The following is a 72089-nucleotide window of genomic DNA, read 5'->3' on the forward strand; positions in this document are numbered from 1 at the left end:
TGCACTTACACACTCTGATGAATAGGGGGAGAGATGTCAACTTCACGCAGAAACGTGCTCGAGTCGGGAATCAAACCCATGTTTCTTGCTGCAAGGCGCAAGGGTTACTTACTAAAATGTGCCACCCTGCCGCCCATGGTGACGCGTAAACTACATCAATACCAGTTTCCACGGACTCCATTTCATATGTACCCTGCGCCAAGGGGACACTGGGGGTAGATTCCCCTTTGCAGCCGCGGCCTTGCAAGCGGGCTTTACCCTGCCAGTTGGTTTGTGATGTTATTAGGCGGCTTCCTCAATGGAATAATTTGCGAGTAACTACCTCAAATTTGGATAATTATCCCGCACAACATTTGGCCGACTCTCTTTCTCGAATCATGTACGTGTTCGCTCTAACAGTGTCTACTGCGAAGCCGACTGCGGTATTAACCAGAGCGGACACCGGCCTTGAACCGAGACCCTCTGCAACAATTCTATAAACACGCGTCGGTTTAAAATTGATCAGAACGGAGAATGAATTCGTTTAAAGAGTGCATGTTTGATCGTGTTAGTTGTGTAAGACGTATGTTGTGAATTACGCTGCAAAACAGGTTGATATTATAGATGTTTCGTTGATCGCTTGCCGCGTTAAATATGTATACTTGAATCCGAACAATAAGACATATTTTAATTGCTTGCTTTTGCGTAGAGATTTTATTTAATAGAATAAGCGCCCACGTACAAATGAGCAACATCTCATAATATTAATCAATTCCTCTCTCCAATATTATAAAAAAAATTCAACCAGTAAATTTTCAAGGGGTAGTTCATTATACGATGTGACTCCAGAACCTCACGTTGGCTCTTTCGAAAAAATAATTATATATTTTTAAAATCTATATTTCGTCTTTTGACCTGTACGTGTAAGGGCGGTATAGACCACGTGCTGAACGTGGTATGTGTGGGCTGCCTAGGGCCACTCGCTAAAGAACCGCCGCCCTGTTTGCCGAGCTACGGACACCTTTCCTTGTTCAGCGTTACAGCTGCAGATGTTCAGTTCACTTTTGAAGCACCTCCAGCTTCGCGGATCCTCAAAAACTCACAACAGCGGAGTAAGTTTTACCTACGAGATGATGATTGTTATGATCAGGATACTGTAATGGCATTGACCTTGCTGCTGCTGCTAATATTGATGTTGTTCACTGGCAATGTGTTCCTGCATCTCCGACCAGGAACACATTGCCAGTGAACTCAAACACGTACGCCATGCTCTTAAGGCGAATGGTTACTCCGACTACACAATCCGCAAAGCCATCACTCCAACCATCAAGAAGGATCCTGTTGAGGAGCCTTTCAAAACCATCACCTTACCCTACATGGCTGGGGTCACAAAAGAGATCTCCAAAATCCTGATTAAACACAAGATCCAGGTCCGATTCAACACAGTACATAAAATCCGTGATCTGGTCCCGTCTGTAAAAGATGTGGTTCCAGACATACAGTACCCTGGCGTCTACAAACTAAGTTGCCTCTGTGGTAGCAGTTACATTGGAGAAACCAAACGACATGTCTCGGACCGCATCCGTGAACATAAAGCAGACCTGAAACACGGTAGGCCAAACACCTCAGCCGTGGCAGATCATTGTTACAATTCAGTGGGCTCACATCACATTGACTTCTCCAAGACAGAGGTTCTCTGCAAGCCATCTGGCTACCATGAGAGATTCGTTCATGAGGCGATCCACATATACAAACACAGAGACAATTTCAACCGAGAAGATGGATTCTGGCTCAGCAATCATTGGAAGGACGTAATAAACCATTTCGGATCTTAACTGATTGTGTTCACGTTCACGGTGACTTTCGGACCGCAGTCCACTCACTGGCATGACTATATATCTTGTATTCTCCGCAGGGAATGGATTCTTTGCTCCGCTGCAAGTCTCCTACTACCACTCTCCCATTGACATATTTCGTTGCTTCCTCTTAGTATCTTTCACTCGACGGTCAATGGTATAGTGTATAGCAGATTGTATAATAATAAATAGTATAAAATTGTAATGTTTAATACAATGTATAAGGCAATATATATTATCGTAATTGTATAGTGAATATACAGCAGTGTGATATACAATAGGGTGGATAGAATAATACATAGTGTAATGTTACACTATGTATTATTCTAAGGTATAAGGTGGTGTATAGTAATACAGTATATAATTTAATGTTGGGTTTGTCTATGGCAGCATATAGTACGGGGTAGACCCGTGTGATGAAAGGAAAGAAGTTTAGCTGGAAGCATATTATATTTTTTGCGACATAGAATTGTAATGTATTACTTACTGTTAATAGCTCAGCTTATTGGAGAGTATATTTAGTATACTGATGATACTATGTAGTTTATACTTTAGTTTTTTACGTGGTTGTTTAGTTACTGCAACTACATACTATTAACATTCCTTCCCTTTATTAATAATACTCCTATCCCCTCCCTTTGATGCTGCTAATCCTGCATAATGCACGGGCATAATATGACTTTGAAACCCCCCGCCCACCTCCTATGCATTTCACAAGTAGTACTAATCACATACCTGCATTTCCCATAAATATGCTAAATTCCTCTTGATATGCAAATTATTTTGTCAAGGCGCCCTTCTCCCCTTCCAACCCAGCTTAAATAGACGCTCCAAGCGTGGTGGTGTTTCATTCAGACGCTGTCTCCCCGACAGACCTGGTCTTCACCTGAGGACGGCTGCTTGCGTTGTGGCCGAAACGTCGTGAGAATAATTTTATTATGTTTTATTTTTATTATTTTATTATTTCCCTTCTACGTGACTTTACCGAAAGAACCAAGAAGATAAGAAAGAATGCTTTGACGACGACATCATTAAGAGATTTGTGCCAGAAAGATGTGGCCACTACTTGAGCCATATTGGCACTACAAGACAGAGAGGAAAGTGGAAACAACGAATGTTGACATGTGCAGTGGACACCTACTACTACGAGCTATCTGCCCATGGATTGTGATGATGATGAGTTTTAATTCACTTTTGCACCACATTCCCCTTACTAACGGGCATCTTTTTTCCCCACGCAAGATTCCAGAGTTAACGCCACTGGTAAAACACGCCTACAGTTAAAGTTATCAGGCTTTGTGACTTCAAAGTGGTACAGGGCCGAGCTCAACAACAAGGAGATTTTTGATTTAAAGCTTTCGTGACTGCAGAGATTCATATTCTTGGTTCTTTCGGTATAGTCACGTAGAAGGGTAATTATTAAACAATAAAATTATCATGACGTTTCGATTGCAGCACAACACCTGATATGAATGCTTGTGTTGCAATCGAAACCTCGTGAGAATTGTTTATTTTATTTTATCATTTCCCTTCTACATGACTTTACCGAAAGAACCAAGAATATGACAAGGAGAGTGTGAAGTAGATGCTCTTGCAAGCCAACACTGTCAACAAAAAAAGTAAGTTTGACAATGCGAGAGGATGATGAAGATATATGGCATTGTTGCTAATCCTGATGTTGTCACTGCTTTTGCTGCTAATGATGACGATGGCACTGCTGCTGATGATGATGCTGCTGATGCTACTGCTGTTTTTTAAATCCTTTATATTAAGTTCGCTTGCTTGCTTGCTTACGACCGTGTCAATCTTTTGATCGTTTTTTAACCCACTTCCCGTGATCCAATCGAGTTGACATTTTCCACACAGACTCGTTGTGCGTGACAATTAATGTTCGTGAAAAAAAATTCCCAAAATGTTACACTTTTTAGGCAAAATTTTTTTATTTTACATATATTCAAATAGAACTAATTCATGGCTTTGGCTGAACGTCACAGTGTAAGAGCCCAGAGCGTAACCCCTCCACAGGCCGTGGCGGAGTAGCGCAGTTGGTAGCGCCCTCGCTTCCCATGCCAAAGGTCGCGGGATCGATCCCCGCGTCCTCCACAGGCGAATATATTTTTAAATCCTTTATATTAAGTTCGCTTGCTTGCTTAGGACCGTGCAAATCTTTCGCTCGTTTTTTAACCCACTTCCCGTGATCCAATCGAGCTGACATTTTCCACACAGACACGTTGTGTGTGACAATTAATTTTCGTGAAAAAAAAATTCCAAAATTTTACAATGTTTAGGGAAAACAAATTAAATATTTAATTACCAATTGCTTAATGGTGGCAGACAATCATCTGACCCATAGGTGGCAGCCATCTCAAGCCAGAGGACGAGAGGACTCTAGCCGCCACGCATATAAAGGATTTATAGTGAAAAACTTTGTTTTTACGGGTTATACTTGTTTTATCATGTAACTGCTGCTGATGTAACACTAGATGTAGAAATGCATTGTATGCTAAAATTAAGTTTATGCTAAATTTAGGAATAAAAAGAAAAAGGGAAACAGGGAGTTTCGGTTCAATTTTGCGCTAACATGCAGTCATTAACCCACACAAGGCTCCAGGCTAAAGTGATCTCCAGTGAAGTTCTCTGGCTTTGTGCATGCACAACAACCTTAACTCTCGACAACAAAGTAAGTTTTACCGTACGAGATGATGACCGTCATGATCAGGATACTGTAATGACATTGCTGCTGCTGCTGTTGACATTGATGTTGTTTCTGATAACGATGATGTGGCTACTGCTATTGCTGCTGTCGCACTAATTGTAGAAATTCAATAAATGCAGTAATCGCGTAACGTTTTGATAACTGTAGGGCAAGTATGAGTTTTAATTCACTTTTGCACAAAATTCCTCCGACTAACGTGCAGTCTTTTCCCCACGCAAGACTCCAGGGTTAAAGTCACTGGTAAAAACATGTCTATAGTTAAAGTTATATTCTCAACAACAAAGTAAGTTTTACAATGCGGGAGGATGATCGTGATGATCAGAGTACAGTCTCTTCGATTAACGCGGGAGTTGCGCTTCTGAAAAACACCGCTTTATGGAAAAATCTCATTATTATAAATAACATGTAAATATACATGGTAAAGCACAGTCCGTTATAACATGTGAGATGCATAACGCAGGCCGAACAAAGACTGAGGCGCGTGGGTAGCGTCTAGAAGCATCCAGCAGCATCCCAATGCCTTGTGATGATGATGCTATGCCGAGGCACAACCGCTTATTCCTACTCGCGCGACGTACTTCTCCAGAGATGTCATCCAATTGTTGGCCTGCAAGAGCATGTCCTTCACACTCTCCTTGCCATTGAGCTCGGACCTGTACCACTTCCCCAGGCTCTTCATAGGCTTCTCTTTGACGGTGGGAATGGTCACTTCTCCGATCTTAAATCGGTACCTTTCCTGGACACGTCCCTTTTTCAGGACTAGGCTTCTGGACTTTGCAGACTTGAACTCCATTTGGTCCATTTTGTGAGCTATTATCAGATCCTCCGGAATCCAATGCAGGACTCCTGTAACGTTCTGATAACTGTCGTCAGGAAAAATGGCAAGCATGAGTTTTAATTCCCTTTTGGACCACATTCCCCTACTAACGTGCATTTATTTTCCCCACGCAAGATTCCAGAGTTAACGCCACTGGTAAAACACGCCTACAGTTAAAGTTATCTGGCTTCGAGACTTCACATCAACCTCAACCGTAGTACAGAAAAGCCCGTGAAGAGCCTGGGGAAGTGGTACAGGGCCGAGCTCAACGACAAGGAGAGTGTGAAGTAGATGCTCTTGCAAGCCAACACTGTCAACAAAAAAGTACGTTTGACAATGCGAGAGGATGATGAAGATTCATGGCATTGTTGCTAATCCTGATGTTGTCGCTGCTTTTGCTGCTAATGATGATGATGTCACTGCTGCTGATGATGATGCTGCTGCTGATGCTACTGCGGTTTTTGATAATGTAACTGCTGCTGCTGTAACACTAGATGTAGAAATGCACTATATGCTAAAATTAAGTCTATGCTAAACTTAGGAGACACATAAAAACGGAAATGGGGAGTTTCAGTTACATTTTGCGCTAACGTGCAGTCAATTCCGCACGCAAGGCTCCAGGGTAAAGTGACTGGGAAGAAATTTCCAGTGAAGTTATCTGGCTTTGTGCATTCACAACAACCTCAAATATCGACAACAAAGTAAGTTTACCGTACGAGATGATGACCGTTTTGATCAGGATACTGTAATGACATTGCTGTTGCTGCTGTTTTTTATATTGATGTAGTTTCTGATGACGATGATGTGGCTGCTGCGACTGCTGATATAGCACTAAATGTATAAATTCAATAAATGCAGTAATCGCGTAACGTTTTGATAACTGTATGACAAGTATGAGTTTTAATTCACTTTTGCACAACATTCCTCCGACTAACGTGCAGTCTTTTCCCCACGCAAGGCTCCAGGGTTAAAGCCACTGGTAAAAACAAGTCCACAGTCAAAGTTCTACTCTGAACAACAAATTAAGTTTTACAATGCGAGAGGATGATCGTGATGATCCGAGTAATGACATTGCTGCGTGTGTGCGTGCACACATGTTATTTGTCCATACTTCACCACACTGGTTGGAGAACGTGGGGAGCACAAACGCGAACCCCCTGCATAGCTTATTTTATGTTAAGCTCTTGTTTAAAGTTCACGTTATTTAATTGGGCGAGAAACTCAAGAGACCAAGATAGATAAGAGTCTCAATTACAAGGGTGACCTGGGAGTCTACCAGTAGCGGGAGATGATTGCTGCTACGTTGTAATCGTGCCACTTGAGTAATATTCGCTGTCATTTTAGAATTTGGAAAAATGTTGACCGTAACGTCGGCACACGATAGCCGTCTCTTGCGAATGATGTGACGGGATCTTTAACGTCTCACTGTCAATCGGACGGCGCGCAGCATCATTACTACGGTTATTGCACCCGCGGTAATGACCAGGGCGGCTGCTGGAGATCGAACCGCAAACCCTCTGCAACGTGTAGCGAGTCCACCGCGTGAGCGCCACCACAGAAGAGATGTTAGCAGTATAAGAACTGTGACCTTTAGACATCACGTAGGGGGGTAAAAACCGACGGTCCTCCGCACACACCTCTGAGCCGCACTCGAACTTTAGTCTGTTTGCGAACTACCTGTGCACATAACAAATTGTTTGTTTAATAAGAGCATCGGAATCCCGTATATTAAAACCATTACACAACGTGAAGGATATTGCGACCAACGTTACGATTAATAATTAATAAAATATAATAACATTTTCCATGGCGATGATGTTGGTGCTTTTGCCACTGCTGCCATTTCATGTCCAACTATACCTGTCAACCCATTCGGTTTACTCGTGTTCTTGCACAGGGAAATTTAGTTTTCAGGTCCATACAGCGTTCAGCCATTTCAATACGGGCAAAAAAAAGTGTTTTGTTTATTTGTTTGCGTTTCTCCCTTGTGATAGGATTTTGTAGGATGCACGTTTAGATATATAAGGGCACGGGGTGACCAATAAGGTCTGAATTGGTCTGTAATAATGTAGGCAATGATAAGGAGTTGCAGGTATTTCCGAGTGATATCTGAGCTGGCCCTGACAGCCCCCCCAATCCCCCTTACCAACCCGCACTGATCAGTGGTGTCACATGGTCAAACAACTCCCAAGACTGACAACGTGTAGCGATACCTTCATCCAGTAGTGGACTGGCAAAGAACTGAATACTATTTTGATTATTTTATGACCATTGCTACGATTAAATTATAACAGGCTTTGTATAGGATACCGTTTCTGGCAATGGTCTTTCTTGTCCGAAACTTGTGTGTATATTTATATACTGTATAGTGATCCAGCATTGATAGCCAACATGGTGATATATAATTTATTAGTTTACACGTATGTATCACTGCCAAGGCGATCATTTGTTTATTTTGTATTGTTCACGCAGTGTCTGCAGCAATCAAGAAGAGTGCTTCGCTTCGGCACCGCTTGGAGAGATGCCGTGGATGCCACAAACAAGTGGCTTGAGGAGAAGCGTGTTACAGTGCTTGAGCTGCAGAATGTCGTGAAGGCATTGAACGAGATGGAGAAAGACGTGACCCTCGTTAAAACCTCAGGCACATTTGTCAACATTATCGGCGGCGGTTTGGCATTGGCAAGTGCCTTCACCATGGGTGCCACCCCGCTCATTTTGGGCATTGCTGGAGCCGTGATGGGTGTGGCGGGAATACTAGTCTCGAGTGGAAGTGATTTGAGCAAGCATTTAAAAGAGAAAGCCAACCTTGAGAAAGTGCACGAAGTTGTTCAAAAGGATAGAGAACAACTGATCCGTATGGCACAGTCATTAAACGATTTGAATTTCATGTACGATGACAGTGGTGTAGATGATTCAAGAGTTAAAGCCTTTAGGAAAGCCTTGCACCAGCTTTTCTTTAACTGTGGAGGGGACCCTCAATCAGATAGAGACACCACCAAACTCATGAACTACATCGTCAACGTGACCTGTCCCTCATCTGAAGACTCAAATGTAGTCTCTAAAGACTGCCACGATCCTGCAGCCGGTAAGATACTATCAGTCGTGAGTAAAGTGGCTAAAAATGCACAAAGCATCAAAAAGAGTTCGACTGAATTGGTCAAAATATCAAGGGGTGGAGCAAATATGGCCAAAGCTGGCGTCAAAGTTGCGAAAGGGGCAAACGTAGGGGCTCGGGCAGCTGTGGCAGGTGTACGTGCAGCAAAGACTGCAAGGGTTTCAACAAAGGTAGCGACTACCAGCACTCGCGTGGCCGGAGCTGTGACCAAATCTGCGAGCAAAGTTGGAGTTGTATCTTTACTGATGATCGCCTATGATGTCAAAGTCCTGGTCGATTTATGCGATAAGCTGCACAGTGGGAGCGTGTCTGAGTTGGCACAGGAATTAGAGCAAAAGATCACGCACTTCACACGGTGTTGGAGAGATGTCACCACTTTTCGAGATGCACTCGTTGAGGCATCAAAACAGGCGTCATGGGCATGGTGAATAGAGCCATCCTGATCATCGTCATCACCAGCAGCCACGATACATCCACTGCTGGATAAACAGCTCCCCAAGCTTTCCGCATCCCACAAGGTCCTGGAACAATTAATCTAGCTCCTGCACATGATCTACAGTGGATGTTCTCTCGGACGTGTGCCCTGCTTTGGCTGAAGGATCTATTTCTCGATCACTGCCCATAAAGTCATTATCATACATTATAAAATCCAGAAAAATTATTGCTGAAGTTAATAATAAACCCAAAGGTCGATCTGTATTCATAATCTCTCCTCATAGGGCATTTTACATCTCTATTGCTAGTTCCCAACACATTCACCAATAACAATGTGGCCTTAAAAGTAAACAATAGGTGAAGATTCAGGCAATTGCCCTTTTCATAGCACATAAAACGGGCCCTTTCTAATTAGTTTCGAATTGGAACGTGACGGTAATGTGTGGGTGATGATGATTGTGGCTGTTTACAATTTATTCATATATGATGATGATGATTAGTGTGGACCAATGCTTGGCTTCCATCTGCACTTGTTATGAGTCTCCATGGCAATGGAAGCTCAGCTTCATGAGCAGGAAACCCACGTGACGCCATTACTTCTCTTTTGCCGAGTATGAGTCATAGGATCACGGGTCAAAAAGAAAATAATTCTAAAAAACTTAAATTTACGTTTTGCAAGGAAAATCAATCACACGTACTGAAAGGAAACGATAACATTTACAAGAATTAAAAAATCATGATAATTCAGTGTAACCATTTTTTTTTGCTCCTGGGTAGTAAGTGTTATTTCCTAATTGCTTATGCCTCAAAAGTACAGAAAACGTCTAATATTCCCCACAAACTTTGCTTTTGTGACCAGGACAGTGATATTTAGAAATGTACCTATTTTCAATGCGAAAACGTGTGAATTTGTGTCTTTTATTCACACAAAGTCCTGGTTACAAAAGCAACGTTTGTGGGGAATAGCCATTTTCTATACTTTTTAGGCATAAGCAATTAAAAAATAACACTTAGTACCCAGGAACAAAAATTGTATTACATAGGGAATTAATGATTTAAAATATATTTCAAAAATCATTATTAAACAAGGACGTGATTTAGCAACCGGAGCATTATTCACATTTACCAAGGCTATGTAGTGTAGTGGGTAGCTTGGTTGTCTCTAAAGCAGCCCAGTAATCATGTAATGTCGGGCAAACGTTGGCATGTGGTTTAAACAACGTTTACTAGGAGGCAAAACCCGGGTTGATGGTTACACCGGTGTCTTCGAAGAACGTTAAAGCCAGGAGGTGTTGCCATGTTTGGGTCTCGAATGAGGTTAATATTCCGGACGTCCACGTTGTTCGCAAGCATTCACCTGAGAAAAGAAAAACTGGACGTGCAGCGAAGATGGGACAGGGAACAAGGCGCCTAACGGATGTGCGACAGTACAGAGCCCCATGCGGAAAGCTGGCGATGATTTATCAGAAACCTGGGGAAGGTAGATGGGAGAGACCTGAAGGGGCAAGGAGAAAACTGGCAAAAAGAAATAAAAAGGCAGAGGAAAAATAAAAGAGAGGCACGCTTCTTATAAAATATTATTATCACAAGTAGAGAACCCGTTGCTCTACAACGTGATATAAGAAATCGCTGTTATTTACATACTCACAATCCTGTACTCAGAGCACTCATAGTAATCTGCTTTGAATGTAATAATAAAATGCCAAGGTAATGTGTATTGTGTGTGTGGGTTTTAATATACATATTAAAACTTGATTTGGAGCTTTCGTGACTGCAGGAATTACTCTTTGGTTCTTTCGATAAAGTCATGTAGAAAAAATAAATTAATTAAATAATAGCATACGACGTTTCGATTGCAACACAAGCAATCATCATCGGTACAAATCAATGAGAAAACAAACCTAGTAAACTTAGAAATATAATGCAAAACAGCACGGAGTCGGCTAACATAACAGGAAGGATGTTGACTGTTATGTTAGCCGACTCTCCGTGTTGTTTTGCATTATATTTCTTAATTTACTAGGTTTGTTTTCTCTTTCATTTGTACCTGATGACGATTGCTTGTGTTGCAATCGAAACGTCGTATGCTATTATTTAATTTAGTTTTTCTTTCTACGTGACTTTACCGAACACATTGGAATGTGTTCGTGACTTTACACACACACATTGGAATTTTTAGAGCAGGTTGGCAGCAAATGGGTAACTTTGGCACAAAACAAAGAATGCCATCAAGGTGGTATCTTGTGGAGCCAGGGCCTGTGGTTGGTCATTTCCTTCGGTGAAGTAGATGCGTTGACCATTTTGGAGTTGAACTGGCAAATGGAAGACTGTGGGGAAACGCTCATGGATGGGGGAGACAAGAATTATCCAAATGGCCTCATTGCTGCTGATCTATCTTCCTTGAACAAAAAGTGTAACCTCCTCCATACTTTGCCCCTCTTTTTGTAAGGCAAAGACAGGCATATCAGAGCCGTTGTGGATGTATTTGCAAACATTTGATGGCTTGCACAGAATTGCAGAATTCCACATGAATGTGGGGCTCGAAGATCTTGCACAGAAGAGGGCAGTAGGGAACGATCCACTGGTTGTCAACCTTCATGTCAAAGTTAGTGGCAGGTCTGAGCGTTGATTAAAATCCACCATGCTCAGTATTTCTGCGACAATACGGAGGCTAGGCATCATGGCCTGACTGAGTGTCTTTCAAGAAGTTGCGTGGATACTTCTTGGTACACCTGCGGTCTTGCATACATGGCGAAATAGGATTGAACTGCCCACATGGGCCATGGACCATTTGCTTGCAGACCACATAAAATAAGGCAGGGTCTTGATGGGGTCAGGTATCTCAGCACTGACAAATGTGTCAATGTCACTTGCATGAATTATTTCTGTCATCAATAGCAAAATGTGAGCATGAGGAAAAGCACGTTTTTGCCACTCAATGGTGTGCAAGCTACATGTTGTCTTTCCAAAGACACCGCCTTCCTTAGTCGGAATAAACCTCATGAGTTCATCAACTTTGAGTTTGAAGACCCTTGCAATGATGGCATGTGTGTCTGTTGCCTTTTGGTTTGGAGAACGCTCAACCTGGATCTCCTTTCATTGAGGAATGCAATATTGGCTGATGTACGTCATGGCATCCTGATTCTTCTCATGCATGTATCTTGGTGGAGCTGTGAAGGATGAAGGCAAAATAACTAATCAGCCCACATCCTGAGCGTTTGCATGTACGTCAGCATTGATAGTGTCCCTGGGATGAGCATACTGTTCTATACGCAGGCATTTTTGATTAAGTTGAATGTAAAGAAGGCGCTCACTCTGAATTTTGACATACTCATGGACAACATAATTCTAGATTTGAAGCTTTCGTGACTGCAAGGAATCATCTTCTTAGGTTTTTTCGGTAAAGTCACGTAGAAAGTAAAATAAAATAAAAACAAAAATCACGACGTTTCGGAGGCAACACAAGTCTCCGTCATCAGGTGGGACCGTCACAGCCAGATTAGCTGTATCAAGTGAGGCAATGATTCAAGATGTAATCCCTTAAAAGCGAGTTGAGGGGGGAGGGAGAGGGAGGGGGGAGCTCATCAGACTATGGTAGCCAATGAAAGGAACGTATCGGGAGGGAGGGGGGGCGAGACCAAAAGGGTGGGCGATGGACGTGGAAGCACTTGTGCGCAAGCGGCCAATTACTGCACACGCCAACACAATGGAGCGATTGTGCGCAAGCGGCTAGCCACTGCACCCGCCAACACAATGGGCAGAGAGGAGGAGGGGAGGTCTGTATTAGTTTGAAGACCTCCCCTCCTCCTCTCTGCCCATTGTGTTGGCGGGTGCAGTGGCTAGCCGCTTGCGCACAATCGCTCCATTGTGTTGGCGTGTGCAGTAATTGGCCGCTTGCGCACAAGCGCTTCCACGTCCATCGCCCACCCTTTTGGTCTCGCCCCCCCTCCCTCCCGATACGTTCCTTTCATTGGCTACCATAGTCTGATGAGCTCCCCCCTCTCTCTCCCTCCCCCCTCAACTCGCTTTTAAGGGATTACATCTTGAATCATTGCCTCACTTGATACAGCTAATCTGGCTGTGACGGTCCCACCTGATGACGGAGACTTGTGTTGCCTCCGAAACGTCGTGATTTTTGTTTTTATTTTATTTTACTTTCTACGTGACTTTACCGAAAAAACCTAAGAAGATGGACAACATACTTAGTTGAAGTTGGCGCAACGTAATATGTGGTTTCCTCCTTCTGTGTCCATGATCATGAAGGAATATAAGACTTTAGAGGAGACAATTTTGTGAGGATGTCTTTGTCGTGTAGTTTTGGTAATTTGAGGAATCAGGATGTGGTTTCCATCTTGGACTTGTCACAGTATAATGAGGTATTGTCGGGCATCATATGCTCTGCTTGTGTCAGGAAATCGTTTGATGGTGTTGTCTTGGTATCGAAGCACAATGTCTCATACCGACTGTGCTGGTACCTGCTATGATTACAGCAGTGAAAACCGACTGTGGTGGTACCTGCTATGATTACAGCAGTGCATACTGTGGCGGTACCTGCTTTCACTACAGCAGTGGATACTGACTGTCATGGTACCTGCTATGATAACAGCAGTGCACAGTGACTGTGCTGGTACCTGCTATGATTACAGCAGTGCATACTGCTGTGGTGGTACCTGCTATGATTACAGCAGTGCATACTGACTGTGGTGGTACCTGCTATGATTACATCAGTGCATATTGACTGTGGTGGTGCCTGCTATGATTACAGCAGTGCAAACTGCTGTGGTGGTACCTGCTATGATTACAGCAGTGCATACTGACTGTGGTGGTACCTGCTATGATTACAGCAGTGCATACTGACTGTGGTGGTACCTGTTATGATTACAGCAGTGCATATTGTGGTGGTACCTGCTATGATTACAGCATTGCATACTGATTGTGGTGGTACCTGCTATTACAGCAGTGCATACTGCTGTGGTGGTACCTCCTATGATTACAGCAGTGCATATTGTGGTGGTGCCAGCTATGATTACAGCAGTGCATACTGACTATGGTGGTACCTGCTATGATTACAGCAGTGCATATTGTGGTGGAATCTGCTATGATTACAGCAGTGAAAACTGACTGTGGTGGTGCCAGCTATGATTACAGCAGTGCATACTGACTATGGTGGTACCTGCTATGATTACAGCAGTGCATATTGTGGTGGTACCTGCTATGATTACAGCAGTGAAAACTGACTGTGGTGGTACCTGATATTATTACAGCAGTGCATACTGACTGTGGTGGTACCTGCTATTACAGCAGTGCATACTGCTGTGGTGGTACCTGTTATGATTACAGCAGTGCATACTGACTGTGGTGATACCTGCTATGATTACAGCAGTGCATATTGTGGTGGTACCTGCTATGATTACAGCAGTGAAAACTGACTGTGGTGGTACCTGATATTATTACAGCAGTGCATACTGACTGTGGTGGTACCTGCTATTACAGCAGTGCATACTGACTGTGGTGATACCTGCTATGATTACAGCAGTGCATATTGTGGTGGTACCTGCTATGATTACAGCAGTGTATACTGCTGTGGTGGTACCTGCTATGATTACAGCAGTGCATACTGACTGTGGTGGTACCTGCTATGATTACAGCAGTGCATACTGACTGTGGTGGTATCTGCTATGATTACAGCAGTGCATACTGTGGTGTGGTACCTGCTATGATTACAGCAGTGCATACTGTAATGGGACCTGCTATCACTACAGCAGTGCATACCAACTGTGGTGGTACCTGCTATCACTACAGTAGTACATGCTGACTCTATCTATCTTATATATAAAAGGAAAATTTGTGAATATGTGTGTCTGTTCGAAATGTTTAGCATACTTGCCGACATGCAACCAACTTATATAAAACGGGAATAGGCTGATTCTAAAGGAATCTACAACCTTCGATTCCTTTACGTGGTTTAAAGAATCGAATCTTGGCATGCTTGGGTTTTATTTATTTTGAATTAATGAGTATTCTTTTTATTTGTATGTTATGTTTTTAAGTTTTCAGAGGTATTAAAATATATTTTTCCTCCGGGCAACGCCAGGTATTTCCCGCGAGTAGCAGTATATATCGACTCTATAGCACAAAGTACTCACCTGACTGATTGCCGTGGTGAGGCCCAGTCGCGTGCAGAGCCTCGGCCTCACCTAGATTTCCCAGCTAGCCGAGGCTGGGGGCTGGACCGCTACCCCCCCCCCACCCCCACGCCCCCCCCCCCCCCGCGCTACGATAATCCAGTCGAAGCGCTATAATCTTAGTATCTACCGACCCTATAATAGTAAGTGCACACATTGGGGTGGGGGGGATAGAAGAGGACGTGACACTTTGATTAATTTACCTCAGCGTTGCGTGTTATTTTTGTTTGCATTTTGAACGTGAATGAGAAATCCCCCCCACCCTCCAGCGACAGCGTGTGTGCATTGCCAGGGGCAACTCCTGTCAGCGTTTGGCGCATGCGCAATAGCGTGCTTTGTCGCGTGCCGGGCGGCAAAAGTAAATAAATAAAGAGAAATCGTACAAAAACGCGATTTTTAACTACTTTAATGTTGACGGATGGGAAAACGGAATAGCCTTTTCCCACCGTGGGGCTTAGGGCGTGTTGCCCGGCAATTTTTTTCGACGTGAATCCCACCGTCCAAGAGCCAAATCCCTCACAAGCGCACATACACAGACGGACAGACAGAGGGACAGACAGACAAAGAAAGCCTTTTATAGGCAAGACTAGCGGTAAGTACCCGGCCTGGCCTGGGCGAAAAAGGCAGACACACACGTGGACTTACACACACACATCGGCTCACACACACAAATGGACGTGCACAGCAATCCACGATGATGGCACAGCTATCAGCATGGCAGTACTACGTATCAGTAAATCGCGTGACGTGAACAATCGAAGCAATGGAAATGCAAAGAAGAAAGAAGCTGAAATAAGTGTAAATTAAAGAGCAGCAGTATGCACAGGTAAGATGACAAGCAGGCTACAGTCTAGATTATAGACTGCCAGTACGCCAACTCAATGACATTAGCATTGCTACAGTCGACATTAAAAGCTGGCAATACGGGCAGCAGCTTAAAAAGCAGGATACAGTCGACATAAAAGGCTGGCAGTACACTGAGTGAGGTAAAGAAGCAGGCACCAGATTATAGACTGGCATACACTCATAATAGGCAAATGCAAAATGAGCAGTGTAGAGAATAGAGTGGCAGTGCACTGACATTAATTAATGAGCAGGCAGCAGGCCACAGCACAGATTGGCAGTAGACCGTCGCAGCGTAAAAAATAAAAGACAGCTAAAAAAGGGAATATTTAGCAACGTAATATTGACATGTAATATTTCTGCACACAAACATTATTATAGTAATATTTGGCAACTTATTAGTTTCATAATAGTAAACAATGAAGCTGAGTTCTTATCTGCACACGAACATAATTATTGTAAATTTTGCCAACGTATTTGTTTGATAATAGTAAACAATGAACCTGAGTTCTTAGCGAAAAATAAAATAAAATTGTAGTTTACATTGTTGTGGTGAGGCCTAGTCCCATGCAGAGCCCGCGGCCTAACGTAGATTGTCCAGCCGGAGAAGGTGAGACATTGGCAGGCTGAGGGCTGGGCCGCTACCCCCCCCCACCATCCCCCCGCCTGAGCTACAAGAATACTACAAAAAAACTATGTAAGCGCTAGAATATTAGTATGTAGTGAGCTGATAGTAGTAAGTGCACACATTGGAGTGGGGGGGGGGGGAAGAGGACGTGACACTTTGATGAATTAACCGTCAGGGTTGCGTGTATGGTTTGTTGCATTTTGAACACGAAGGAGAAGGTTTATTTAAAACAGAAATGAATATGCAAAGGAAAACTATTTTTTAAGGGAAAATTAAGTGTGGGTCACAAGACATCTGGACCACCCTGCACAGTCCTGCATAAAAAAAAAAGAAATTTTAAACTTTTTTTAAAACACGCTTTTTATTTTTTTTATGATAGAATATAATATTGTCATCAGTATGACATAAGTATACCAAGGTTGCAGTCGATACCACATTGGGAAGTGTGTAAATTTTGAGTTACAAGATTTGAGGATACGACAGACAGTGAGTTAAATAAAAGCGTGTAAAAATAAAAAATAAAAAGCTGCTGATAATGTTCAATTACGTAACGCGATGGGACCCGATGGGTCGTGTCAGGCAAAATCTATAAACTTATATTTCTTTCTGTGGAGGTTAGGTTCCGATTTGTTATTTTTGCGTATGTTGGCAGCAATATGTTCAGACGATAAAATGCCAAGCAGTGAGGGAGGTAAGGGGCCGTCCATAAATGACGTCACGCCATTTTAGACGATCTTTGACCCCCCCCCCCCATCGTCACACGGCGTCACGAAAAGTCAGACCCCCCTTCAAATATGACGTCACAAAGCTCTGCCCCCCCCCCCAAATAAAAAATGCTTCAAATCGCTTTAAACTATTGTCATTGTAGTGCGTATTTAATATGCTGCTGCACTCTGATGTTGTAGGAGAAAACATTTATTAAAAAGTCTATTTAATTAAGTAGAACGTATCTAACCTATATAATTCATTTTTTGTCTGTCTGTCTGTCCGTCCGTCTGCGTACGCTCCCTTCTGGGGGATGTAGCTCTCGGACCGTGGGGTTCGTCGAGATTCAATTTTGCAGGTGGGCACGCCCCCGGCCCCTTGGTAAACTTAGGCATTTCCGATTTTTCGTCTCTAAACTTTAAATCGGACCGATTATCGATTGAGTGCGATTTCTCTTTATTTAGTTATTTAAGCCTTTATTTAATTATTTAATATTGCCGACCGGCGCGGACCACGGCGGTTGCCCCTGGCAACGGGTAGCAACGCCTTCGCTGCGGGGTGGACGCCATTTTTAATTCCCGTTAAAAATATGCCCACGCATTAACACGCGACTCTGAGGTAAATTCATCAAAGTTTCACGTCCTCTTCACTCCCCCCCCCCACCCCAATGTGTGCAATTACTATTATAGGGTCGGTAGATAATAAAATTATAGCGATTAGACAGTATTATTGTAGCGCGGGGGGGGGGGGGGGGTAACGGCCCCAGTACCCAGCCTCAGCCGGGTGGGCAATCTAGGCGAGGCCGGAGGCTCTGCACGGTACTAGGCCTCGACACCCCACACGTGTCAGGTGACGACTTTGTGGTATAAACTCTATATACCCAGCGTTGCCCGGGGGAAAAATACATTTAAAATCTTCTGAAAACTTTAAAACATAACATACCAATGAAAATACAACTGTGTAATTAAAATTCTAAACCCGACCGCGCCAAGAATCGATTCTCTGAATCGCGAAAAGGAATCGAAGGTTGTAGATTAATTTTGAATCGCCCTGTTCCCTTTTAATATAAGTTTGTTATAGAGTCGATGTAAAGTGCTACGAATGGGAAATATCCGGCGTTGACCGGGGCAAAAATATAATAAAAAACTCCTGAAAACTTTAAAACATAACATACCAATGAAAATAAAACTCTGTAATTAAATATGGAAACCTCCTACGCGCCAGGAATCGATTCTTTGAATCGCGCAAAGGAATCATTGAAGGTTGTAGATTCCTTTAGAATCGCCCTATTCCTGCCACGTTTGCTTAACATTTCCCACACACATTCACACATTTAGCTTTTACATTTAACATACAAAACGTCAGCATGTACTGCTGTCATCATAGGTAAAAATATATACACCTTGACCACTCTACCTCACCACTCTCCCTCACTCACCATCACCACTCACCCTCAACACTCACTATCACTCACTATCACTCACCACTCACTATCACTGACCACTCACCACTCACACTCACCCTCACCACTTACCCTCACAACTCACCCTCACCACTATTCCTCACTACTTACGCTCACCACTCTCCCTCACCAATCACCAATCACCCTCAAGCATACTTGGCGACACGTAAATAGGTTTTTAAAACGGCAATAGGGTGAGTGGTGGTGGTGAGGGTGAGTGTTGAGGGTGAGTGGTGAGTGGTTAGGGTGAGTAGTGAGGATGAGTGGTGAGCGTGATAGTGAGCGTGACTGGTGAGGGTGAGTGGTGAGGAAGAGTGGTGAGGGAGAGTGGTGAGGGAGAGTGGTGAGGGAGAGTGGTGATTGGTGAGGGTGAGTGGTGAGGGTGTGATTGGTGAGGATGAGTGGTGAGGGTGAGTAGTGAGGGTGAGTGGTTGTTGTGAGGGTGAGTGGTGAGGGTGAGTGGTAAGAGTGAGTGGTGAGGATGAGTGACGGTTGTGAGAGGTGATTAGTGAGTGGTGAGGGTGAGTGGTGATTGTTGAGGGTGTGATTGGTGAGAATGAGTGGTGAGTGGTGAGGGTGAGTGGTGAGGGTGAGTGGCGGTTGTGAGTGGCAGTTGTGAGTGGTGATTAGTGAGTGGTGAGGGTGAGCGTGAGTGGTGAGGGTGAGTGGTGAGGGTGAGCAGTGAGGGTGAGCAGTGAGGGTGAGTGGTGATTGGTGATTGGTGAGGGTGTGATTGGTGAGGATGAGTGGTGAGTGGTCAGGGTGAGTGGTGAGGGTGAGTGGTGAGCGGTGAGGGTGAGTGTTCAGGGTGAGTGGTGAGTAGTGAGGGTGAGTGGTGAGTGTGACTGGTTAGTGGTGAGGGTGAGTGGTGAGGGAGAGTGGTGAGGGAGAGTGGTGAGGGTGAATGGTGAGGGTGAGTGGTGAGGGTGAATAGTGAGGGTGAGTGGTGAGGGTGAGTAGTGAGTGGTGAGGGTGAGTGGTGAGGGTGAGTGGTGAGGGTGAGTGGTGATTGGTGAGGGTGAGTGGTGAGGGTGAGTGGTGATTGGTGAGGATAAGTGGTGAGGTTGAGTAGTGAGGGTGAGTGGGGAGGGTGAGTGGCGGTTGTGAGTGGTGATTAGTGAGGGGTGAGTGGTGAGGGTGAGTGGTGAGGGGAGGTTGAGTGGTGAGGGTGAGTGGTGAGCGGTGAGGGTGAGCAGTGAGGGTGAGTGGTAATTGGTTAGGGTGTGATTGGTGAGGATGAGTGGTGAGTGGTCAGGGTGAGTGGTGAGGGTGAGTGTTGAGGGTGAGTGGTGAGTAGTGATGGTGAGTGGTGAGCATGACTGGTGAGTGGTGAGGGAGAGTGGTGAGGGAGAGTGGTGAGGGTGAATGGTGAGGGTGAGTGGTGAGTGGTGAGGGTGAGTGGGGAGGGTGAGGGGTGAGGGTGAGTGGTGAGGGTGAGTGGTTATTGGTGAGGATGAGTGGTGAGGGTGAGTGGTGATTGGTGAGGATAAGTGGTGAGGGTGAGTAGTGAGGGTGAGTGGTTGTTGTGAGGGTGAGTGGTGAGGGTGAGTGGTAAGAGTGAGTGGTGAAGGTGAGTGGCGGTTGTGAGTGGTGATTAGTGAGGGGTGAGTGGTGAGGGTGAGCGTGAGTGGTGAGGGTGAGTGGTGAGGGAGAGTGGTGAGGGTGAATGGTGAGGGTGAGTGGTGAGTGGTGAGGGTGAGTGGGGAGGGTGAGTGGTGAGGGTGAGTGGTGAGGGTGAGTGGTGATTGGTGAGGGTGAGTGGTGAGGGTGAGTGGTGATTGGTGAGGATAAGTGGTGAGGGTGAGTAGTGAGGGTGAGTGGTTGTTGTGAGGGTGAGTGGTGAGGGTGAGTGGTAAGAGTGAGTGGTGAAGGTGAGTGGCGGTTGTGAGTGGTGATTAGTGAGGGGTGAGTGGTGAGGGTGAGCGTGAGTGGTGAGGGTGAGTGATGAGGGTGAGCAGTGAGGGTGAGTGGTGATTGGTGAGGGTGTGATTGGTGAGGATGAGTGGTGAGTGGTCAGGGTGAGTGGTGAGGGTGAGTGGTGAGCGGTGAGGGTGAGTGTTGAGGGTGAGTGGTGAGTAGTGATGGTGAGTGGTGAGCATGACTGGTGAGTGGTGAGGGAGAGTGGTGAGGGAGAGTGGTGAGGGTGAATGGTGAGGGTGAGTGGTGAGTGGTGAGGGTGAGTGGCAAGTGGTGAGGGTGAGTGGTGATTGGTGAGGGTGTGATTGGTGAGGATGAGTGGTGAGCAGTGAGGGTGAGTGGGGAGAGTGAGTGGTGAGGGTGAGTGGTGAGGGTGAGTGGTGAGGGTGAGTGGTGATTGGTGAGGGTGTGATTGGAGAGGATGAGTGGTCAGGGTGAGTGGTGAGGGTGAGTGGTGAGCGGTGAGGGTGAGTGTTGAGGGTGAGTGGTGAGTAGGGATGGTGAGTGGTGAGCATGACTGGTGAGTGGTGAGGGAGAGTGGTGAGGGAGAGTGGTGAGGGTGAATGGTGAGGGTGAGTGGTGAGTGGTGAGGGTGAGTGGCAAGTGGTGAGGGTGAGTGGTGATTGGTGAGGGTGTGATTGGTGAGGATGAGTGGTGAGTAGTGAGGGTGAGTGGGGAGGGTGAGTGGTGGTTGTGAGTGGTGATTAGTGAGGGGTGAGTGGTGAGGGTGAGGTTGAGTGGTGAGGGGAGGTTGAGTGGTGAGGGTGAGTGGTGAGCGGTGAGGGTGAGCAGTGAGGGTGAGTGGTAATTGGTGAGGGTGTGATTGGTGAGGATGAGTGGTGAGTGGTGAGCGTGAGTGGTGAGGGTGAGTGGTGATTGTTGAGGGTGTGATTGGTGAGGATGAGTGGTGAGTAGTGAGTGTGAGTGGTGAGGGTGAGTGTTGAGTGATGAGGGTGAGTGGCGGTTATGAGTGGTGATTAGTGAGGGGTGATTAGTGAGGGGTGAGTGGTGAGGGTGAGCGGTGAGTGGTGAGGGTGAGCAGTGCGGGTGAGTGGTGATTGGTGAGGGTGTGATTGGTGAGGATGAGTGGTGAGTGGTCAGGGTGAGTGGTGAGCGGTGAGGGTGAGTGGTTGTTGTGAGGGTGAGTGGTGAGGGTGAGTGGTGAGGGTGAGTGGCGGTTGTGAGTGGTGATGGGTGAGTGGTGAGTGGTGAGGGGTGAGTGGTGAGCGTGAGTGGTGAGGGTGAGTGCTGAGGGTGAGTGCTGAGGGTGAGTGGTGAGAGAGTGGTTAGTTTTGAGGGTGAGTGGTGAGGTTGAGTGGTGAGGGTTAGTGGAGAGTGGTGAGTGGTGATTGGTCAGTGGTGATTGGTGAGGATGAATGGTGAGTAGTGAGGGTGAGGTGGTGTGGTGAGGGCGAGTGGTGGTTGTGACGGTGAGTGGTGAGGGTGAGTGGTGAGGCTGAATGGTGAGGGTGAATGGTGAGAGTGAGTGGTGAGTGGTGAGGGAGAGTGGTGAGGGATAGTGGTGAGGGTTAGTGGTGAGGGTTAGTGGTGAGGGTGAGTGGTGAGGGAGATTGGTGAGGGAGATTGGTGAGGGAGATTGGTGAGTGGTGAGTTGTGAGGGTGAATGGTGAATAGTGAGTGGGAGTGGTCAGTGGTGAGGATGAGTGGTCAGGGTGAGTTGTGAGTGGTGAATGGTGAGGGTGAATGATGAGTACAGTCAATATGCACTGCTGTAATCATAGCAGGTACCACCACCACATAATGTACTGCTGTCATCATAGCAGGTACCACCACAGTATGTACTGCTGTCGTCATAGCAGGTGCCACCACACTCGGTATGTACTGCTGTTATCATACCAGGTACCACCACCACAATATGTACTCCTCTCATCATAGCAGATACCACCACAGCAGTATGCACTGCTGTAATCATAGCAGGTTCCACCACAATATGCACTGCTGTCATCATAACAGGTACCAACACAGCAGTATGCACTGCTGTAGTGATAGCAGGTGCGACCTCAGTCGGTATACACTGCTGTAGTGATAGTAGATACTGCTATCGAGTTGGTAGATACCGCTATAGTAAATACTAAAACAGTCAGTATATACCGCTACAGTCAGTCAATACTGCTACAGTCAGTATATACTACTATACAGTCAGTACATCCAGAGGTGGGACAAAGTCATTGTTATGCAAGTCACAAGTAAGTCTCAAGTCTTTGCTCTCGAGTCCCGAGTCAAGTCGAGTCAAAGATGAGGCAAGTCCCAAGTCGAGTCAGAAGTCAAAGCCTGCAAGTCTCAAGTCGAGTCCAAAGTCCTACCATTTTAGTTTCGAGTCATTTCAAGTCCTCTTACCACAGAAATAACATTTATACAAATCATGTATGTCTGTAAGATTTGTATTTATTTAAACCTCTTTTTATACAATGACATTAATCAAACACAGTAAAAAACTGAAAATTTAATTTTCACAAAAAATGCTCTTATTTCAACAGCATGTTGCACTAGAACAATGCACAGCAGCTTCAGTCCTGTATTGCATTGACCTCATATTGCAAAACAGTTTAACTTTCAAATAGACATGGGTTCTTTTAGCCTAAACTTTTTTAAACATGTCATCAATAAAATCCTCACTCCTCAAAATTATCACTTCTGAAAAACTGGACCAACCTGATAATATAATTGGAATGCCTCCATAGAGACTGGTGTGTATGAGAGAGAGAGAGAGCTGTGTGGACAGGTGATGAGCAGAGAGTGAGTGTGTGTGCGCATGCGTGCTGTGGACAGGTGGAGGGAGGCCCCTACACTGCATTGCATTTGCAAAAGATCAAATTGGCCAAAAGTCTGTCAGTCATTTGTGCACGATGGGGACGCAGAATGATGCCACCATGGCTGAAAACTCGCTCCACTGGAGCACTAGAAGCAGGCACTGCCAAGACTCGGATGGCTACTTGAAAGAGTGAAGGAAGAGTCTTACTGTTCAGTGCCCAGAACAAAAGGGCATTCTGTCCTTCTGCCATGTCAATGTAGTGACTTAGCTGTACTGCTGGTGGGGTCCCAACATCCCTTTTCTGCCTCTTATGGTATGCAGCAAACAGCCCTTCTCCTTCCATGTCCTCTAGTTCTTCTTCAGCAGGCACCGGCACAGGCACAGGTTGCTCCGTCTCTGCAGCATCTTTCAGGATCAATTCTAAAAAAACGTGTCACAACAGCAGAAACAAAAGAGCTCTTATTACCATTACTGATGTTGATGATACTGTGCAAGACTGAAAATTGTTATTATTGTTAAAGTCAGATTAATATCACATTAGATCCTAGATCAGATTAAGATCAAATTATTTTACGTTGCATTTAAGTTGCATTGCAAGTCAATAAGATTTACCTTTAACTCGTTGTGCCACCTCTGCCTTGATGTCACGGTTGACCAGCACATGGGGCTCAATCCACAGCAGACAAAAGGCTGGATCAAAGGCAGCTGCTTTCAGGTAGACTGTGTCTGAAAAGGGGGCAGTGATCCCTTCTTGAGACTGGGCCATTTTCACATGAATGAAGATCCCAAGAAATATTTTTTCCAGGGATGCCTGCAGACCTCTGACCAGGCCGCTCAGGAAACGAACTTGAGGCTTCAGCTTCTCAAGATGGTGATTGAGGGACAAGACGGATGGAACAACTGCACTGATTGTAATGACTTTCTCCCCCTGTGTCAAATCAGTTGCATCTCCGAACGGTTTCAAGATGTCCACCAACTCCTTCAGCAGATTCCACTCTCGTAGCGTGAATGACAGTTCTTTATGCCCGGCCTTCTCAAGAACTGCGCAGAGCTTTTGCTGATCACAATGAAGGACTGCTTTCACCTGCCGCAGTGTAGAATTCCACCTCGTGCTCACTGCAGCAGGGATGCCTCTGTGCTCCCCAAATTCACCATCGAATATGTCTTTAAACGTTGTGCTTGTGTGGAGCAGGGAGCTAAGTTTTGATAATTTGGAGAGAGAAGGACATGCCGCTTTTATTTCTTTCAAACCGTCTCCCACCACCAGCTGCAATGTGTGTGCAAAACACTGCAGGCGCTGTTTCTTTGCCATAGCAGCATCGACGGTTTGCTGGTCTTCTAGGGTTAAGTCATGCCATAGCTCAGGATCATCAAGATTATCTCCAGCATAATCATCTTCCTCCTGTTCGCTGGGGAAGCAGACCGTAAATGCCTTGCGCATGTTAGCAGCATTGTCACTAATTATATAGTCCAATTTAGCTTTGATGTTGTATTCATCACATATTGCCTCAAATTGGTCACAGATGCGCTCCGCTGTGTGAGAGCCTTTGAAGCGGTTGCAGGCCAAGAGATTTGTCTTTAGCTGTACCCTCTCTGCATCTCTCTCCATCTAGTGCACAGTGACACCAAGGAATCCCCTCATCTTTCGATCAGACCAAATGTCCACAGTGACTGAAACATGGTCAGTGTTGCTCAATTGAGTTTTTAACTTTGAACGTCTCTCCTCAGCAAGGCTCTCTGTTTTTGTGGTCAGCGTTCGGCGACAGACTGGGGTATACTTGCTGTCCAGCACAGCCAGAAAGTGACGAAAGCTCTTATTTTCCACAATAGATAGAGGAAAATTGCAATCAATAATCAAGTCAGACAGTATCGCATTGGAGATGGCCTTCTGCTGTGGGTGGCTCATGTTGTAACGCCCTACACGAGTGTCCAGGAATTGTGAGATTGAAGGCTGTTGTGGTTCATCTACGATGCTTTTGTTCATCTGGTATTCTTCATACCTGTAACAGAAAAGAATATGAAACAGATGTCAGAAAATCCCTTATAGCCACACATGTTGTATTTGAAACTACTCTTTACTCATATCAATGTTGTTGTGTTAATATTCATTGTCTATTGTACACTACGGTATACGATAATACATTTCAGTTTCAGTGTATGCAATATTAAGAATATTTTCACTGCTTCAAAAGTCATAAGAAAGCCCTTTCCCTCAAGAAACTGAAGTCATATGCTTTATAGCAGTGGTTTTCAAATTTGGGGACGGGGACCCCTGGGTGCCGCGAGGGGGTGCTAGGGGGCCATGGCAAGTTGGCATGAAAAGTATAGCAAAACAAAATAATTGAATAAATTAAATAAGTAAAATAAACCAAATTAAACCAAAAATAAGCTAAACAATATCCCCATTAGTTAAAAACTGCACTATAATAATCTATTGCATCTCTGAACATTACTACTATAATCGTTATTATTTTATTATATACTGTATATATCCCAGTGGTGCGCTGCCTCACAGACCTAGACTACGGTAGCACGCTATGTCCATGCGCTGCCTGCTGTTTGGGCATGATATGAAAAGGGAAGGCTAATGGTGGATCTTCTGTGACTGTGTCATCATTTTCCTCTTTACAGTGTATATGTCTTACTATGTTTCCTGTTGTACTTGGATGGGTTTAGGGATGCACCAACTCCATCGAGTTGTGAAAGGAGGTGCACAGAAAAAAGAGTGTGGCACGGCCCATGTCAGGGGGGCCTTGGCTGGAATCTACTGGTATATGGGGGGTCTTGTCATGGTAAAGTTTGGGAACCCCTGCTTTATAGTTCACTCTCTCCTGCACACCAGATTCCATGGTGCCTTGCTGCATCACACAGCAATTGCAGGTCTACTGCTGCCTCATTCATTGTTTAATTGTGATAGTTTATGTCTTCAGCGACAGTTCAGCTTAGTTGTGATTAACCAAAATTACATAAACGACCTCAATGAGGCAGCACACCAGCCACTCTGAAACTGAACGATTGAAAGAGTAAAACTGGAAGGCCTGTTTTTGTCTCATGTGTGTTGGAGAGACTGAGATATACATTTGTGTTTATCCGTCTAGCAGCAAGGTAGAAATGATACTTTAAAACGGACGTTGACATGATGTTGAAGAGGTTTTCCATCTGAGTGTGCTACACTCATGTACCTCATATAATCGGGGTTCAAAAATCCCTATTTTTGTAAGCATTAACCAGCAAGGGAGACGTGCGTTTACTGTCTCGTTGATACAGTAAATATGCAGCAGCTAGTAAGTTACGGTACATCCGATGAGGTGCTTAGCATTCGTTCAAAACTTACCTTTCTTTGTGCAACTTCAGGTGTCGAACAAAGTTAGACGTTGTGGCAGCACCGTCTGTAATCTTCGACCCGCATGTTTTGCAAATTGCAACTCGTTTTTTGTCGACTACATCGTAATTTTTATAGCCAAACGAAACTATCTTCGGTATCATTTTGCCAACTGGCGCGTTGTTGCTTGTTGCGCTTCATTGGTTGTCTTGCAATGTGCCTGCTTAGATGCTGTCCAATCAAAACAACGTGAGACTACAGTGATTGGATGTCGTGCAGGCAGCGCGCGTGCTCTCTGCATGCATACAGGTGGTGCACATTTTTTTCACAGATGCAGATAAACTGAGAGCGGCGCGGCCGTGTGAACATTTTTCCCCCCAGTTTTCATGGGAAGTAGCAAGTCTTCTCGAGTCAAAAGGCGCAAGTCCAAGTGAAGTCACGAGTCATTGATGTTAAAGTCCAAGTCGAGTTGCAAGTCTTTGTACATTTTGTCGAGTCGAGTCTGAAGTCATCAAATTCATGACTCGAGTCTGACTCGAGTCCAAGTCACATGACTCGAGTCCACACCTCTGGTATATACTACCACGGTGAGAGCTACTAGAGTCAGTAGATACTATTATAGAGTGAGTAGATACTGCTATAGATTTTGTAGTTACTACTATAGTCAGTGGATACAACTATAGAGTCAGCAGATACTATACAGTTAGTCGTTACGAGTATATAGTCGGTAGATACTACTGTAGGCCCAGTAAATACTACTATGGTCAGTAGTTATTACAGTCACTAAATACTACTACACAGTCAGTAGCTACTACTGGCTCAGTAGATACTACGGTACAGTCAGTAGATACTACTACAGAGTCAATAGATACCACTTCCTCTGTTGTATGTAATATATACCTACGAGGGGTAAAGATATTTTTTGAGGGGGGGGGGGGAGACCACAATTTTCGGAAACCTTTTGACATCAACTATTACCCCACACTTTCTAAAACTTTTTGGACTTGTGAAAGCCTCTTATATATTTGTTGGTGGAGAAATGTACAAACAGCCCACCGGGCTTTGACAATACCTTAGTATCTGTGTATATATATGTAAGGTTTTTAAGAAATATATTTTTCACCCGGGCAAAGCCGGGTACTTCCGCTAGTTGTCTATATTGATTTAAAGTTGCGCATTTTGATGTGACGTCACATTTCTCACCCCCCCCTCCCCGTCACACATCGTCACAAATGTATGACCCCCCTCCCCCCCTAGGTGCGTGACGTCATTTATGGACGGCCCCTAAGCTGTGGCCACGACGGGAGGGCTTCAGGAGAGAATAATTTGTGTGATTGTATATCTGCTAGTTAATACGTTGTTATTATGATTACATACCTGTCAACCCATAGGGTTTACCCATATTATTGTACAGGGCGTACAGCCGTTTAAATACATGCGAAAATAAATATTATTTTTGTCTATTCTAGATTTATTTTTGTCTATTCTAGATTTATTTTTGTCTATTCTAGATTTATTTTTGTCTATTCTAGATTTATTTTTGTCTATTTGTTTTTATTTCTCCCTTGTGATGGAAGTTGTAGGATGAACGTTGAGATTTATAAGGACACCGGGTGATCAATAATGTCTGAGTTGGTCTGTAATAAGGTAGGGCACTGATAGGGGCTTGACATGTATGTTATTATGGATTGATAAAGCAGACAAACAAATGTCAACATTTTTTTTCTAACTCATTAAATAAATAATTATTTTTGGTTATCAAATCGATTCCCCGAATCTACATGTGTTATTATATCTGCGCTTCGATTCCCGTAGGGCTCTGTAGCAGAATCGACGACGCTGCGATTCCTTCACGGAATCGATTCTTCCACCCACCACCACACACGAGGTCGTTTTGTGTGGCCCCGCAAAAAACCGCGATGCTCAAGTCCAGGACTTTCGTGAAGAAGAACCGCTCCGGCGGGGTCATGAAGGTGGTGAGGGAGCACTACCTGAGGGACGACATCGGCTGTGGCTGGGCCCTTTGCGTCGAGTGCGCGGCCTTAGCCGCTAAGGCCGCGCCGCGGGCCCAGGAGCCGGCGGAAGGAGCAGGCCCCGCCGGGTTGTTGCAGGCCCGGCCCGGGGCGCGCAGCGGCCTCTGTGACGGTGGGGCCCACGTCGTGATTCCGGACAGCAACGTGGTGCTGCACCAGGTGAGGGCGAGGTGGCAGCGGGCGTTAAACGCTCACCCATTCACTCACGCGTTCACTCACCCATTCACTCACCCGTTCACTCACCCATTCACTCACCCATTCACTCAAACCACCAACTCACTCAAACCACCAACTCACTCAAACCACCATCTCACTCAAACCACCATCTCACTCAAACCACCAACTCACTCAAACCACCATCTCACTCAAACCACCAACTCACTCAAACCACCAACTCACTCAAACCACCAACTCACTCAAACCACCAACTCACTCAAACCACCATCTCACTCAAACCACCATCTCACTCAAACCACCACTCACTCAAACCACCAACTCACTCAAACCACCAACTCACTCAAACCACCAACTCACTCAAACCACCAACTCACTCAAACCACCAACTCACTCAAACCACCATCTCACTCAAACCACCATCTCACTCAAACCACAACTCACTCAAACCACCAACTCACTCAAACCACCAACTCACTCAAACCACCATCTCACTCAAACCACCATCTCACTCAAACCACCATCTCACTCAAACCACCATCTCACTCAAACCACCAACTCACTCAAACCACCAACTCACTCAAACCACCATCTCACTCAAACCACCATCTCACTCAAACCACCAACTCACTCAAACCACCATCTCACTCAAACCACCAACTCACTCAAACCACCAACTCACTCAAACCACCAACTCACTCAAACCACCAACTCACTCAAACCACCATCTCACTCAAACCACCATCTCACTCAAACCACCACTCACTCAAACCACCAACTCACTCAAACCACCAACTCACTCAAACCACCAACTCACTCAAACCACCAACTCACTCAAACCACCAACTCACTCAAACCACCAACTCACTCAAACCACCATCTCACTCAAACCACCATCTCACTCAAACCACCAACTCACTCAAACCACCAACTCACTCAAACCACCAACTCACTCAAACCACCAACTCGCTCAAACCACCATCTCACTCAAACCACAACTCACTCAAACCACCAACTCACTCAAACCACCAACTCACTCAAACCACCAACTCACTCAAACCACCAACTCACTCAAACCACCATCTCACTCAAACCACCATCTCACTCAAACCACAACTCACTCAAACCACCAACTCACTCAAACCACCAACTCACTCAAACCACCATCTCACTCAAACCACCATCTCACTCAAACCACCATCTCACTCAAACCACCATCTCACTCAAACCACCAACTCACTCAAACCACCAACTCACTCAAACCACCATCTCACTCAAACCACCATCTCACTCAAACCACCAACTCACTCAAACCACCATCTCACTCAAACCACCAACTCACTCAAACCACCAACTCACTCAAACCACCAACTCACTCAAACCACCATCTCACTCAAACCACCATCTCACTCAAACCACCATCTCACTCAAACCACCACTCACTCAAACCACCAACTCACTCAAACCACCAACTCACTCAAACCACCAACTCACTCAAACCACCAACTCACTCAAACCACCAACTCACTCAAACCACCAACTCACTCAAACCACCATCTCACTCAAACCACCATCTCACTCAAACCACCAACTCACTCAAACCACCAACTCACTCAAACCACCATCTCACTCAAACCACCAACTCACTCAAACCACCATCTCACTCACACCACCATCTCACTCAAACCACCAACTCACTCAAACCACCAACTCGCTCAAACCACAAACTCGCTCAAACCACCATCTCACTCAAACCACCAACTCACTCAAACCACCATCTCACTCAAACCACCATCTCACTCAAACCACCATCTCACTCAAACCACAACTCACTCAAACCACCAACTCACTCAAACCACCAACTCACTCAAACCACCAACTCACTCAAACCACCAACTCACTCAAACCACCAACTCACTCAAACCACCATCTCACTCAAACCACAACTCACTCAAACCACCAACTCACTCAAACCACCAACTCACTCAAACCACCAACTCACTCAAACCACCAACTCACTCAATCCACCATCTCACTCAAACCACCATCTCACTCAAACCACCAACTCACTCAAACCACCATCTCACTCAAACCACCAACTCACTTAAACCACCATCTCACTCAAACCACCAACTCACTTAAACCACCATCACTCAAACCACCAACTCACTCACACCACCATCTCACTCAAACCACCATCTCACTCAAACCACCAACTCACTTAAACCACCATCACTCAAACCACCAACTCACTCACACCACCATCTCTCTCAAACCACCAACTCACTCACACCACCATCTCACTCAAACCACCATCTCACTCAAACCACCATCTCACTCAAACCACCATCTCACTCAAACCACCATCTCACTCAAACCACCATCTCACTCAAACCACCATCTCACGCACTCACCCGATGAGCGACTCACTCGGCTGAGTGCACTTGCACGCTCACCAGGGGTTTGCTCATCAGATCTAAAAGGTTGAAGGTTAAGGTGCAGACAGCCCTGAAAATGTCTTGGCTCACGCCACTGCAAGTGGAAGGGACTCAAACTAGAGGGAAGCTCCCTTCTGGAGGATATGTTGTTGAGCCAGATGAATTGCCGATGGACTACCCATTGACACTGCTGAGTGAACAACGGCAGGGCCTGTGACGGGGGGATTTAAGAAACGGTTCAATCACCTGCCGCGCTTGGAGGACGAACCGGCGGCATTAGGGTTGCAAGCCCAGTGTTATAACCGTCACATTCTGGCAGCATCATAATCTGAATATTTTTCCTGGATCAATCCGATGAGCTATAAAGCTCTTTTTCACAGATGTCCAGCACCACTTAATTCATCATTTGGATGAGGGGTTCCTGAACCAGGTGAGAGACAGATTTGTCCTCTACCAGGTGAGGTCGGGCAATTTTACTTCTCACTTCACCTACCTCACCTCAACAGGTAAGGTAGGAAAATCATTGCTCCTGAACTAGCTGAGAGCCCAACCAGGTGTGACCTGTGGTGCATAAGGGGACCACACCAATGATAAAAAAGTACTAAACTATTTGTATTTATTTACCAAGGCTACATCTATTAAAGTAGCCACTATGCCTGACCAGTGTTACTCACTCATTTCCACTGTTACCTATTATTATGTTTATTGTGCGGACCCACCACAATGTGTTATACCCCTGCTACAACTTTATCACCTTAGTTCTCACCTGATCTCCGATGCTAAGCAGAGTTAAGCCTGGGCTTGCCTGAGCTACAGACGTGTGACTGTCAGGTGACCAGGGGATGGCAGTGCTGAGTGTTATCTTCAACTGCAAGCCGAATGTGACGAGTTGTCGACTGACAGGCAAAGCTGTTCCAGCTCAGCGCTCAGACCTCTTGAGACACACCCACATTACGACCATATGATATAATAATGTTTAGTTTTAGGTGGAGCGACGTTCATGCAAATTGCATGAACAATGTCACTGCAGCCAAGCGGTGAGCCGGCACCAACAATTGCCCAAGCTCTATATACCAATATATTTCGGCCAATTTATGCGTGTTTATTCATGTAGGGGGGGCAACACTTTATCCCATACAGAAGGGACAGATAATATTAGTCCACATTTTGCTCTACTGCCTTCTGGCATAACTAGGGTATGGCACTTCCTGCATGCTCACGAGAAGGAAGTTTCGCAACATTTGTGTGATCCACGAACCCTCACCTCAACGGTACTGGATTACAGGTGTGCACCACCGCCGCCCGGCTAATGAATGCGCCCCTCGTGTGTACGTTTGCGTGTGTGCCTGCTTCTCAGATTGACCTGCTGGAGGACCCGTGCCTGCTTAACGTGGTGATTCTGCAGACCGTGTTGCAGGAGATCCGCCATCGCTCCGCTCCCGTCTACAAGAGACTCCGCGACATCATCTCAACTCCGCAGAAACACTTCTACGCCTTCACCAATGAGCACCATCGGTAGGCGCAGCTCTCCCACCGGTCCTAGGCATCTCGCCAATCCAGTGTGCACGGCACACAAATTGACGCCTCCTTACTTCTGAACTGTGGCATATGGTGGCGGTTGGTGGCGCAAAATCTCGGTGGGACTGTTTCCCGGTGACACGAGGGCCAGCGGATTTGGTGGCATAGTGACGTTGTGCATAAGGCTGCCCCTGTCCAGATGGCCAAGGATTGGTAGCTGATTTTTTGGCCAGGGTTGAAATTAATTGCACTCCTTTCATTGAATTGTGGCACTCCCGTGGGTGGGGTTTGAATTGTATGTTTGTTGAACTTCCTTCACACAGTACATAGCCAACTGTGCTACGTACAGTTGAGATAGTAAACTGTGCATCTGATTTGGCTGGTTGGACTGAACACCCCCGTGGCTTGAATTACTGAGCGGAAAGGCGTTTTATAAATGTAATTTATAATTATTAAATACATTTCTTGTCATTAAAACTGGATTCCTGAAGGCGTTTCCAACACTCGGAGGGAAACCTCGGACATAATGCTTAACAACTCACGGATCTACATGCTTTACACTTCTCGCACAGCTGTGCTCATTTTACTGCCCCAGAAGAGGTACGATTTTCCTAGTCGACCTCTTAAGCGCCATTTCAACTCCACAATTTTGTTACTGTGACTCGCGTGCAATTGATTACACAGCAACGCCCAGTGTGATTGTCTAACAGCGCTGTAACTTGATTGTCGTGTCTCAGAGACACGTACGTGGAGCAGGAGAAGGGGGAGTCTTCCAATGACCGTAACGACCGAGCCATCCGCGTGGCCGCCCGCTGGTACAACCAGCACCTGGCCAAGGCATCGGAGGAGTCCGGGCGCGATGAAAATGGCGATCCGCCCACAGTGCTGCTCGTGACGAATGACCGCGAGAACCGGGAGAAGGCGCGTGCTGAGGGGTTGCAAGCGTACACCGGTATGTGAGCAGTTCCGGCGCCGCCGCTTTATACGATGGGAACATGCACTGGTTTTCTCAAGAGATGAGAGGGCTCATTTCGGGCCAAGTCAACCTAGAAGAGGGCCAAACTACAGTATCACCATTCATATCTTACTGGCCACCAATGCTAACTCTTGTCACTCTGCTTTGCACATGTAACAGCCCTCTTTGTCAATCCGCTGCTGGGCGTGGGCCTCGTTCTGTGCGAGGTTGTGCGAGGTTGTTTGACTGTACGAATGTGCGTTCACACTACGCGTTTTGGCCTTAACACGGTTTTACCTTTTTATGGAAAGTTTTTAGATTTTAACGTTCAACCGCGCTCGCTACCTTGCAAGTGTAGCGCGTGGTCACGGACTACTTTTCTGAGCGGCGTCGGTGTTAGCAGTGTTGTTGGATGATGCTTGAAGCTGTCGTACTGATGTATGCTGTGATACCCGGCATGCCTTCCTCTTCCTCGGTATTTGTTCCAGCAGGATCTTTGCGGGGAGCGTTATCTCACTCCCTTATCTTTTTCGCTCACCATATCTCTCACTTGAGATTTAAATAAGGGAGTGTCATACTTAGCATGTTGATAGAGATACTATATAAACACAACACATTTTTAAATAAACATGTAAAACAGTGTACTATACTATCAAAAACAATTAAATTACGGGCTGGAACGGCACCCCCACCTTTACCGTTATTTGTTATGGGAAAATTACTCCCACTGAACACGAATTAGTTTCACTTGACAATTGTCAGGAACGCAATCCCCGTGTTAAGCGAGGACTTGCTGTATTTCACCACTCTGGTCAGTGCGGGTTGGTGACAACGATAGCACGGAACAAAACAATGGATATTGCTTCACCGCCCTATGCTGCCCACCATAGCCTATAACAATCTGCTGCAGTTGACTTTACCAAAGGCTGCTTTATAATACTCCAATGGCATGACAACAATACGATGATAATATCCGAGTGGATGGGAGCCTCGGAAAGAACGATTTGCCCCCCACCTTCGCGATTGAATGAATACCACGGCTCGGGACCGTGATCCCATTTAAGGATCCCTCTCTTTAACAGTGGTAAATGTAGTGCCTCTTGTTAAACAGTGCTTCAGTTAAACAGGAAAATGAATAAATCCAGCAGGCGTGACTTGAAAAATAACAAATTTACATTTTGGGTGGCACTTTAAATCGTCCGGTAAATTGTGTCGCTGATTATAATTTCTGCGTTTATCTGCGTGTGTCTGTGTACCCCCAGTGGAGGAATACGTGCGGAGCTTGCTGGACAACCCTGAGTTGATTGACCGTCTGGCACTGGCCTCGGAGCAGGTGAGACTCCGTATGCGTGCATCAGCTCTGCCCCCCCTCATTTTTATGGTGCGGGCCTGTACCCTTGTCCAACCCCTCACTTCTGCGCTGCATCAAGCTGCCTCACTGAAGAAAGGGACACTTGTCTTGCGCCGAGTACGATGTTTCGCTGGTTGTAATCGCCAGCGAAACGGCATACTCGAATTGTAAGTGTTGTGGGTTTACTCTCCAATACACTGGCATGCTGCAGTAGTAACTAATTGACACGTTTTGTTTTACGTAACAAACCTTACTAATTGGCTGTACCGGGTTAACGACACACATTTACGCGATCTTACCCAAAAAACCTTTATTATGGATAATATTGGTCGCGAAAGAATACGTATTATACAGCTCCCTTTTAGAACGTCTCATCCTCACCAGCCATGGTCAATCAATCAAATAAATCCTAGATTTATAACGTGGCATATTTAGCAAAAAGCAGAGACGGAAGCGTGGAACTTTAGATGTAGCTCTATGATATCCGCTTTTGTGGAACGTTCTCTAACATGGATGGCCGTACTGCTCTGAGATAAATCAGACTGGATCCTTCGTCTCGTTACGTAATGGCGGTTGCAAAATTGCTGTTGACGCGTGCATGTGCCGTGCGTGTGCTGTGTACGCGCGCAGGATGTGGTGGAGTCCCGGGTAATCTTCCCCGAACATCTCCCGCTGTCCCAGCTGCAGCAAGGTGTGCGCTCCGGCCGGTTTGTCCAGGGAACCTTCCTTGCGAGTCGGGAGAATTACCTGGAGGGGACTTTGAGGGTGCGAGGGGATGGTGACAGTGATAAAGAGGTACGAGTTTCACAAGCGTGCGTCTGGTGGGAACAATGCTGTTCGATTGTATCTGTGTGAGTTTTAAAAACAAATTTATAATGAAGCAGTGGCATAGCGTTCTTGGCATGAGCAGTAGCTCTTAACCTTTACTGCAAGGCTGCAGTAAAGGTTAAGAGCTACTGGGCTAAAATATTTGTACAGTGGTACCTCGGTATACGTCGTTAATTTGTTCCAGAAGGTAGGACTTATACTGAAAATGACGTATACCAAAATACATTTTCCCATAAATAAAAGGAAAGGAAATAATCCGTTCCAGAATATAAGAAATGATATTTTATATGGCATATTTTACATTAATGGGGTTGTATAAAATAATTTAGACACTACTTATTACTAAAATGCATACATAAATTTAAATAAATGCATAAATTAATTAAATACATTGAAATCAAAATAACATTTAACATCACTTTACCTTGCTCAGAGGAGTTGAATGAATTCGCAAAAAATTCACGTTAAAATGACACAAAACTCGTGAATAATTCACAGAGTTATAGCAAGGATTGTGCACTGAACGAGATCTACAGGCAGACTGAGGAGCGGCGCTTTGTTTCAGTCGTGAACGGGATATACGCGGGTACGCGGTGACTCATCCCGACCCATACAAGTTCTAGCAAGCGTGTCGTATCCCAAGCAAGACGTCGTATCCCAAGACATTTTTTCTCTCGTCAAAACACGACATATACCAAATTCGACGTATTCCAAAGCGGTCGTATACCGAGGTATGACTTTATGTTGAACGTTTTTTGCACCCCACGTAGCCTACCGTGCTAATTGGGTCCTGGTGCAGTTGCACTGACTGCACACTCGATAGCTATGCCACCACAACCACAGTATATATGTGAATTGTGACTACTTTGTTAACAAAATGAATGGTCTATTTCCACCTCCAAATGTAACGTTAATTAACAATTAGGTACAGTCCAGAAATTCCCTGCTTGAACATATGTTCCTAAAAAACATTGGTTTCAGAAGATTCATGGGCTCATAGTCCTACATTTATAATTGTTTATTCGTGGTATTAAAGCTCTTGTATATGTTGCTCTCTAACAGCACTTGGCCCGCAAGTCTGTTAAGGCTATACGGGGGATCTTTTTTTGTCTGCGTGCAGGTGTTGATCCAGGGGCTGCAGCATTTAAACCGCGCGATGCATGACGACATCGTTTGCGTGGAGATGTTCCCCGAGGAGCGCTGGGTGGCCCCCTCCTCGCTGGTCCTGCACGATGAGGGCATCTCAGGGGACGTTGCAGAAGAGAAAGAGGAGGATGTGGTGGTGAGTGGAGCGTCAACACTGCCGAACCAGAATCAAACCCTGACACCTGCAGTGTGCGTGTCTCTCTCCCCGTGGTCGCATGGATTTTTCTCCAGGTCCTCCGGTTTTTCCCTCCACAGTTACAATCGGACATGCATTTAGAGTATTTGGCTGCTATCAATTTCAAATGTGATAAGACACTTAATTGAACGATCATTTTGTGGCCAGGTCACTTAAAAAGCGCTATATAGCTCAGGGTCCTTACCTGGTAAAGTTAAAATAGTTTATAGTTTTTAAATAGTTTTGGTATAGTTTAAACAAAGAATAACAACAAAGACTCAACCACTTCAAGAGAGACCTTAAACATAATGAACACCGTGTGACCGGACCGCAATCCACATTAGAGATGCTGTTAGCTTGATTTTGCGTTTCTTAAATGACATTACATTACTTCAAAATCAAGTCAGGAGTGCTAATCATTTCGTACTATTTTTGTACATATGTGCGTAGGGGTTATTTGACCATACTTCGGTGCGGTATGGTGAGGGGGGCATAGAAGGACAGGACAACAGTTCATTTTTATGTACTGCGCTCTGCTGCCAGCCATTTTGGCGCAGAGCCTATACCACCTGTTATGCATATCCAGGCTCAAACACAGCTTCGCTTCCACGGTCTGAGCTCCCTTTTGATGTTTATTTTATTTGACTTAATGAGAACCCAAGAGATCAGGACACATTATTTGCGAGAGTGACCTGGGTCACAGAGTGGCCTCTATTGAAAACTCATTTCTTCAGAACTGCTTTTTGTATTTATATTGGTGTCCTTCCCTCGCACCTCGGATTAGCATGGTTGGCTGTGTACGGTGCGAAATAAGTTCTACATGCATACATACCACAGTGACAAAAAGCGAAACATAAATAAAGTGCAGCAATGAAGTTAATTGAAATTGGCACAAAAAACAACCGTGGTTTGTGAAAAGTCGACAATATTGCACAAACATAAACAAGTGTTAGATAATAAATCGCTTGTAGTGCAAGTTGGCTTGGGCAGACTATTTATAGACTGATCATTGCATAGTTATACTTATAAAAACGTTACGTAAACATTAAACACATATAGGGTGACTGATGTGCTAAGTAGGTAAGAGAAAATGTCAATCACAATTGCAAGTGAAATCATAAAGAATCGACAGATTAAGCATCAAATTGTGAATTAGATGGGAGGGTAACCTTTTGTAGATAATATTGGTCGCGAAAGCCTCCGCGTTTTTTTTTTACGTGTGGTATCTGATGGGCGTGTTTCGGTTGATTCTATCAATCGCCAGAACTCTTTTAACTTATCAGTATTTACTGTGATCTTTTGTCATTTTAACAAAGTGTCAGTCTCATTATTGACACTCATGAGACACAGCATGAAACCACATCCGCAGGTTAAACGCTATTGTTTTGGATTGCTCCTTCCCCTTCAAGCCAAATTGTATTGTGTTACTCAGTGAGCTGGTAAAAAAATATTTCTTTCATTATTTCAGTGTGTGAGAGAGACGCTACTGTGGTGAGTGCTCATTTGAGTTTGAGTTGTCATCTCCCGGTGCTATCCCAGCTGCTGCTGTCGTTGCTCTTGCTTAGATTACGCAACACGATGTTTGTCCTTTGTTTTGGTCTCCAGCTGCAAGCCGAAAGTGGGAAGATGCGTCGGCCCACTGGCAAAGTGGTCGGCATCATCAAGCGGAACTCGAGGCCGCTGTGCGGCATGCTCATGCCCAGCCCAATCAAGGAGGTGGGCTTATCTGCACGTGTGTGTGTGTGTGTACGTGTGGGGAGCGGTGACGTAGCGGTTAGCGTGCTGCGCTGCGAATCCTGGGACCCGAGTTCGATTATATTTATCGCTCAACCAATAAAAAGTGGCAAATGTCTGAACCTGTCTTGGGGCCTACCCTAGGTCGACTCGGCCATAAATGAGTATCTGATGTGGCATGTTAACCTCAGCACTGTGGAGACAAAGGCGGTCGGGCATGGTGCTGGCCGTACCCACTCCGTCGTTTGCCGTACCAGCTTTAATAGGTGCGTGCTGACGGCAGTCGCCCAAACAGTTTGTTGAATGCCTTACTGGGGGCTCTTTGTGCGTGTTGCAGGCCACCCGCCACCTGTTCACGCCCGCGGACCGCCGCATGCCACGAGTGCGGGTGGAGACAAGACAAGCGGCGTCCCTGCAGGCCCACCGCATCGTGGTGGCCATCGATGGCTGGCTGCGACACTCCCGCTACCCGAACGTACGACTGCACGTGACGCCCCGCACTCCGTGACACCTCACCCGTCCGTCCCGTGGTCGGCATCTTGGGGCCCATCCCTCTGTCACTTGACGCGCGGCCACGTGGCTCTGTATGCAATACAGCCATCGAACCCAAAACACGAACGGTGACACTGTGAATTGGAAGTCAGGGTGGATGAGCTGGCACCACTGTGATTCTTAGTTTGAAAGCATGGCAAACTCACCTGTGATTCAACATCGGTTATTAAGGTCTTGTAAGTTGATAGTCTCAGCCCAGTCACCAATAACTGCACCAAAAATTTGGTCGTGCACTTCGATTGTTTAATTTCCATCTCTGAGAAAACTACTGTTTTTGACTGCCATATGATGAACATTACTTTGATTGGCAGAGTGGTTGGAAAAGCACTGCCCTCCTACAATTTGGACCGCATTTCACTTCAATGGATCTTAGAAGTAGCTCTGTTGTGTCTGCTCCTGTTGGTCGTCCTTGACCACGAAGGGTGGTATAGATTGCGTGTCTTGTGTGATACCATTAACACAATGAGAAAAAAAACTGGGGAAAAGTAAAGTATATTCAATCTTGATTTGAAGCTTTTGTAACTGCAGGAATCCATACTCTTTGGTTCTTTCGGTAAAGTCACGTAGGTAGAAAATAAAATAAATCACGACGTTTCGATCGCAACACAAGCGGTCGTCATCAGGTGGAAAAAGTATAATCCAGCAGTGGAACTGCTGAACTAACGAGAGAGCTGCTACAACAAGGCTATATATGTGGCAATGGGCAAGCAAGCGGGGTCTGAGCTGTTCCACTGCTGTATTATATTTTTTCCGCCTGAGGATGACCGCTTGTGTTGTGATCGAAACGTCGCGATTTATTTTATTTTATACCTATGTGACTTTACCGAAAGAACCAAAGAGTATGTAAATATATTGTTAAGATGTATTCTTTGGGTTGTATCTTTGTTTAAACAGATGCCGGTTAATATTCTACATCATGAACGTTAGGTACAAGGTTGGCATTGTGGTTGTGCTCTTCATACCTATTTGCCACTGCACAACCGAGCAGCACCATGGCTGGCACGGCTTAGTAGGCTGGAGGTTGTTTATCCACTGCAGAAGCGGATCCATGCCACGGACGTCAATGCTTTGAACAAGTCTAGGCACGTGCAGATGACGCTGTGGTGCCACGTATTCGTGGTGTACCGACTGCCGTCACACAATTAACGCGTCGTTAGCCCCGCCCCTGGCCCTGCTCGGCCCCCGGATAGATTTGAATGCCTTGTGGGGCCCATCATACCCTGGTTTGGTTCCGGTTCGAACCAGCAAAAAGTCAGTGGGTGACCACAGACACCTCGAGAGCTCTGCGCTGTCTGGGCTCCAATGTACCAGTGGAAAAGGGATACCGGTGACCATTGGCCACGTATGTACATATGCATGTTGAACTTCTTTCGCACCTTCCATAGACAACCGTACTAATCGTAGGTGTGCTTGTGCAGGGCCATTTTGTGCGCTCTCTGGGCGAATGTGGGGATAAGGAGACGGAGACCGAGGTGCTGCTGCTGGAGCACGACGTGCCACACCAGCCCTTCAGCCAGGCCGTACTTGCCTGCCTGCCCTCTCCCACATTCAGCATCGCAGCAGAGGTACGCATGAGACGTGTGACGATACGTCAATTCATCGATTGAGTTAAATTCTTACGCCTGCGGTGCGTTGGTGTGTTTGGTCGTGCATGTGAGAATCCTTTACTTCTTTATTACAAGGCCCGCGGGCCACTGATGGCCCCTGGTGGCCTTTGGTGTGGCCCGTGACGTGCGGCCCCCGACGTATAGGCCCCCGACAATAGACAAATGTGAAAACACCCCCCATCATCATCATCGTGCTGTCAAACCTCAATGGTTTCAAGATGTTTGGCCTGCGTAGAATACCTTCTAGAGGGCCTCTGGAGCTCCCTCCAGTCGAGGACCTTCCGCTGCACTGGCATGAACGAGAAGCCACAGGGCTCACCTTTACCGCAGACCGTATATAGAAAAGCTGTCGACCTGAAAGAAAGTCGATGGCTCGGACACATCATCGTAAGAAGAGAGGAAATTCACATCCGGAGGAAGGAAGGAGACGGACTTATGGAAGCACCAGGGCGGAGATCCGAGAGGCAGGCCTCGAGTGATGCGGATCAAAGTGGTGAGCCAGGATGTGGAGGACTCTGCAGTGGCCGTGGAGATGGTCCAGTACAGAAATGAATGGAGCAAGGGGACTACAGACTTTTCTCCTATAACGCTGTACTTGCGTTCCTGAAGAACACCAAATTGTGGAAAAATCGCATATTAAATAATATAGGGTAAAGCATAGTCCGCGATAACACGTGAGATGCGTACGCAGGTACGTGAGTAGCATCTAGAAGCATCCAGCATCCAGCAGCATCCCGCCTTTTGTGATGCTACACCGAGGCAACCGTACAACCGCTTATTCTGCCTCGCACAACGCAGTTCTGTTCACTCAACCGCCTTTTATCCAATTCGCATCCATGTTATGAAAAAAATGTGTTCCCTAATGCTTTCATCGCATTATATCTAATTCACGATATGAAAACACGCGGAGTTATAGGAGAACGGACTGTACTTTCAAAATATTCAGTCGCCTATTGAGAAGATAGAACGTCATTAGAATGAAGTTGGTTTATCCATGTATGGCTCACCCTGTGTTTTGTTTGTTGTAAGGCAGCGTTTTGTTGAACCTGGTGCTATGTGTGTCCCGTACAAGGACCAGGCTGGCAGGGAGGACCTTCGTGCGTTGTCCATCTGCAGTGTGGATCCTCCAGGCTGCACAGACATCGACGATGCCCTACACTGCAGACCGCTCGACAATGGGAACACCGAGGTATTCCTTTGGTGGTGGTTATCGTGGTCGCAGTCGCGGTAATTCGTGCCTATTCCTTTCATGGTTTTGTCATTGCTAGCGGAGGTGACAAGGGGAGTTTAGTGGCACGATGATAAGTGCACTGCACATTCATCCTGTCAAGCTGGGTTAGATTCCCAGTCATGGCTAACACCGGTACAGAGTGATATCTAAAAAACTGCCCAAGTTCTCCCCTTCACCACCTGCATTGACCATCGTAATAAAGCAAGGTCAAATGACAGTCGCGACCCATTACGGCATGGAGAAGCCCTCATCCTGCAGTGGATTGACGAAGTGGTGGACAATATTCCTGTTATTAAGTTTCCAAAATTGTTGCCTTAGTGACCGTATTCTTGGTCTCGGCTCGGCTCAGGACTGACTTCAACACGGCTCTGTTCTGGCTTGATCTGCTCCGTTGCTTCCAAAGACGCATGAGTGGCACAGCTGTGCCATGACTCGGGCTCAGCTCGCGGAAATTCTGAGCGTGGCTGGGAGCATTCCGAGAGATACGAGGAGGCATAAGTGACATACACGGAGGCTCAGGGCTGGAACCATGCTCGGAGGCTGCTCGAGTTTTAAGTGTTGCTTTGATGTGGCTTATTTAGAATTAGAATCAGAACATTTATACTGGAGGAATCCGATGAGCTATAAAGCTCTTTTTCACATGTCCAGTAGAGGCGGGTTATGAACGTTACAACAACAAACAGGACAAAAACATAATGGTGCAAAGTACAAGAAAGGTAAAGAATTACCCAAACACATACAAATAAATCTAAACCATCCCCATCCTACCAAGCAAAGCCCACTGAGGTATTAATTTATTTTTGAGAATTGACCTGGCCACAACAAAGAGACCCATAATTTGAACATTTATAGCAACCAAAATAATAGAAATAATCTCAATGCATGTTGCGCTAGAGCCAAACCTGAGCCAAGCCATGGCTTAAGACCCCACTTCACTGGCCGAATGCCTGGCTCACAATGAATGCACCAGGTAGTAATGGGTGTGCATTTCATTTAACATTCTTGTGCTTTGGTTGGAGTGGCTATGGTGGAAGTTTTGCATGCATGCATGTGTAGTGAGCGACTTCCGACACGTCTATTTGAAGGCTTCTTATTTATTAAGTGCACACAGGGCGATACACTTTATAACTCGGCTACATCTAGGCTGTCCAAACACGCAGCCCATCTCCGTCCTGCGCTATGCTGGCTGGTTGACGTTAGTAGCGGCGGCGACGGAGCTGGTCTTGCAGAAGAACAGCCATGTTGTCGAAAACGAAGAGATGACGACGGTAGCGACGCAACCGGGACCCAGACCCCACACTAACAGCCCCGAAGCTCTGGTTTGGTGCTCCTTATATCTGCCTGGAGTGGCCAAGCTCCACCTCTGGCCATGACCCCTGTTCTAGACCCTTCGGGATGGTTCCCGGAGCTTCTCGACTGACTCCGCCCTTGACCTTTACCCCAGATACGCCCCTTCATAATAAGGCATTATGTAATGCAGCTATAACCGTAATTACCCTTACATGCATGCATGCGAGGGTGGTGACGGTGCATGAACGTGTGTTCTAGGTCGGGGTACACATCGCCGATGTGAGCTACTTTATCCGGCCGGGGAATGCCTTGGACGAGGAGGCATCTCTGCGTGGTACCACAGTTTACCTGTGTGAGAAGGTGAGATGTGGATTTCATCTTGCCACAATATCAAGTGTTTTACGACCCGCCGATTTAATCCTTTCATTGTTAACTTTATGACATGATATAAAATATTACGATGTAACGATTATCGCGGTACCAGTTTCCCCACAACTTTGTAATTGTATTTCACATTTTCACCACATTATTTTGCGTGCTTTTCAGTACTTCCCGTATGAATAAAGATAACTTAAAAATAAATAAGAATAAATAAATGTGCAACAACAATGCAAAATATCTCTCATGTTTTAAACGAGGTGATTTTTGTGGATTTCTTATCATATGATGTACCGTGACATGAGCGGCAGGCTATCGGCACAGTGGTAACACTCGTGCCTCGCAGCAAGGAGACGCTGGGTTTGATTACTAAACTCGTGTGCCTTTTCGCTTGCAGTTTGTTTGTTCTCACCCCTGTTAGAGAATTGGTTTCCTCTGGATTCACCAGGTTTCCTCTAAATAAAAGCCATACAATCTTAACTGGAATTCGCGAAAACATCCCCTTGCTGAACAGTTACCTGCAGGTGACTTAATCATCTGTGGGTTTGGTTGCAAAATACTCGTTGAGTTGGTGCATATGTATTTGCCAGATTGTGTTTATTGACAGACAAGTGGTTGCATTTATGTGTTTGTGCGCCTTGCAGAGGATTGATATGGTGCCAGAGTTATTGAGCTCAAACCTGTGTTCCTTGAGATCCAACGTCGACCGGTGAGATGCACCAACAACTGTGAACACGCGAGTTCGCACATTTCAACCCATACGCAGCAGCTAACGTGCATTGTTGCCAGGTGCACATGTAATCCCATGATGTGTGGCGCCGTCAAAGTGTCATTGTACAGATCCACACAAGCATGTGTACATAAGCAGCCAAACCAGGATGGCGCAATGGTAACACTTGTGTCTCACAGCAAACATGGCCTAGGATTGATGCCCGACTCGGTTGCCTTTCCATGTAGATTTTGTATGTTCTCACCCTATTCTGCATGGGTTGACTCCAGGTTATCAGGTTTCCTCTCATCGCTAAGATAAACGAGTTATTATTACTATGATCCTTCACCAGGGAAAGCCTCACTGAATCTCATAACTTCTGGAGGGTACTGCAAAGCTTTTGCAGTCGGGAACAATGGTTGCTACGTATATATTCCAGTTGTAACAACCCAAACCGGTATTTGGCCAAACATCCCACTGCTGAAAGAATGACTTGACTACCAAAAACTTGGCAAGACCCTCCTGAAAAAGAGTCTCGAGACTTTGCGAGGCTTTCCTGAGTGAACACCCTGCACCGCGCCAATGTCGACGACTCCGCAACTCGACGGTGAATGGCGACGGTGCATGTGCTGTGCGCGTGCAGGCTGGCGTTCTCGTGCATATGGGAGATGACTCCAAAGGCTGAGATCGTGAGCACACGTTTTACCAAGAGCATCATCAATTCCAAGGTGATTTCCCCCCCCACAGAAGTTCAGTTTTTGTAAAACTCTCGTTTGCTGTGTATTGTATTGGTGCCTTGCTATGTTAGTGCAGTTGAGGTTTCCGGAAGGCTGAGAGGTCAGAGCATTGAGCTTTGACCTCTGGTTTCACAAATGTAGCGAGATGAACTGGGTTCACAAGTGGTAGTATGCATGTTGAACTTCTTTCGCACCATACGTAGCCAACAGTGCTAATCGGAGGTGCGAGAAAGGACATGAAAGTAGTGAGTTTATGGTCTCTGCCCAGTCAACAATCACTGCACAAAACACAGGTTTTTGGGTTAGATCGTTTAAATATGTAAATGTGTCATTAAACCCACCCCCACCCGACAGCCAACTAGTAAGGGTTGTCACGTAAACATAACATGCCAATTCGTCACGAGTACAGCACACCGGTGTGTTTGAGAGCCAAGCCACAACATTTACAATTCGAGTATGACGTATTGTTTGTTGCGGTTGCATCCGAATCAAGAGCCGAATGGCTCACAGGGTTATTCCAAATAAATGAAACTGAAAACGTTTCGCGAGTTATTACAACTAGCTTCATCAGGCGACAGCCGGATTCATCAATCCTCCCCCAACTTTGCACAAGTGTTGTCATCACATCTATGCCTCTATATAAGGAACGAAACAGGTGGACTTCTCCACAAATCTGGCTGTCGCCTGAGGAAGCTAGTTGTAATTACTGGCGAAACATCGCACTCCGATTGTAAATGTTGTGGCTTGGATCTCCAACACACCGGTGTGCTGTACCAGTGACGAATTGGCCTCGTTCTGTTTGTGACAACTCTTACTAATCGGCTGTGTCGGGTGGTGGCGGGTTTAACGACACAATTATATATTTACGTGATCAAACCCAAAAAAAACGATATTATCGATGATATTGGTCGCGAAAGCCTACGTGTTAAACTCGTTGCACAAAAGACCACCAAATTACATTGCACTAAATTTGGTTAAATTACAGCTTTGAGAATTAAAAATATAAATTCTACTGTCTGTGGGTGAGCGTAACCCTCTGGTCATCAGGAGACACATAGACATCTGTTGAGTTCTGGCTTGGGCTTGGATCAGGCGTGGGCATTGTGTGATTGCGAGGACCCCACGGTTCACCCATTGTCTGTTCATCGTATCCCCGCAGGCGTCTCTGACGTACGCAGAGGCCCAGCTGATGATGGACGACGCTGGGCGGAAGGACGCGGTCACCAGCAGCCTGCGTGGCCTCAACTCCCTTGCCAAGATCCTCAAGCAGAGGCGCATTCAAAACGGGTAACTCATTATAATAATAGGTTTTTTACCCTTTTTTCTGGCAACACAACTGACACCTTTTTACAAGGAATCATTTTTGCATTAACCACAATACCTGGGGTCAAAATGCAAAAAAAAAACAACTCTGAAAATGTATGCACTGTCCTTGAAATTGATTGGTCCACACCAGAGACAGCTTTTCTTAGAGCCCAGTCTTACATGGTGTTGGACCAGATGATGCCAAAAGGCGCACAATTCAAAGACAACGCACCATCAGAGTATGAGGGCTCGGGGTAAGCATTTACATTACGAGGCCTCCTTTGCCAGTAGCAAAATATAATAATAGGTTTTTTACCCTTTTTTCTGGCAACAAAACTGACACCTTTTTACAAGGAATCATGTTTGCATTAACCACAATACCTGCGGTCAGAATGCAAACTCATTGTCAAGATCCTCATCCGCTCCACCGCCTCTGGAGCGCTGAGCAGTATTAACGGGTGCCCCACATTTAGTCAATCGGCAGGTCGCGTGTGGCGCGGTAAAGTGTGGTTACTCCCGTGTCATCTAAGACATCTGGCCAGCGTGGAAGAGTAGGGAAAATACATTGAGAGGGACTGTAGAAGGGTGTCTCTAGAGGGCCCCCTCTTATGGGAGCCCCCTTCTTCTAGCAGTGGCTTGAGCAAACAATCACAAGGCTGCACCTGTAGCTTTTTTTGACCCCATGATGCATGAGGCTTTTGGTGAATACCATGCACAAACAAGTGTTACAGGCATACTCTTTGGTTCTTTCGGTAAATTCACGTAGGTATAAATTAAACTAAATTAAATCACGACGTTTCGGGCGCAACACAAGCGTCCGTCATCAGGTGGGACAATCACAGCAAGAAACAATTGCTAATGTGGGCAAAAAGGGCTGCTGTAGCAAGAGGCTATATAGTTAAGAGAGGGGGGAGGAGCAATGGGGGGAGAGATAGAGAGGGGGGGTGTGGGGTAGGGGGAGGGGATTGCTGCGAGCGAAAACGTTTAGAGGACGAGCAGGCAAAATGCCAGGGATGGGGGGGGGTGGACGGGGCTGGGAGTGGGAGGCTGTAGAAACTGGAGATGCAGAAATGCAGGTAAAACCATAAAGCAGTTAAGGTTTTACCTGGTTAATAACATCCTTCTAGATTGAAGTGTTACAGGCTGCTGCGGGGCTGCATTGTGGGCAAGAGAGGACAATGCAGTAACATCAATTGTCTTACTCTACATCATGCTCCCATGCGTGTGCTCCCCCACCTTTGCCAACGCGTACTGACCACCACGGTTAAGTACGGTAAAACCACCCCACAACCCGCATGACATGGGGCGGCCCTCATCCAGCAGTGGATTGACTAACGAACTGTACATGTACAACTCAAATATCTGAGTTTGTGAAGTGTCTTATATTAAGATTCTGTGTTTTTTGGCTGGACATGCATAATCGCTGATGTCCCTTCTCCACCCGTAGGGCGTTGACTCTGGCATCCCCTGAGGTCCGATTCCACATGGACAGCGAAACCCACGACCCGATCGACCTGCAGACCAAGGAACTCAAGTGAGTCTCGTCAACAAGACACCTCCCATGACTGCAATCCGACTGTTGTGCAGATCTCTCTATTAGAATCAGAATATATATTTCTACTGGAAGAATACGATGAGCTTTCGAGCTCTTTTTTTCACAGATGTCCAGTTGGGGCATGTCACAACGTTACAACAACAAACAATATAAGCACACGTTAGGATTGAAAAGTATTGGAAAGATAAAAAAATAACTTAAACAAATATACAAAAAAAAACTAAACTTTTTATTTACCAAGTAAAACCCTGACCACAAATGATAGCTGAACAAAGTGGCTTATCACGTGGGAAGTTTATTATCAGCAAAATAATATAAGATAAAGATACTTGACCCTTGTGGTTGATGTGCTGTGGTGGCGGAAACTGGTGCGTGTACACAGGGAGACCAACTCTCTATTAGAATCAGAATATATATTTCTACTGGAAGAATACGATGAGCTTTCGAGCTCTTTTTTTTCACAGATGTCCAGTTGGGGCATGTCACAACGTTACAACAACAAACAATACAAGCACACGTTAGGATTGAAAAGTATTGGAAAGTTAAAAAAATAACTTAAACAAATATACAAAAAAAAACTAAACTTTTTATTTACCAAGTAAAACCCTGACCACAAATGATAGCTGAACAAAGTGGCTTATCACGTGGGAAGTTTATTATCAGCAAAATAATATAAGATAAAGATACTTGACCCTTGTGGTTGATGTGCTGTGGTGGCGGAAACTGGTGCGTGTACACAGGGAGACCAACTCGATGGTGGAGGAGTTCATGTTGCTCGCCAACATCTCCGTGGCGGAGCGCATCGTAGACGAATTCCCCGAGTGTGCGCTGCTCCGACGCCACCCGGCGCCTCCGCCTTCCAACTACGACATCTTGGTGAAGGCGGCGAAATCAAAGGTAGAGTAGAACCCCTTTTAACAACCACCCCTGTTAATTAATTGCTTAACGACGGGCCTCCATAGAGCCCAATGTGTTGCGTATGGTTGTGTAGTGTCTCCATAGAGCCCAATGCGTTTTATATTATGTGTTTATAATGTCGTTAGTATTAATATCCATTGTTTAAATATTAGAAAGTACGTTTTTTGGGTGAAAAAGGGAAACTTTAGATGCTATCAGAACGAATTAAGCTTTTAACACGTATTTCCTTTCCTCGCTTAATGACCAAATCACTTAATGCTCGGTTTCGTGGAACCAATTACCGTCTTTAATAGGGGTTCTACTGTATCTAGATTGCTGTTAACCTTTCTTCAATATCATCCTCCTCGTAAGGAATTGGGAGGTCGCCGGGTGGATCAAATTTTTTTTCAGCTTTTTTGGTTTAACCGGGTGAGAAATCAAGAGACCATGATAGTCTCATTTGTAAGGGTCACCTGGGTCACCCTATGGCTCGAGATAACATCTGGGATCCTAGTTTCAAAATCCAGCATCCGCATTGAACAAAACTGCGTTATCAAGTGTATGGAGTTGAAGGACTCGGCTCGTTTCCCAGCCACTCCACAGAAATAGCAAAAAAAACATCACGATAAATGTAGTACTGTATTTAATTTTAGATAAATTCCAGCACTCACTAAAATGTTTAAATATCAGGTTGACTTATTGTGATGAACATTATACTCAAAATGGGTGGGAATGTGCTACCTCCTACTGTGAAACAGAGGTGTCTTGAAACGATTTCAGTATTGGTCTGAGCGAGCAATTGCAGGACTGCACCTTTACCTTTGTCTTGAGATGTTGCCGTATAGTTTTCACTCGCCCTTAGAGGCAGACCAACTCAAAGGTGTGATGAACCACAGACAAAGCTGGAAGACAGCCAGGCACTGTGCCAGCGTGAACATTTGCCCAAGCTCCACAGTGCTCTATGTATTAAGATATTTTCAGCCAATGAAAGAGCATTTATACATATGGGAGGAAACCAGAGCACTCTGAGAACATCCACACCAGGCGGGTGGGTGAGCAACCCACTGTCCCCGTACAGATGTAGATTAATCCACTTGCTGTACTGCCTTCTCCTGGCAAGCCAGGATATGGAAACCTTAATGCCCACAGGAAGTGCGCTGAATAACATTTTCTTTCCAATCCACCAAAACCCTTGCTGCTTCCCCAGCACTGAACTACAAGCCACGTGCGGGATAGTCACCTCACAAACAACGGTGTGCCCGATTTTTTGCGCAGGACATCGAGATCCAGGTGGACTCGGCGAAGGCGTTGGCCGAGTCCCTGGACCGGGCGGCGGTGCCGGGTGCGCCACCATACCTCAACACTCTGCTGCGCATCCTGGCCACGCGCTGCATGATGCAGGCCATCTACTTCTGCTCCGGCATGGAGCCCGACACCCACCACTACGGGCTCGCCACCGCCATCTACACCCACTTCACGTCGCCCATTCGCCGGTGACGTGCTCTGGCACCAGGCACACGCGTGAAATCGACCTTCGCGATTATTGAGGGGACGATGTTGTTGTCTTGGTTTGGTCTGGGACTGTGCTGCCTTTCCCAAGTTTAGGAATTTATTAATTGATGTACTTATGCAATGTTAACTTGTCATTATGGCACACCTCCGATTAGCATGGTTGGCTACGTACAGTGCGAATGAAGTTCAACATACAACTTATATATCTTTTTTCTATTATTTACTTTTAGTGATTTGTTTACCTTTCCTATTCTTAGCACTCCTTTCGTCTACCTACTGGACATCTGTCAAAAAGAGCTTTTATCGCGAATCGGATTTCTCCAGGATAAAGATTCCGATTTTGTCTTATTTTTCTAAATGGTCCTATAAACTGGAAGATTGGCCAATTCCTTAAATGGTTGTTTGGCTTGTGTTGGAGAAAAACTAAAGGATCCGGAGAACGCCTACAAGGAGGGTGACAGTGTTCACCGTACAGAATCAAGAGTCCATTTCCGTGTTGCAGCTGCGGCCAAAAGTGAATCGCAATCCTGCCATGGATGGCTAACGATTTAATAAGAACACAGATATGAGCAGGCAGAAATTTGCGTTACATCTGATGACAAATAAAAAAAATCCTCAACAAATAATTCAATTCATGCATTAACAGAGATAACTTCCACCAACAGATGGTGCTAGAACGTGGTATGTCCAGAGTACTGTATTCTATGATAGCGTTAAATCCATCTGAGTCATTGTTTGCGTAGCTTTCTGGTGGATCGCGAAGCCCGCTGAGATCCATCAGAATGAATCTCTGTGCTTGGTGGATTAATACCGCTGCTCCGTTGGCATCTCGTGGCCGTACCGCAGCCTGTATCTACTGTAAACAATTTAATCTTCAGATTAAATAGAGGATACAACAAATGTGAATATTGTTGTTGTTGTCTCCCTGTACCGTTGCAGATATTCGGATGTGATTGTGCACCGGCTGCTGGCCGTGTGCGTGGGCGCCGACCCCACGTACCCGGCGCTCACCGACAAGCAGAAGCAGCAGCAGCTCTGCAACAACCTCAACTACCGCCACAAGATGGCGCAGTACGCCCAACGCTCGTCTGTGGCTTTCCACACGCAGGTGGGAGGCAGACCCCACGTACCCGTGGCGTGTGCTTAGGCACCTGACGATGTGTCCATTCGTCTCTTGAAAACCATTTTTTTAAGGTCACGAAAGCAGGCATCGTATTATGCGTGTAGTAAGAATCAATTGTTTTCTATTCGCACGCTTACGTGTGGTGGTGCCGTGGCTGTACTGGTTCGCTACACTTGACATTGCTTTTCAGCATTCTTCTGGGTTTGCTGAAAAACCTAGTCACTTGGCACATTTGCCCATGATGTGACAACTTTATTTGATTGGCTCCGTCAGGTGATGGAGGATTATAGTCAATACAATTGACATTGTACCTTCACGATTGATTCCAAAATAATCCCCATGACATGATGCCAATAACACAACTGGAATAAATTAGCGGGGGGATGCAGAAAAATACCTTAAATTTTGTTTAGTAATTATGGGCTTCGTAAGTGATGCACGTGTGCGCGTGTGTCTGCTCTCGGCCACGTAGCGGTGATTAACGGCTGTTGTTGTTGTGGTCTCAGTTGTTCTTCAAGAGCAAGGGAGTGGTGAGCGAAGAGGGCTTCGTGCTGTTTGTGCGCAAGAACGCCGTGGTGGTGCTCATTCCCAAGTACGGCTTGGAGGGGACGGTTTTCTTTGAATCCAAAGATCTCAAGCTCAACGTTACCTTCGACGAGGAGGTGGGGCACGTGTTCACTTAACCGGGAGGCATTGGCATTCCCCGAACGGCTGAATTCTGCATTTAAACCCAGGACTGCATGTGGTACTGGCTTAATGCACTGGGACCCAAGCCCCCTGAACATCTCTCTACGATCCCTCGGATCCCGAAAAATTTGAGAGAAAATCTAACACTGTAAACAATGAGAAACTGAAAGGGAAGAAAAGTACTTGCAGAATAAAAACAAATGAGGGAAATAGTAGTTGATGCAAAAAGTGATCTCTAGATGGCAAAAAGCACATTTGTGACCATTGGATCCGGTCCTTCCCAGCATGCCTTGCATGCCGCATGATGTTGTCACTCTGCGTGGATATATGCACACAGCCTAATTTGTACCAGAAGCTCAAAAGGGTCAACATTTGCAGCCATATTTTAGATATGTTCTTAACTGCAATTATACACTCCATATAACCTAATGGCGGTTGCATCTACTCCTTAACGACGGCCAAATAAGGCTTTAAAATTCCTTAGCTGGCCCGCACATCACGATCCCTCGGTTGGTTTGGTCATTGCAGCCATCGGTTTCTCACGCCTGGTTTTAAGGTCGCGGTGAGGTGGCCCAGCGGTATTACATTCGCCGTGTGTTGTGGAGGTTTGCGTTTCAAACTCGGTGGCCGCTCCGGTTAATACTGTGGTGTGTATTAAGCATAAACTATTTACAGGCCATCCGCTTTAACAGTGGACGTTAAAAGATCCTGTAACGTTATTGGTGTGCCAGCGTCATGGTCCAAGGTTGGCACGTAGCAGTGACCTTGAATGCAAACGTTTTGAGAATCAGTGAGGCTTTTCTGAGTGACCCATGTAATGCTATGAATAATAACGTTGGGTTTACGTCAATCCGTGCTTGTGTGCGTGTGCAGGGCACTTAGCAGAGAGCAGTCAGCGGTAGTGTAGCGGTTAGCACGGTCAACACCAGCGATGATTATCTGAACCGGTCCTGGGCCTCCCTTAGGTCGACTCGGAACTCAATTGAGTACCTGGTGTGGTGTGTAAACATCGCCACTGGGGAGACAAAGGCGGCCGGGCATGGCGCTGGCGACCCACCCCTTTGTGTGCCGTGCCGGCCTTCATCGGTGCTCCTCGCCAACAGCACTTGCCCCAACAGTCTGTTAAGGCTACACGGGAGATATTTGTCTTTGTGTTTTGTGTAGGGTCCCACGCTGTGCGTGCAGGGCATCGCGCTGAACATGTTCGACCGCGTGTGCGTGCGCGTGTCGCTGGATTCGTCCAACCTGCAGCACCAGCGGATCCGCATGCACCTCGTCCGCCCGGAGGTACTCGCCGTGCGGCGCGACACACAACCTCGGAATACCACACCATGCTGCTGTTGCTGCTGCTGCGGCAGCAATAGTGCACAAAAAACAAACGCTCGCCGCATCGGAACGTCAGCGGGCCGATACGCACGCTTCCTTCCTAAATGGAAAATTAATGACACAAGCCACAGCATTTCGATTGTTGCCATGCAACCCAAACTGTGGGACCGTATCGTAAACCCATAGAGACACATGAGAGATACATAGGCGATACAGAGAGACCCATTATGATGCCTAGAGATTCAGAGACTCATACAGATACATAGCGATGCATTAAAGCCAAGCTACTGTACGATTGTGGCCATGCAACACAAACTATGGACCACATTGTATACCACTGTAGTCTGCGCTCCTTCAATGGCAAGATGACACAAACTCTCTCCTGAGGCTCTCCCGTGGCTATCAGACCCATACATTGGCATTTAGCCCCTGAACGTAATACCCTTATAACACAGGAATAAAAAAGAACTCCGGTCATGGATGGAAAAAATATATGTATAGCTAGTATTTTGAGCTACAGTCTGTTGTCCTATAACTGGCATATTGGATATAACGCGACGATGATGAATGTATGAGGGAACACATTTTTTGTATAACGCGGATGCGAATTAGATATTACTCGGTTGGTTGAATGGAACTATGTCGCGCGAGCAGCAATAAGCGGTTGTAACGGCTGCCTCGGCGTAGCATCACACAAGGCTGGATGCTGCTGGATGCTTCTAGATGCTACCCACGTTCTTTAGTCTTTGTTCAGCCTGCGTTGCGCATCTCACTCGTTATCGTGGACTGCGCTTTACCCGATATATTATTTATTATAACGCGATTTTTCCAAAACGCGGTGTTCTTGAGGTACGCAACTACCGTATTATAGAACAGACTTTATATCCAAAGACTATGGGACACTATCCCTACCTATATCAGTTGTGACTGTTCGTGTGTTTAAATCCAGCTTGAAAACGTCGTTATTAATTGGCCTTTCCTGGATTCTGATTGGTTATTACTGTGAGGGGAATCATTATGATTAGCTTTTATTGCATTTTGCATGCTGTGTAAAGTGTCAGTATAGCTGACATTATTGTTATTATCGGCTTTTACTGTATTTCGATTGGCTTGTATCTATACTTCAGTATAGTTATTTATGTCCAGTGCTTTTTTGAGATTTCGATATGCAAGGTGCTGTATAAAATACAGATATTTATTATGGCCCAAGTTCATTGCACAAGAAGGGCCATTATCTGACACGTGACTTATTTAAATTATCGTTTGGGGCGGTGTTATTGATGAATGCGAGTTCTCAAAATACCAAGCTAAGTCAGGGTGTGGTGCCTTGGTATATATCAGATTTCTTAACAAAATTCCATGAGTCTGTTCTGCGTGGATTTTCTCCGGATTCTCTGGTTTCCTCCCATATCTAAAAATAAGCATGCGTTGAAACTGGTATTGAGGTAGTTCACGTATCGACATGGGCGGCAGGGTGGGACATTGGTAACCCCTTACGCCTTGCAGCAAGAAAACTGGGTCTGATTCCTAACTAGGATGTGTTTCCGTGTGGAGTTGTCATCTTCTCTTCCCCTGTTCATCAAGAGTGCGAGTGCGATGGAATGTGTGAGTGAGTTAGTGTGAGTGTGTGAAGATTGTATGTTCTCCCCCTGTTCTGGGTCTCCTGCGCTTCCTCTAGTTTTTACAATTAAAAAAACCCAATGCAATGTATCTGGTATTGGGCAAAACATCCCAATACTGAAATATCACCTGCAAATTACTCAATTGGGACTACACAGCGCCGGCAAAAATTTCGCAAGACCCTTCTGAAGAAGAGTTTTGAGACTTGGCGAGGTTTTTCAGTGTTAATAAGTGTAATAATAACATATCACTTGTGTTGTAAATACTCGCATGTGTGTGTGAGAGCGGTGGTGTAGCGGTTAGCACGCTGCGCTATAAACCCGGCAATCCAATTCTCGCTCACCGCCAACACCAGTGAGGATTATCTGAACCGCTGTTTTGTCTACCCTAGGTCAACTCTTTCTTAAATGAGTACATGGTGCAGTGTGTAAACATCAGCACTGGGGAGAGGTGCTGGCCAACTTACCCCCACGTGGGCCATGCCGGCTAACAGCAGCACAGTCTGTTAAAGGCTTATTTGGGTGACCATATTTGTTGTCCGTTTGTGCCGTCTGTGTGTCCGTTGTCACAGATTCCAGGCTACAATCCTCCGGAGTCCACCCCATGGGGCTCGCCTTCTCCCCGGCCTAAAAAAGCCAGGCAGCACTAGTGCATCGTGGATGCGTGTGCACTGCGGTGTCAACAAGATGTAGGAGGAGGTGCATGAGTGGGCATACACTCTGGGTTTTACATCTGCAGAGTTAATTAAGTGTACATTGTGCTCGCAAGCAGAGGTGAACAATTGAAAAAAATCAGTGGCGGTTATGAGAAATGCTACCCTCAAGTAATGGACGATTTGCACTCTGAACTTGCAATCCAGAGGTCGCCGGTTCGTTCTCCTGTCGCAGCGGTTGAAATAATAGCGCAATTTTTATTTATTTACAATTTTTACCTTACCAACCAGTACAAACAGCCAATTCAGGTGTGTAAGCGTCAAGATGTATGAATAGTTTAGGACTGCTTATGCCCCACTTCTTTGCCAGCCAAGACACTGTGACCACCTTGTGATGAAGGTGATTTCACAAAAATATTGATTACTGAATCAGTGGTGTTTATTGACTAACGCAGCAGTGTCCGACCCACAAAGCACTGTGATCCATTCTGGTATATCTCAACATGTTCCGTGATCCACCAGCAAGATATGACCAACAGTTATCCGGATGGATTTTACCGACTAATAGAACACTATAGACATGCCAAGTGCTAGTGCGATCTATTGGTTTACAATATATTGTTAATCTATTAATTCTTAGACGGGGATTTTGTTTTGCCATCTGCTATAACAAGAATTGCTTCATATTAGAGGTGTTTATTCTTATTTCCCGAGATAAACAAAAAATGTTTTTGCGACCATCCACCCATGGATCGCGATTCACATATCGGCTACCACTGATCTAACAGTTGAAAGCCAGTTTAACACGTAGGCTTTCACGACCGATATCATCCATAACACAGGTTTTTTGGGTTAGATCGCGTAAATATATATGTCGGTAAACCCGCCACCACCCGACACAGCCAATTCGTAAGATTTGTCACATTAACAGAACATGCCAATTCGTTACTAGTGAAAAGGAGTCGGAGAATGGTTAAAGCACTTCTTTATTTCTCCAACGCACAGCAACACTCGTTCCAAAACCAACCCCGAACCCACATCTCACAGCCCCTTTTAACCCCTCCATCTCCGCCCTGGTTCCCAATACACATCCGCGTCGGGCACGCCTGGTCCGGGTGACGTCACTGCCCTTTAACTCCTGACCCCCGTCCAGCGCATTCCCGTGCGTGTTATAGTGAGAGCGGAGATGTCGTGTCTGCGTGGTGCGTGTCCGTGAGGGTGGCTCGCAGATCCCTTACACTAGTAACAGAGCAAAGCCACAACATTTACAATCTGAGTACGATGTTTCGCCAGTAATTACAACTAGCTTCATCAGGCGACAGCCAGATTCGTGGAGAATCTTTGTTCATTAATGCGCATGCATAATGTATATTGATTAACATATAAATAACCCAATCGGCAATGGATACCCATAGTCTTATGCATTCATTAATTCCCCCCCCCCCCAATTCACGAAAGAAGTGCTCACAAGTGATGTCATCACATCTACCTCTCTTTAAGGAACGAAAAAAATCTGGCTGTCGCCTGATGAAGCTAGTTATTATTGGCGAAACGTCGTACTTTGATTGTAAATGTTGTGGCTTTGCTCTCCAACAAAACTGGTGTACTGTACTAGTAACAAATTGACATGTTACGTGACAAACCTTACTAATTGGCTGTTGGGAGGTAGTGGGTTTAACAACACATTTATATATTTAAACGATCTAACCCATAAAACCTGTATTATAGTTGAAAACCTACAATTGTGCCAGGTTTGGCCTGTCGGAGTGGGCCATTAGGGCGGCCACTCGGAGGGCAAAGCTCTGGAGAATCCGAGCAAGAGCTTCGAAGTATGATTGTGCATGGTGATACCCGCACGGGTCACGTGATGGATGGCAAATGGAATTTTTTTTTATCGCGAGAGGATTCCCTGCAAGGGATGTTAGGTTACTTATTCTTGTGAGGAGCCATTTACTGTATGAAGGGGCAGCGGTCAGCCGCATAGAACAGAGTATAAAATTCCCCGAGATGTTGCTGTTTAAATCGTCGGTTTAACGGAGAATTTCACTTCAGGTTTTTTACACAGCTGCCCCCCCCCAATTGGACTCTGTGCAACCACACAAGGAATGTTTTTGGAAAAAAAAATGTCGGTGTCAGAAAATGTAAAGGTTTAATCGTTTACAAATGCACATTTTGTTAGAGCTTTTATTGTCTTTTAGACATGCAAAGTTAATTTATGACAAAATATTGACACGTTTTCAGATTGTTTCATAAATGGTCGTAACCTTGCTCACGTATATACTTGGGCAATAATTCTGAGCTCCTGGAGTAGTTTCAGTTTTTTTCAGTTTCATTTATTTTGTATAGCCCTGTGAGCCATTCGGCTCTTGAATCGGGTGCAACCACAACAAACAAAAACATGAACAAAAAAACATCTTGAAGTGACTATGTGCAAACAGAAAATCCAAGAAAAGACAGCAAAATATTGCAGAAAAATTACCGTACACCAACGCTGTGTGCAAAAATCCCAGTGGGATGCAAGTCAAACAACAACCACAAGACAACTTGATAAAGATTTAAGCGAGTTGATGTCTTGGCGACTGTGTAAATGTGTTTAACATTTTTTAGCTGAATCGTATATTTACAAGCATGTACACGTCATGAGTTATACGCGTTTATATACAAAATGAAACCGATTTATTTTCCATGCATCCTTTGTTGTTTTGGTTACTTTAAGTTACGTTTTCGACTGCTGGATGAACATCTTGCCACGTGTTGGACGTCAGGTTTAGTTTGACCATACTTCACCATGCTGGTCATTGTTGGATGAAACTAATAATATCCACTTGTAAGGCAGCACCAAGCCCAGGCGGTGAGCCAGCTCCAAAATCCCAAAGGCACTGAAGTTCTCGATTTATTACATAAAAAACACGTTAGGTGAAACAACGTAAATCGAAACCAATTTTGCCATTCAATTAAGGGGCCGTCCATAAATGACGTCACACTATTTTTGACCCCTCGTCACACGGCGTCACAAAGTCAGACCTCTCCCCAAATACGACGTCACAAAGCTCTGCCCCCCCCCCCCCAAACCATATTGCCATTTTTAAAATAGAACATGCTTCAAATCGCTTTAAACTATTGTCATTGTGCGTATTTAATGTGGCGCTGCACTCTGATGTAGGAGTGTTACAACAATTTGTGTTATAAGAATTCAATATTTATTTAAAGTTGCGCATTTTGATGTGACGTCACATTTCTCAAACCCCCCCCCCTTCCCTCGTCACATCGTCACAAATGTCTGACCCCCCCCAGGTGCGTGACATCATTTATGGACGGCCCCAAAACTACACCACCACTACCTACAATAACCCAATTTTTCATTTCAAAGTATCAAGGCTATGTACACATTTGTAATTGCTGTAAAATAAGATAAGATAGTACGCTTTAAAACGCGCATAGATCTTCCTGGTCTTGGTTACTGGTGGGTCCTTCCTGCAACGGATATATGCGATGAAGTAACGATGCCGACAGGATTTAATCATCCCAGTCAGCAATGTAGCGGTAGTAGAGGAAATATGGTGGAAGAGCAGCCAGGCTCTCCTGAATAACTGTCTAGCTTGGTCAATCAATAGCCTTTCTGGTTTCATTTTCACGCCGTCTATTTAGTAAAACAATCCTGAGGATTGCGAGGATTTAAACTTCTCATGAAGGTTAGCTAAGCTCCCCTCCAGCCCATGTTATTATGTGGGGGGGGGGGAGATCAGCGACGGAGTTAATCCGGATAAATTCCTCTATCTCTTTCTTCATCTCCTCAATCGTATATTCCACATCCAGAAGCTGCCTATCTAGGGACCAGAAGTTACTCGCTCCCTCATTGGGGTTTAAGATGTGCCGAATTATTATTGGGGCACGGTAGAAAAGCTGCATGTCCAGGATCTTTACCTTCATGAGCTTAGAAATTAAGTCGATTATGGATAGCGTCCTGTGCACCTGAGAGATATGGGTAATGTACTTTTTCGTCGGGTTTAGGTGTTGGGACAATTTCAGCCAGGAGAAGTGCGTGCCGTTTTGATCCGAGGTAGTTGCATGTGATTTTTCAAAAGCAGGGTCCAGGACCAAATTCCAGTCCCCTCCCATAATAACCTCCCCTACTCTTCTCGATCAGGGCAATCGCAATTGCGGTGTTGATGGGGGTGGGTTATACACAATCAGTTGTGTGATAGCTCTGCCCTGTAATTGTTTCGCAAGAAAAAACATTTAATGCTCTTATTTTACCAAGATGGCTACACCTCTGCTGCCCGAAGTATTTGTGGCGTGGAATACATCACTGGCCCTGGGCCCCCCCCCCACCTCCGGGTTGTGGCCGGGACGCCTCACCAGCCTCTGCTGTGCGCGAGCGAACCTGGACAAGCCCTGTGTGCAACTATTCACCCCCCCCCCCCCCCAATAATGCGCATGACCGCAGTTCCGTGTTCATTCTGTGGTGAAGGGATGAGGAAGAGGGAAAAGCATCCAGCGTCGCCGCACGCAGGCAACGTGTTTATCACACCGTGGTCAAAATATAAAAACCATGTATATGTAGTGGGTTCCACGGAGACTGGAGACGTATTTAGAGACAACACGGTTTATTTGTAACTACGAACATAACTCCCCTTAGCTCCCACTATCTATGGAGGTACAGCCTCTGGGCTAGCGTGCCCTCGCATTTGTCAAACCTGGCTCTCAGCCCTCCGGCTATCTGTGCCCTAGGGGAGGCTAACTGACCCGACCCAGCCAAGGTACGGGTCCTGACCACTGGTCCGAGCTCGGCCCGGCCCTGACTAGGACGTCGGGCTCGAGGTCCCAGGGTCCTAGATAGGGAGGCTACTCTGACCCGACCCAGCCAAGGTACGGGTCCTGACCACTGGTCCGCGCTCGGCCCCGGCCCTTATAAGGACGTCGGTCCGAGCTAGGCTGGTCTTCTGTTTTTTGTCTTCGGAGCACTGCCCTGAGTTGTCCCAGAGGTGCCCCTTTTATACACCTCTCGGGCGCTCTTTGCCCCAGGTACCGCCCCCTCTCTGGAACCTTCCAAGGGGCTCTGGAAGAACCCCCCAACCCCTTACCTGGGGTCTGGGGGGGAGAACCCGGCCGCTCAACGGTCCGGCTCTCTCTGTCCTTCCCCAGCTCAGGTTGGCACCCCCTGTGCCCGCAACTATAGGTAAGTATATATACCGACGGTATAAGATGTGCATTGACGACGCTACATCTATGCCAGAGAGGTGGACAGGAGTCTGCTCTGCTTTGGTTTTGAAAAACGTGGGAAGCAAGCGTTGCCATACGAATGAGTTGAGCTCGCGTTCGATGCGGGCAGTCGTGAGGACGACCGTCGACAGGCACGCGTGGAGCCACGCCATGGTCACAGCACAGCACCGACTCTCGTGTAGGTGATGATGGCCCAGTTGTAGAAAGGAATGCCAGAGCTTCAAGCAGAGGTAGCCGAATGTAGGATAGAGCATCTTGAGCGTTGCCCTCGACCCCCTCCGGGAGGCCGTATGGTTTACTTGGCACTCCCCTCCCTGAGAGTCCAGTCTGATGTAAGCCTCCTCTGGTTCCAGCATCCTGGCTTCGTGGATCTTCATTGCACCGCTCTGCTCGTCTAGCATAGTCTGAAGGGTCATATGTGGCTGCCTCCTGATTTTCCACCCTCCTGCAAACCTTACTCGACATCTCGTTGAGGACCCGAAGAAGGGCAGTATTCGCTTATTTTTTTTACAAAAGGGCTTGTAAGAGTTCTCATTCCTCCCACTGGGATCTCCGGTGTTAACTTTAACGGGGGGGGGGGGGGGGGGGGGCGGGGGCAGCGGAGACGAAGCCATGGCTTTTTTCCTAGGGGATCTATCTTCCATGGAGCACAAAGATACAGGCGGAAAGTCCCCTTGGCCTAGCCATGAGGTCAGGCTCGAGTTGCTTACTGAGGACCCTACACCTAAGCAGGCTGCGGATCGCCCTAAGAAGCTCCAAAGTAGAAAACCAGCTTTCCAAAGCCCCCTATAAAGTTCCGGAGGCCAGGTAGAAAAATAAGAAAACTATCAAACAGGTAAGCGAGTGGTTATGTTGGGTCGAAAAAGGTAATTTTCTAATGTAGGGGTTGGAGCGGTCATTGCTGCTGACTCGGCCATGGCGTCACTGGGACTCGTTTGATTAACACTTTTAAAATAAAAAATCACGACGCGTACTGAACATATTATTCCGAATGGGTTTTACCACCACCACCATGACACAGCGGCAAGGCTGGCAAATCGCAGTGCAGCTGCTGGCTGAATCATATGAATAAATATAATCAAATCTTAAAATATCCTTTATGTACCCAGGAGAGCCATATTGAGTCTCGAGACTCTTATTAGCTCCGTGCTGCATTAAGATGTTTGGACAATTTCAAGCATCAGGGTTCGGCACGTAGGAGGAAACCGGAGAAACGCACACATATTGGGAAACTGGCTTGGCGGTAGAAGTCAGTACAGAAAATTTGGCCCCACACCTATCACTGTAACGAATCAGTGTTCTACGGGGGCATTCTAAGCGAGGACTGATTGTATTAAAATCTACTTTGATATACGAATCGTAATGTATCAATAATGTTAACGTGTAACATGACCCACGGAGAGAACTGATGATCTGTGTGCTGATGATGGTAGTGATGATCTCGTAATGGCTGTTCACTTCGAGGAGTGGGAGAGTCTGATGGTGAACCTGGATTGTGCCAATGAGAGGTGGGCCTTACCATTCGCCCTACCAAATCAAAGCAGTACCTGCCTTGATATTTTGTATATCTTCAAGTACTCCACCCCCCTCAACTCCGCATGATAGGTAGTTGTGGAAAGAGTGGAGGTGTTCTCATACCTGGGCAGTTGTTTATGACCAGCTCCGATTTCAGAGCGGAGGTCTTACTCTGAATTAGTTCAATTGGATAACCTTTTTTTCAGCTGCATAGTGCTGTATAAAAGTTACATGGCCTATCACTTCATACAAAGCTCTGGTTCTTTTCTGCCAAACTTGTCCTCTCCCTCCCAGCCATGCCCTCTCGAAAGCAACATGTGACCTTTGTTTTGGCGTGACAAACACCATTGAAAGCAAAACACCGAAAGTGTAATGAGTACACGTAATGCAAGAATCCCAATTATATTTCTCAACGGGTATTGACTATGAAGTCCCAGGAGTGGTGGAGGTGGATCAGCCTGCAGACCCACAGGTGGCAGCGGTGGATTGGCCTGCAGACGCAGGGGTGGTGGTGGTGGATCGGCCTGCAGAAGAAGGGGTGTCGGCGGTGGGTCGGCCTACTATAATGAGCCAAGCATGTCTATGTGTCCCGCGTGTGACGTCACTCCACGTAGAGCTGCCCCCCTTATTAATAATCATGAACAGGCTAATCTCTCACAATACAAAGGCCACTACCCCAGCCTCTGTGGTTGGACCATCTCTAGCTCCACCCACCTACCTTGAAGCACTCATCTCAGGCCTATATAAGACCTTGTCTCGGCAGCTTTCTCTCTCACCTGAATACGATTGCTTGTGTTGCGATTGAACGCCGTGATTTTTTTTTCTATCTCCGTAGCTTTACCGAAAGACCCATAAAATATAATCCTGAACAGGTTACGTCCTCTACATGAACCCCCCCCCCCCTCATTAATAATCATGAGCAGGTGATGTCCTCCAAATGGACACCCCCCTCCATTGATAATAATTAGCAGGTGACGTCACTCCAAATAGGGGGGCGAGGTGCCTCCTCCCCCCTCCTCAGCGTCAACTTATAAACTCACTCCAAAGACAGAACCCTCACGTCACGCGATCTCCGTAACGCTTTTGAGACATCGAAGTAAAATGGATGTCATGATAAACAATAGATTATAACCTTTAAATGAAATAATTCTGTGTCACCACGGCCTTACAAATTTCACACGAATGGATGCAATGAATATCACTTCGCGGTCTGCTTTTCGCTTTCCAGTTTCAGATTTACTGCAATACACCTGTCCTTGGATGAGTAAAGGCTAGTAAGCAAATACTCATCAAAAGCGGGTGTGTGTTTTGTATGCAGGTTAGCGCGGTGTGCTATGAACCTGGCGAACCGAGTTCAATTCCCGTTCAATGCCTACACAAGTGACGATTATCCAAACTGGTCATGGGCCTTCCCTATGTCGATTCAGCCTAAAATGAGTACCTGATGCAATGTGTAGACATCGCCACTCGGGAGATAAAGGCACCCGGGCGTGGTGCTGGCCACCCACTCGTGCCGTGCCGGCATTCATAGGTGCTCGCAAACAGCAGTTGCCCCAAAAGTCTGTTGATAGGCTATACGGGAGGTCTATATCCGCGAGATGCTTGCCTTGTACAGTATATCCGCTAAAGGCCAAAACTAATCCCCATGATAGGCAAATTGATATACATAGAGCTTGCCGGCGATAGGTCCAAACCACGAACTATGAGCTCGCGATATTCAAGGGTCTCCCGTATTTGGAGTTTGCATGTTCTCCCCGTGGTCACGTATCCTTTTCTCCAGGTCCTCCGGTTTTTTTCTCCACATTTAAAAACATGCATTGAGATATTTACTGCTATAAGTTTTCACATAAGCCACCTCGTTGAGCAATCATATGTGGCCAGGATGCTTCTGGATAAGAGCTATATAGCTCAGTGGGCCTTACCTGGTCAAATAATAAGTATAACCAGTAAAAACAAAGTTTTTCACTATAAATCCTTTATATGCGTGGCGGCGAGAGTCCTCTCGTCCTCTGGCTTGAGATGGCTGCCACCTATGGGTCAGATGATTGTCGGCCAGTATTAAGCAATTGGTAATTAAATATTTAATTTGTTTTCCCTAAACAGTGTAAAATTTTGGAAAAAAAATTTCACGAACATTAATTGTCTCGCACAACGAGTCTGTGTGCAAAATGTCAGCTCGATTGGATCACGGGAAGTGGGTTAAAAAACGACCGAAAGATTTGCACGGTCGTAAGCAAGCAAGCAAGCACGCAAGCACGCAAGCAAGCAAGCAAGCGAACTTAATATAAAGTATTTTAAAAAAATATATTCGCCTGTGGAGGACGCGGGGATCGATCCCGCGACCTTTGGCATGGGAAGCGAGGGCACTACCAACTGCGCTACTCCGCCACGGCCTGTGGAGGGGTTACGCTCTGGGCTCTTACACTCTGACGTTCAGCCAAAGCCATGAATGCGTTCTATTTGAATATATGTAAAATAATTTTTTTGCCTAAAAAGTGTAAAATTTTGGGAATTTTTTTTCACGAACAATAATTGTCTGGCACAACGAGTCTGTGTGGAAAATGTCAGCTCGATTGGATCACGGGAAGTGGGTTAAAACACGACCGAAAGATTTGCACGGTCGTAAGCAAGCAAGCAAGCACGCAAGCAAGCACGCAAGCAAGCAAGCGAACTTAATATAAAGGATTTAAAAAATTAACCCGTAAAAACAAAGTTTTTCACTATAAATCCTTTATATGTGTGGCGGCTAGAGTCCTCTCGTCCTCTGGCTTGAGATGGCTGCCACCTATGGGTCAGATGATTGCCTGCCACAATTAAGCAATTGGTAATTAAATATATATATTTTTTACCTAATAAGTGTAAAATTTTGGAAAAAAAATTTCACGAAAAGAAATTGTCACGCACAACGAGTCTGTGTGCAAAATGTCAGCTCGATTGGATCACGGGAAGTGGGTTAAAAAACGACCGAAAAATTTGCACGGTCGTAAGCAAGCAAGCACGCAAGCACGCAAGCAAGCAAGTGAACTTAATATAAAGGATTAAAAAATAGGTCGCTTACAGGAGCTAAATGGATTGCCACATCACAAGGACGCGAGGAATCGCAGCATGGAGAGCGCTTCATCCAGCAGTGGATTTATCCTGGTTTATGTTTTGCAAATAGTGCACTTTAGCATGCACTTCCAAATGAAGGTGTTTAAAGTGTCTGTTTAGTTAAGTACACTTTTTTTACATACAAGAGACAAAAATGTGCGTACTAGTATGTCACCAAGTACGTCTCTTACTCCTCAAATGCATAAAAATGTTATAAAAAGCCCATTTGAGCAATTTTGTATCCACAGCTGGACGAAGGCCTTTCCATATCATGTCGTCCGTAGGTGTTTTATAACCATGTATCACCACGCTGCTCAGTGCAGATTAGTGGAGCGAAGGGAGGACAATATATCACTGATGTTAGCCATGGCTTGGAACAGCCATCCCTGGTAATGGTGAATCGGGGCAACTTCGCCGGGCCTCAGGCTGTGGGTGGACTCTGTGCTTTGACGTTGCGGTGTCAAATATAATACTTCCGGTTTAAATCTTGACTTAAAGCTTTTGTGACTGTAGGAATTCATATTATTTGGGTCTTTCGGTAAAGTCACATTGATAGGTTCAAAGAAAATAACAAAAAACTACGACGTTTCGATCACAACACAAGCGATCGTCATCAGGAGGAAAGAGGAGGAAAGCTGCTGAATGCAGACTGTTTTAAAGGGTGTAGTGCTAGGGTCATAAACGAAGTGGGCGGGGCTAGGGGTGTTAATGTGAGAAATTAGCATGTTAATGTAAGATCGCAGAGCCACCACGATGTAAAGGTCGGCATCCATAGTTGGCCACGTTGGTGCGAGAAATTCAACCTGTTAATGTGAAATCGGAGAGCCGAAGCCACGGGAAAAAATAAAATTGACATCTAAAGGTGGCAGGAAGCATCACAGCCAGTTATGACTTAAGCTGGTTGATAACGTCCTTCCAATGATTGCTAAGTTTGTACCCATCTTCTCGGTTGAAATTGTATCCATCTGTATATATGGATGGCTTCATGAACAAATCTTTGTTGATAGCCAGTGGGTTTGTAAGTACCTTCGTCTTAGAGAAATCTATTTCGTGAGCCCACCGCATTAAAATAATGATCAGCCATGACCGAGGTATTCGTCCTTCCGTGTTTCAGATCTGCCTCATGTTCACAAAAACGGTTCGAGACATGTCGTTTAGTTTCCCCAATGTAACTACTGCCACAGACACAGATTAGTTTGTAGACGCCAGGGTATTGCATATCAGGGATCACATCCTTCACAGATTGGATCAGATCACGAATTTTACGTACTGTGTTAAATCGAACCTGGATCTTGTGTTTGATCATGATTTTGGAAATATTTTTGGTGACCCCTGCTATGTATGAACCTATCTACGTGACTTCCAGTTTAGTTTGAAGGCTTCAGGAAGCCCACAAGGTGAGATTTGCCCCAGGCCCCACACTCCCTATGGATGGCTGACTGGTTTATAGTACAGTGCACCAAATCAACGTTCCACCACCGTGGACGACATCGTTTTGTGTCTAGAGCTGCCGTGACGTCACCTGTATAGCTGAACACGAATGGGAACTGAGCTGTGACTTCACGTACGACTTGATTCATGGAAGGAGACTGAGAGAAGCGATAAATTATTTTCTGAATTAATGAATATATGAGTAAATGGATTAAGTGCCTAATTAATGAATTAATTGACAAATAAATAATTTTACTAACCTATAAATTGATAAACAGACGAAAGACGAAATGAACGAACCAGTGAGTTACTGAATGCTGGTGACGCATACCCTTTTGCGCTGTCGCTATCTGCTGGAAGTGCACAGACTGCGTGAGTTTCAGGTTCAATATGAGACTGGGGACCATGGTGCATTGTCATCATCAATACATCGATTACTGAATAGCTCCATAAGAGGGTCTTTTTTTGGGTTAGATCGCGTAAATATATAAATGTCGTTAAAACCCGGTACCACTTGACAGCCTACTAGTAAGGGTTGTCACAAACAGAACATGCCAATTCGTCACTAGTACAGCACACTGGTGTGTTGCAGAGCCAAGCCACAACATTTACAATCTGAGTACGACGTTTCACCAGTAATTACAACTAGCTTCATCAGGTGACAGCCAGATTTGTGTAGAAGTCCACGTGTTTCGTTCCTTACAAAGAGGCATAGATGTGGTGACCACACTTCTGCGCTCTTACGCTAAGTGGGGGGGGTGAGGGATTAATGAGCCAACGTACATTATGCATGCACATTATGCGAGCCCTTTGATCTTATCCTTCCTGTCCATTGTATTAAAATAGCAGTACCAACAGTAATCCCTATTGAAGTATGGTACCCTGTATAGGCAGGTATTTAAACAATATATTATTTGACGATTTGCTTCCACACAGCACTAAGTCGGTAGCTATCCAAACGGTTAAAATTATTTTTATTTCTTTCAATTTCGATAGATTATCTAATTAGTATTGGCCAGTAGTAGCTAGTTTTGCACAGAACTTCAACATTATCAAAATCAATTGAGTGTTGTTGTTGGCACGCGTGTATTTAATATTTCTCTGATGTTCTTTTAGTCTCGTGCTGATCATTCGACCTGTTTGCCCAACATATCATTTGCCACAAGTGCAGTTAATCCTGTAGACACCTTCTGTTGATCGCTTCAGTAATACATCTTTTGTACCAGAAGTCAAGTTCAAGAAACATAAGTACGTTTTTATTACAACTTAAAATATATATACATATATAGATATACATGTCCATCCAACCACGTCTCAATGTCTATGTCTGGGAGAACACGCTAGTTTCTCCCTCTGCGGAGTCTCCACCACTTTTCTTTCTTCTTGTTTCTCAGCTCCTGGTCTTGGCGCTCCTTCCCTCTGTCTCCTCCTCGTTCATTCTCCTTTTCCTCATCGTTCTCCAGCTGCCGTGTGCAGCCCAGGAAGCTCCAAATTGCCCAACGCCAGAAACTGTTCTTTCTCTCTCCCTTAGAAGATGGGATGTGCTTAATCTCTTTCCTCTCTTCCTGAACAATGTCTGCCCTCCAAGGTTGCTCGCATCTCCCTTCCTCATTCACCACTTCCTGCTTTGTATCGTCTTCAATCATGTCGACCTCCTTCAGCTCTATCTCATTTGCCTCTAACTCAATAGCTCCTACTTCTTTTGCCTCTAGCTCTATTGCCTCTACACCATTCGCCTCTACCAAAATCGCCTCACTCTCCTCCACCTCAATAGCCCCTACCTCCACTTCTACCTCAATCACTTCTACGTCATTCGCCTCCAACTCATTTGGCTCTACCTCCATAACCACCTCCTGCTTGGCCTCTCCCTCAATCTCTTCTACCTCTTTTGCCACTTCCTGGATGGCATCTACTACATATGCCTCAACCTCCTTTGCCCCTTCCTGTTTTATCTCCTCCACCAGGTTCTCAACTTTTTTTGACAATTCCTGTTTGGCCTTTACCTCATTCGTATCTACCTCATTGATCAAGACCTGCAAGGCCTTTTCTTCAATCGTGTCGACCTGAATTGCCTCTACCTGTTTCACCAATTCCTGCTTTGTATCTCTCTCAATCCCTTCTACGACATTGGCCACTACCTCTTTCACCACATCCTTCTTGGCCTCTCCATCATTCCCCTCTCCCTCAATCTCGTTTTCCTTCATCTCTTCTACTTCCCAAACTTTCATCTCAGTCCTTCGTAGCTTCCTATTCCTACGTTTCCTATGAACACCATCCTCTCCCTCTTTCTTTGACTCCACAACATTATCAACTTTCTTAGCCACTTCCTGTTTGGCTATTCCCTCATTCCCATCTACCTCACTTGCCTCTACCTCTTTCCCTAAGTCCTCCTTGGCATCTCTCTCAATCCCTTCTACGACATTGGCCACTACCTCTTTCACAAATTCCTGCTTGGCCATTACTTCTACATCAATCACTGCTATCTCTGCCTCATTAGCTAATTCCCGCTTGCCATCTCCTTCTAACACCTCTACCTTCTCGAACTCTACCTCCTTCATCACATCCTCCAAAGCCACTGCCTCAATCATCTCTACCTCAATCGTCCCAACCTCCACCACTTCCTGCATGGGCTCTCCCTCACTCCCCTCTCTCTCAGCCACCTCTTCTTTCACCGTCTCCTCCAGAACTTTCTTCTTGTTCTTATGTTTCTTCCTACTCCCACGTTTTCTCTTCATACCATTTCTCTCCCCCACTTTCTCCATCTCCTCCATCTCGTTCTCAACCTTCTTGCTATTTTGACATGTCTGCTGCACATCCTCATTATTAGCGTTGACTTCCGCCTGCTGCTGCTCTTCTGCCTTTTGCTGCTGGTGGTGGATGATGAAGCTCTTCAGCTCGGTGCTGTTCTGGAATTCCAGCAGCTCCTGCTGATACTTGGCCTGCTGCTGTGCACAACGATCCAGCAGGATCATCTCAAGCTCCCGTATCTGGCGCTCAGCTTCTAGTCTTATGGCACAGAGCATCCTCTTGCGCTGCCCCTTCGAGCCAGGGTCTGAGGAGTCACATGAGGAGGGGAGAGCAGCACCACAATTGATTCGTTAATGGGTGTTTGAGTATTTCCTGTATGCTAATATTTTTTTCCCCTTTTTTCTGGCAACAAAACAGGTGTTAAGATGTTAAAACACCAAACTGAAACCTTTTACAAGGAATCATGTCTGCATTAACCACAATGCTTGTGGTCAGAATGCAAACAAAAAAATACTCTGATAATATATGCATTGTCCTTGAAACTGATTGGTCCACACCAGAGACAGCTTTCTTTTGAGCCTCGTCTCAAACGGCGTTAGACCAGAGGACGCCAAAAGGCGCATTTCCTGTATGTTATTTTGGTAAAGAAACTTGGCACCATTGACAGGAATCTAACTTAACTTGAGACCGATGTAACACTAATAACACTGTAGGGAGGTCTGGAGATTGACTCATGTGCCGGAGACACCTCCTCCTCCAAAGCACTTCATTAGATTGATGGGCTGGCTGGGGAGGCTCTATTAAGTTTGCGAGGTCTGAAACTCCAGGCCAAACATAAATAAACTTCCCTTATCTCCGAAAAAGTAAGATGGATTGATGACCAAGCTGTGGAGGTCTGGCTAAATTTATAAGATGTATATTGTTTCACAAGAGAGAGCATGAATCGGATAAGAAATACACTATGAATTCTCATACACTGGTCCATTCATACAATTAGTATATAAGTGGGCTACGTTAGATGAGGATAAGATAAAGGGAGGAGAGGAGAAGAGGAGGGCTGGGGTGCCTGGAGCCCAGAGAGTGCCCAGAGGGGCCAGAGAGCCAGGGGCAACCCTGATGTTTGTTAGCTGGATAGCATGTGCCCCCGTGCATGTGAGGTTGCTCTCAACAGAAGTCGTTCCTTGCACGAGAATAGCTGAAACGCTGAGTCACCACTGAGAGGTATAGTGGTTAAGCAGTGGAGACGGTATAGTGGTAAAACAGTGGAGATTTTTAAAGCAAAGTTTAAGATTTGCAGTTGTCAATTTATATTGAGCCGATACATATGGCAAGTGAAATTAAAAAGACTTAAAGTGAATGTTGCAGAATAAATCTTGGAGAAAAGAGAGGATACATGTGTGCCTCTTGGAGAAGGAAAGGCATTTCTCAAAACTGAGCTGCAAGGTCACCTGCCATGAATCACATGAGTTTAAAATAAGTGACTGTAAACCAACAAGCCTGTGAATAATTATCATGGTGAAGACACCTCTATACGTTGGATACTCAAGGAAAACAATCGTACTATACATCGTCAAAGCCCGACAACACCTGACATTCGAGAAAGAAGTACAATTTCATTGTTCTACACATTGTCAATACCTCACCACACCTGGCAAGTCACCAGCTGCATCAAGCACCTGGCTGTTGTGTTGTTCGAAAGACACTGTGTGACGACTTTACATTCACGGCACAGCAGGTTTCTAAACGCCTGCCATGTCACCTTCTCAACACTAGCGTCAGAGACCGTCTGAAACAGA

General features: G+C 45.6%; 1 protein-coding gene and 1 long non-coding RNA gene across 2 annotated transcripts; one reads left to right on the top strand and one right to left on the bottom strand.

Moving 5' to 3' along the window:
• Nucleotides 1-23210: 23210 nt before the first annotated feature.
• LOC144736267 (uncharacterized) lies at nt 23211-27336 on the bottom strand. Its single transcript, XR_013588745.1, has 3 exons — nt 26766-27336; nt 24044-25431; nt 23211-23851 (listed from the first exon to the last, which is right to left on the bottom strand). It is a non-coding gene; the product is annotated as an uncharacterized LOC144736267 (long non-coding RNA).
• A 1177-nt stretch (nt 27337-28513) lies between these two features.
• On the top strand, nt 28514-58974 carry DIS3 (DIS3 exosome endoribonuclease and 3'-5' exoribonuclease). Its single transcript, XM_078618877.1, has 21 exons — nt 28514-28945; nt 32756-32913; nt 33654-33868; nt 35134-35204; nt 35853-36017; nt 37171-37332; nt 38977-39087; nt 39443-39580; nt 41076-41222; nt 42337-42453; nt 44044-44145; nt 44808-44872; nt 45516-45600; nt 46769-46896; nt 48362-48448; nt 49210-49366; nt 50642-50859; nt 51818-51986; nt 52508-52663; nt 53853-53975; nt 56206-58974. Exons 1-21 carry the CDS (start codon nt 28535-28537, stop codon nt 56281-56283), a joined length of 3063 nt encoding a protein of 1020 aa, XP_078475003.1. The 5' UTR covers nt 28514-28534; the 3' UTR covers nt 56284-58974.
• The last annotated feature ends 13115 nt before the right edge of the window (nt 58975-72089 follow it).

The sequence above is a fragment of the Lampetra planeri genome, chromosome 60 (assembly GCF_965212315.1).
Source record: "Lampetra planeri chromosome 60, kcLamPlan1.2.h2, whole genome shotgun sequence".
NCBI lineage: Eukaryota > Metazoa > Chordata > Hyperoartia > Petromyzontiformes > Petromyzontidae > Lampetra > Lampetra planeri.

What these genes read in the sequence shown, in the direction of transcription:
- DIS3 (XM_078618877.1), top strand. Translation starts at nt 28,535, where the DNA reads ATGTGTTATTATATCTGCGCTTCGATTCCCGTAGGGCTCTGTAGCAGA. An exon ending in GGGGTTGCAAGCGTACACCG is followed by an intron (nt 33,869 to 35,133) that starts GTATGTGAGCAG and finishes GTGTACCCCCAG; the next exon opens with TGGAGGAATACGTGCGGAGC. An exon ending in AGAGCATCATCAATTCCAAG is followed by an intron (nt 45,601 to 46,768) that starts GTGATTTCCCCC and finishes GTATCCCCGCAG; the next exon opens with GCGTCTCTGACGTACGCAGA.